Source organism: Rutidosis leptorrhynchoides, chromosome 6, assembly GCF_046630445.1.
Source record: "Rutidosis leptorrhynchoides isolate AG116_Rl617_1_P2 chromosome 6, CSIRO_AGI_Rlap_v1, whole genome shotgun sequence".
In the NCBI taxonomy this organism is placed as follows: Eukaryota; Viridiplantae; Streptophyta; class Magnoliopsida; order Asterales; family Asteraceae; genus Rutidosis; species Rutidosis leptorrhynchoides.
Genome location: NC_092338.1, coordinates 326,465,211 through 326,537,299, shown reverse-complemented (window position 1 = coordinate 326,537,299; position 72,089 = coordinate 326,465,211). Strand labels below are relative to the sequence as shown.

The window sequence follows — 72,089 nt, the reverse complement described above, 5'->3', positions numbered from 1 at the left end:
TATTCCGACAGCTATTTCGATATGGATTTCCACTCGAGCTCCGAAAGCAGAGTAACCGGAATGAATCGATCAATTAGCCATCATCTATTCTGAATGAATTGGAGATGTGTTCGTAGTCAACTTAATCAATGGAAACGCGAAGAAGGCGATCATTTCCACTAACCAAATTCACCTCTTGACAATGAACCTAAAACGTTTACCGGCGAACCTGTTCGAGACACCATTTTCTCTCTCATTTCCAAAGTATCTCATCACGATCATATACTATCTCAGATTCTAAACCTCATTCATCCGCTCGTCCGAACCGACAATCATCCCGGTGTAATAGAAGAAGTTAACGAACTTCGCGCATAAGTTGTAGTCTTGGAAAATATGATGCAAAACGTACCAGCTTCATCCAAATCACCGGCACCAACAGTACCACCAACAACCCAAATTTCAATATCACATGCCTCAACATCTCAATCTATACCTCGAGTATAATCATCATTCTACATGACATTCTACATCAGTTATCTTCGTTCGACATGGTGATTATGTAATCTCTAATGTTTTAGAGATTATTTATTCTAGTTCCAACTGAAAACTAAATGAGTTTAATATCATGTTAACTCATTAAATTCATGATTACATTTGAAGAAAATATATATGTATATATGTTTTCATAAAGATTGTAATTAAAAATTCTTTTGTACAAACTGTTAATAATAAAAATATTTTAACGGGTAGGTAATACCCGAGGAATATTTAAATTTCACATTAATAAGTTACACTGTATATTCTTCGAATCTGATTCAACAGTTATTCACTATCCTATTTACAACCACCGGGATACTTATCCATTCACCAAAGAATAACTATTTTCATTCAAATTCAATTTCATATTTGAATTTTGACCTATCAGAATCCAACAAGTGGCATAATGAAGAAATAATGGACACAATAAAAATTGATTAGAAACAGACTAATTAACAATATTAAATTTTATTAAGAAACCACGCTAACAAAATCCTAGCTAACTGTTCCTAGCTAACTGTTAATTCCGTATTACATTTTATTTATCGCAATTTATTTATCGCAATTTATATTCTCGCAATTTTATTTATTGTCATTTAATTTCTGTTATTTACTTTACGCACTTTATTTATCGTCATTTAATTTCTGTTATTTATTTTACGCACTTTAAATATCGGGACACGTATACAAGGTTTTGACATATCATATCGACACATCTATATATATTATTTGGAATCACCATAGACACTCTATATGCAGTAATGATCGAGTTCTCTATACAGGGTTGAGGTTGATTCTATAATAATATATATACTTTGAGTTGTGATCGAGTCTGAGACATGTACACGGGTCACGATACGTATTAATTAATTCAAATATTATATATTAAACTATATATGAATGATTGCACTGTCAACTGTAGACTATCGACTGTGGACTAATAACATTGGACAATTAAAATGAATTAAAATATTGAATATAACATATGAAACTAAACAATTCTTCAAGTTTGCCACTTGATTTCGTCTTAAACCTCATTTGTATCTTCACGATTACATTCTGCGTTCAAACCTTTCATGATTCTTGAAAACACCTCAATCGATAGGATGAATTAACCGCACTTCATCTACGGAAGGAAAGATTTATGCATATAGTTATGCACCTGAGAAACTCTCGGCAATTGAGTAAAAGTTCAACACGTAGCCGCGTCAGATCCTTTGGCATTTATTAACAAAAACAACTTTGCGATCCCTTTTCAAAATTAGCCAATTTTGTCACAGCTCCAACAAGTCAACTTCGACTTTTCGTACGAAACAACCTTATTATAACGTTTATATATACGCGTGCTCTTTTATTGTTACCAGGTAACCTTTCATATTCCATCATATTACCATCAGCGTTTAATCATCTAAAAACACAATTCTCCTGAAACCACCTCGGATTAATAACCGATGATTCAGATATCATAGCATTAAATGCAGAGGAAACAGAAAAATGGTAGATGGTCTAAACGGACAAAAGTTTGATGATAAAGAAAGGAGTGTTAGGAACGCTCGATAGAAAATTGGGTATTGAAAAACAGATTGAGTTACCCATGAAGGAGACCAAGGACAAATACAAGGACCAAATCCTATATTCAAAGGATTCAGGTAATTCTGGATCCGTTGAAATCTTTAGAGAATATCTTGCTCCGAAATCATGTTAAAATCTTGCGGAAAATCTTTCTCCATCAACCGTCGAACTTAGAAATTCCAAAATATCATCATCAATATCTTTGATATTTCTGAGGATATTTTCATAAATATTCTCGTCTGAAATTATATACCTCTTCGTGCTTCCTGTGTATCAATATATTGGAAACATTCAATAGAAAATATAGTACCGAAAAGCAGATTATGCGAAACTATGAAGAAAGCCGTGGATAAATCACAAAGAATAAGTTTGACTTCAAAGAATCCAAATAATTCAATGTCTGCTAAAGTCTATAGTGAATAACTTGCTCCTTACTCTAAACCCTTGCAGACAATAGTTTCTATCATCCTCTGATCTTAGATATTCTGAGATATTATCGTACCTTTCATTATAAATATCCTCCATATTTCTGGAGATATTTTTATAACTATTCTTATCTGAAATCATTAATCTTTTCGTGCTATCAGTATTACATCATATAGAAACTGTTAGTTTCTATATTCTATAAATTTTCAAGCTTAAAATATGAATGTTATTGTAGTAATGATGGGAACTGATGCATGAGTTAGTATAATATAATGACACTTGATCAACGTGATTATATTACAGTAAGTCATGCTGAGTTTCTAAATGAAACGTGATGATTCACAGATCATAACGTCATCATGTGCCATGTTACATAACTCTTTCATCCTACTTAACTCCGTAACAAATCAAGAAAATGTATTCTTGATGGTTCTATCTTCCGTGATGTTGATAAATTTGAAAATCAAATCGTGCTATCACGTTCCTTCATGCTTAGAACATTATAATCATTCGAAACTCTATATCTATAAATTCTGGACCATTATTCGCTTAACTTGAAGTCGGGAAGAGAAAACAAAAGCATAGAGCTTTGAAATATAAGGGAGAATATAAAGTCCGATAACAACACATAAATTACAAACCGTGTATATCAATGTTTATCGCAACATAAAGACACGGGAGAATTAAAAACATTATAATCCCGAGGGCGAAGTAGAAGAAAGCAGATTCCTCTGGTGGAAGTTGGAAAAGGAGAATGATTGTTGCGATAGTAAGGATGAGGACAAGGATCAGAACTGGATTAATCATTTTCAGAATATTTTGGATGTTTGAACTAAGAAAGAAAGTATAAGAATGGTGAGAATAATGGAAAGGAAGAGCTTAATTTATACTGGAAATATCAGACGTAGTAATCGGGGCAGATCACCGTATTTAATTAAAGAGATCTTAATTTCCATAAATCCCGAAGAATCAGATTTTATAGATCTTCAAGATTTTCTTTAAATCCCTTAAATTCCGGAATTCAACCAAGGCAATGTCAAAAGTTAAGACGCGCCTTATTTTCTAAATTCAAACCTGACTACGTCAAAAGTTAAAAACAAATCTTTGTTTCTCATTTCATCCTTTTGTGAATAGCTTCATTCGCACTCTTCGAATAATCGAATTATTTTTATCCATATTACTCAATGATGATAAAACTCAAGTTATCAACTCATATTCGTCAGGAAAACATATTTATTGTTAGCTATGACGACCTCACTCAAATTTCGGGACGAAATTTCTTTAACGGGTAGGTACTGTGATGACCCGGGAATTTCCGACCAAATTTAAACATAATCTTATATGATTCGACTCGATAAGCAAAGTCTATTAAACCGAGTCTCATTATGTTTGAACTATTTCATGATAACATTTGACCTTTAACTATTTCCGACGATTCACGAACCTTTAATTGTAACTAAGAATGTAAATGTAAATAATTATATATAAAACTAATTATATTAGTATTAATGAACTATTAAGTAATTTTGTTATTATAAAAGATAACTGATGTTATGCGAGGTGTATATAAAATAGCTTATATTTTACTAGGAAAAACTATTAAATACGATACAATTTTACACAAGATATTTATTTATTTATAGAATGGATATACTTAAACCTTGCTACAACACTTATAGGCAGTGTACCTAATCGTACAGTAGTGTAGTTTTTAGTAAGTCCGGTTCGTTCCACAGGGAAATCTTTAAACAAAGCTCAACGCTATATTAGTTTACTTTTATAAAAATACAAATATATATATAAGTAATATTATTTATAAAGGGGGTTTTTACCGTTTAATGACCGATTTGTCGATTTTAAAACTTTAGTCGCAGTTAAAACCAAATGTAAAATATTAAAAATAAATACAAGACTTAAATTAAAGCGTAAAGTAAATAACGATAATGAAATTGCGAATAATAAAAGTGCGATAAAATAAACTTGCGATAATTAAAGAGTACGATAATTAAAAGTGCAATTAAATAAAATAACAATAAAAATGCGATAATTAGAAGTGCAATTAAATATAAAATAAAGGAAATTAAATATGAAATAAAAGAATTATGCTTATTTAAACTTCTGTAATCATGATGTTTGACGTGTTGATTTTAGTTTTATGCCCATGGGTTAATTGTCCTTTGTCCTGGATTATTTAATCTGTCCGTCTGGTTTTTGTCCATAACAGTCCATCAGTCATAAATATAAAGTGCGAGTGTCCTCGTCAAATTATTATTATACCCGAAGTTAAATATTCCAACTAATTGGGGATTCGAATTGTAACAAGGTTTTAATACTTTGTTTAATGAATACACCAGGTTATCGACTGCGTGTAAACCAAGGTTTTACTACTTTGTTAACAATTACACCAATTACCCTTGAATGTAATTTCACCCCTGTTTTAATTATTCTAGTGGCTATTAATCCATTCCCGTGTCCGGTTAAATGAACGATTATTCGTACATATAAATACCCCGCCCATCGTGTCCGATCGAGTGTATATGGTAATTTATAGGGACGCCCAATTGTAAATCTTTATATTAACATTAACAAACTTTCATTTAGTTAAACAAATATAAAGCCCATTAATAGCCCATAGTCTAATTTCCACAAGTGTCGTTCTTTTGTCCAAACCCCAATTATGGTACAAAGCCCAATTACCCAATTTTAGTAATTAGCCCAACATCATGATTACTTCGTTTTAAATAAGCATAATAATAACTTAGCTACGAGACATTAATGTAAAAAGGCTGAACATAACTTACAATGATTAAAAATAGCGTAGCGTTACACGGACAGAATTTCGACTTACACCCTTACAACATTCGCTAACATACCCTTATTATTAGAATTAAAATTAAAATTAAAATATAAATTATATATATATATATATATATATATCGTTTACGTATGATAAGAGAAGAAAAAGATTATATTTTTTTGATCAGAATTCGGTTTGCTTTATAGGGGGTTTTTCATTTTGGGGCTCCGCGACTCGCGGTGAAATCCTCTTCAAACTCCGCGAGTCGCGGAGAATGAATTTACAGCTCACACCCTTGGAGTCTTTCTCTGCCGACGGTTTTTATTTATAAATATAATATATATATAATTAATATAATTAATTATATATTATATTATATTTATATGCATAGTTAACTTGTAATTTTTAGTCCGTTGCGTCGAGCGTTAAGAGTTGACTCTGGTTCCGGTTCCGGATTTTCGAACGTCCTTGCATACAATTTTATATTTTGTACTTTGCGTTTTGAATCTTGTACTCTTGTAATTTCGAGACGTTTCTTATCAATAATTGGAACCTCTTTGATTGTCTTTTGTTCTTTTGAGCTTTTTGGTCGTTTGCGTCTTCAATTCGTCGAATCTGTCTTTTGTCTTCATCTTTTATTATTTAAACGAATATCACTTGTAAATAGAACAATTACAACTAAAAGCTTGTCTTTCTTGAGGAATAATGCTATGAAATATATGTTCGTTTTTAGCATTATCAAATATTCCCACACTTGAGCGTTGCTTGTCCTCAAGCAATATTGTCTTGAAATACTTGAATCACTTCTTTATTCTTCACACTTTGTACATCAGTGATTTCTATAAGGTGGTATAAACAATGGTAGTAACGATATGGTTTACAGTCCCACATGACTATAAAAATTTAGATCCATTAAGGAAATTGGATCTTTATGAAAACATTTGATCTTTTGAAAATTAAATCTAGTTTTTACCCTAGATAAGTTTTCCGGAACAACCCTTTACCGGTATTTGCAAAATATTTTTGTGGGTTTGGTGGGTTTCAGATTTGAAAATTTTAGCTCAAAACTTGCGATTTTGTGTCACCCACTTGCTAACCTTGTATTTAGAAAGCAACACGTCCAGTTTACTTGTCCCGTATATTACCTTTCGGCAAACTACCGTCCGGTTGTAAAGGAAAGCGTTGAACAAGCAACTGTTAAGGCAATGTCCCGTGACATGCTTTTGATTATGGTCTATAACGTGTCGGACGCAATTACTATCCTTTGTAGGAGCAATAGTAAAGCTCACCCTTATAATTTTTCGGTCTGGCACAAGGTCCTGTCTTCGACCATGCTATGCAACCACCGTTCTTACGGTTGACACCTGATTTAGTTCAGGTGACCTAATGAATTCCAGGTGAATTCCTAGGATTTTACGTTCAATGGTAATGAACGTATTGAAAATAGGGTTTTCAGAAAACAAATCGGTTTGAAATTTTGATCAAAATATTTTCTCGTTCAAGCTCGAGTTTAGATATCATTGAATTCCATGAGTTTGAATTCTCAATCTTTTAGGTCAATCTCTAGGATTGAGTAATATCAGTCTTAAAAGCTGATTTTTAATCTTTAAGGAGATTATCCTTTCTGGGGATCTGATTCATTAGTCTTATCCAGCTAATTTGCATGGTGCCCCCCCATTGTACAAGATAAATCCTTCTCATGGTTAGGATAAATCTGACCACATGGCGACCCTGTTTAATGCTGAGGTCCGTGGATTTCCTGCTGATTTTAGTGATGACTTTTCTAGATTTTTCGTCAACCTACAGCTGGTCTGGACGACAACTTCATGACTTAAATCAAGAAGCGCGTGTCTTTTTCGGAAGACTTTACTTCCTTTTAATGATGGAATTGATTCATCGTGTAGATCCATCTCTTCTTTTCTTTCATCGGGTAAAACAGTTTAGTTTAGTCCAAAGCAAAAGTATTTTCAGTTATTTGTTACAGATATATGTGACATATGTTTAAGATAACTTGGTAAATTTTCCCACACTTGGCTTTTATTTTCCTTTTTATCGTCCTCTATTCCATTTTAAATGAATTTTAACATTTTAGTTTGTTTCTTAATTTATGTCCTTTCCGAGGTAACAATAATTTCGGTGTTAAAACCTAGTTTTATCGTTCATAAATATGTATAAACATGATTTTGAATTCATTTAATTGAAAATTTTGAAAAATTTTACTAGAATTGGGTAGTCAGTATATAAGACTAGGGCTGTTCTTTTTTATCAGAGAGCACTAGATTCTAATACAACTACTGCTTTACTAGTATTTTTAATGGTAACCAAGTGTTTAAGATAAAAATTTTAAAATCCGAAAGAATTTAACCCCTTCCCACACTTAAGATCTTGCAATGCCCTCATTTGCAAGAAATCAGGAACAATTTAAATTATTGAGGGTGATTTGTGTGAAAATGATTAAATTTTTACCAAAGTTTCCAAACATATTCGTGTTTGTTTGCTGAATGATAAATGGTGCACATCATTTGTTCATTCCGTCTTGTTGTTATTTCACATATATTTTGCATCTTGTCGTCAAAATTAGTTGCTTTTGCTGAACTTAATGCCAGTCTTTGAAAATGCGTTGTTTTACCCTGTTGTGTACATAAGATAAACTGCAAACATATATACATATTTTTGAAGTTTGGTATATTACCCCACATTCAAAAATTATTAAAATCTAAGAATAAAAGTTAGACAATTATAAAAATGATTACAATATTAACAAAAGTATTAAACGTATCAATAATTACAAATTACAAAATAAAAATAATAAGTAAACTAAGGATGATATTGGTACCAATAGGGGTTCCAGGCATAACCATAGGTGCTATAGAATGCTTCGGCAGGGTCATACGTAGGATATGGTGGCTGCATCTCTATAGACCAAGGAGGGAAGATGGGTTTCGGTGTAGGAATATAGTTTCTACCTATATGTTGGCAATGAGCTATGATTTGGTTCTGATGAACTTGTCAATCTTCAAATGCTCTCTGTCTAGCATTTTCGTATTCTTGAGAAGCTATAAACCTATGCATTTCTTGCATCTCATTCCCCCCTCCTACATTACCTTGTTGCTGGTTTCTCTCCACCTGTGGATGTCTACCATGGTATCGTACTGCGGCGTTATTTCGCCTCTTCAAAACTTTCGCACCATGGTATACATTTAAACCTATAGTATCGCGGGGTTCCGGCTCTTCTAGTAATAATCCTCCCCGACTTATATCCACACCAAGATATTCACCAATCAAAGTAATAAAAATACCACCTCCTATTATGCTATGTGGTCGCATCCCCCGAACCATAGCTGATAAATAATAACCCACACAATATGGTATACTTACAGCGCTTTGTGGGTCTCGAATACACATATGGTAAAACAAATCTTGTTCATTTACCTTTTCTTTGTTTTTACCCCTTTGTGTAATCGAATTAGCTAAAAACCTATGTATTACTCTTAATTCGGCTCTATCTATATCCAAATAAGAGTAATTTCCCCCTTTAATATCAATCCTCTACAATCGGCAGACGCTAATTCCTCAGGCGTATATATACGTAAAGCCTGAGCCATGTCCAGTAAAGACATGTGGCGCATCGAACCGCCTAACAAAAATCTAATAAAAGAACGATCGGTTAAACTAGCTACCCGATCATTCAACTCTATACTACATAACAATTCTTCACACCATACTTTATATACAGGTCTACGTATGGTGAATAAACATACCCAGTCATTAAAAGAAGAATTACCATACCTCTGTACAAGTAATTCCCTAATTGGCCCGGCCAATTCTACAGCTTCTAAGGGTCCCCATTCTATGACCCTCGGTACCTCAACAACCTTAGAATGAAGAGTATGCAAACCCCGTTGATATTTTGGATAATCTATCCAAAGTCTGTCAAATCTCAGGTTCGGGTGCAACTCTTCCAAGTGCATATCGGAAAAGGTCATGACTGGATGAGGTATATCCTGCTTGTAGTAGTTATCTACCTCCTGTTGTTCCAAATTCTCAGCAGGAGCATTGCGGGCTTGGGATGAAGATTCACCCCTTTCATTCTGCAAAACACATCAAACACAATTTTTGTGCATCCAAATATGCATTAGTGTCAGCAAAATCATCAATCAAAATAATTACAATGACATTATCAATTTATATCAAACTTAAGCTCATTTTCACATTTTTATCAAATCTACACTTTTTCAAATAAGCATATACGAAAATGTTCGCCAAGTTCATAAGCATTCAACTCAAATAACATGTCAAAATAATCATTACTAGCAATTAAACAAGTCTCAAATGGCATTATCTTTCAAAAATCAAGTTCATGAATTTTAGACTTGAAAAAGTCCACTTTAATTCTCAAAATCATGTTTAGGCTCAAAGTTTGGATCATTTAACTACCTAGACATGTTACACTACTCAATTTAGCAACAATTCATGACAAAAATCGGCCATAACCTGTTTATATCAAAAAGCCCCAAATTTGCACAAGAACAAAAACCCTAGATTATTCAAAATTTGAAGTTTAAAGCTTCTAATCATGTTAAACAGCATCAATCTAGGTTATACAAGCATAATACATAAAAAATTTAAGCATAATTACACTAAAAAGCATCAAAATCAAATTGGGAAAAAAATGACTCAAGAACACCAAATTTCGGATTAAATGGTGTTTAGGTGTAGAAATTTACCGTTTTTCTTGAGTAATTCTTAGATAGCATCCTTCTCAACATGATTTTAGCAAAAGATTTGGTGATTAACGGTTAAAAAATGTGATTTTGGGGGGTTTTTTTCGTGTTTTTGCGGAGTGTTTTTCGCAGGTTTTTATTGTTTTGGGGTTGGGACTGATCTGTTCCAGCTCTTTATTTTTTTCTGATTTTTCATCCCTCCGCGAGTCGCGGCGAAATGCACTTCAAACTCCGCGACTCGCGGAGTTTTTTTTTTTTTTTTTTTAATCATTAACTTATTAAAACAATTAAGTACTTAATTTTAAAATTTTGTTTCCCTTGTTATTTAGGACGAGGTCGTTTCGGATCGATGTCCTAGTCCGTCCTTCGACAAAATTTTAAAATTTGTCTTTTTGTAGCGATTGTTTTAAAAGCTAAGATTTTTGGGTTTTTTCAATGTTTTTGGCATACTCTAATTCAATAAGATTAAAAATAATGATAATAAAAGTTCTCGTCCCTCCCTTGGGTAAAGCAATTTCGGTTAAAAGACCTAGTCTTCAACTTACGACGAATTTTAAAAATCATATTTTTAACTTAATGAGATAGAGTAAATTTTTGTTTTTAAATTCACACAACTTAAATATAAAATTCAAAATTTATATTAAAAGTTCACACCAAACTTAAAATTTGAAATGCATAAAATTAAAAATTTATATTTTAAAAATTCACACCAAACTTAAAATTTAAAATGCATAAAATTAAAAATTTATATTTTAAAAATTAAAAATTCACACCAAACTTAATTTAAAAATTCATATTATAAATTCATACCAAACTTATATTAATTTTTCAAATATTTACAATTTTAAATATATTGTTTTTATAAAGTTTACAATATTAATTTAAGATTTAAATATTAATTTTTAAAAACATGGTAAAAATAAAATTAAAAATCTTTTTGTCTTTTTATCCCACTTTAATCAATCAAATATTATCAAAAATATGCGCCCCTCTTTTCGGTAAAGTAATTTCGGTTCCAAGACCTAATTTAACTCATGACGAATTTTTGAAATATTTTGTGTTGATTGATTAAAGATATTTATACCTTAAGAATAAACGTTAAATTTCGCAGTGATGTAATAAATTTTTGAATGATATCAATAATTTCGGTCGCCAAACCTAATTTTATTCAATATCAATTTAATACTTTTTAGCGAACAAATTAGCATTTATTATCAAAAGGTTAAAAATAAAAATAAAAATAAAAACTGTACAGACATACCTGTGAAATAGATTTCTTAGTTATATGATCTATCCCATTCATAAGATAGTCGGTTTAATTGGTTTTCCATGGCTACATAGGCGTAACCTCGAGCATTCAGTATCTTTTCTTCTAAACATATGAACGGTCCGTCTCTGCATAAAGTAACAAATTCGGTATTTGAATAGGTTTGATTATTGGAACATTTACCTCCATGTGACCATTTTCCGCATTTGTGACATCTTTCTAGGTGTCGTGCTCTTCTTTTCGCTGCGGATTTTGATTTTCCTTTACCAAATTGTAACTTATTATCTTTGCATCTGGATTCTTTTCTAACTCCGTCCATTCTTTCTCTGATTACTGATACTATTTCACTCGGTAGTATGTCATTATTACGTTTAGTGATCAAAGCGTGTAGCATTAGACCATGGTTTAGTTCACAGGCAGTCTTCATTTCGTAAAAACCTAAAAAAAAAAAAAATTCAGAATGGGGGGAGAAGACTAGTTCTTTAGGGTCTGCTAGGGAAAGACCATTCGGGTTCCATTTTCGAGAACTACACGAAAACAGACAATCTAACTCTAACAGAAATACATATTATCCTTTAAAGACTTGATTCTCCCCACACTTAGTTAGCTGTGGTGTCGAAATTGTGATTAACTTCGTTGTCGACTTCCATCGGACCATGTATGTAATGTTTAACTCTGTGACCATTAACTTTAAATTCAATCCCATTTGAATTTATTAATTCTATCGTTCCGTATGGGAAAACTCTTTTGACTATGAATGGTCCAGACCATCTTGATTTCAATTTTCCAGGAAATAGCTTGAATCGTGAATTGAAAAGAAGAACTCTGTCTCCTTCTTTAAATTCTTTTGAACTTCTGATTCTTTTATCATGCCATTTCTTCGTTCTTTCTTTATAGATTAACGAATTTTCGTATGCTTCATGTCTTAATTCTTCTAATTCATTTAGTTGACTTAATCGTAGACGTCCGGCTTCATGTAAATCAAGATTACATGTCTTCAAAGCCCAAAATGCTTTGTGTTCAATTTCTACTGGAAGATGACATGCTTTTCCATAAACAAGTCTAAAAGGTGTGGTTCCAATTGGAGTTTTGTAGGCTGTTCTAAAAGCCCAGAGTGCATCCTCCAATTTAATCGACCATTCCTTCGGATTTGATCCTACGGTTTTCTCTAGAATACGTTTTAAAGCTCGGTTGGTATTTTCAACTTGTCCACTTGTTTGTGGATGATATGCGGTGGAGATTTTATGAGTTACTCCATATCTTTTAAGAACTTTCTCAAGTTGATTATTACAGAAATGAGTACCCCGATCACTTATTAAAGCTTTCGGTGTTCCAAACCTTGCAAAAAGACGTTTTAAAAAGTTGACTACAACTCGTGCATCGTTAGTTGGGAGAGCTTGTGCTTCCGCCCATTTAGATACATAATCAATGGCTACGAGTATATATAGATTATTATGAGATTTTGGAAATGGACCCATAAAGTCAATACCCCAAATGTCAAATACTTCACATACTTGGATGACATTTTGTGGCATTTCATCACGTTGACTTATTTTTCCGGCCCTTTGACATGCATCACAGGATTTGCAAAGAAGGTGTGCGTCTTTGTAAATTGTAGGCCAATAGAATCCAGCTTCATAAACTTTTCTTGCTGTTAGTTGAGGCCCATAATGCCCTCCTGTTGGTCCTGTGTGACAATGGTTTAATATTTTACTAGCTTCATCTCCAAATACACATCGGCGTATTATTCCATCGGGACAACTTTTAAACAAATGTGGATCTTCCCAGAAATAGTGTTTTATATCACTGAAGAATTTCTTTCGTCTTTGGTATGATAATCCTTTTTCAAGGAATCCACAAACTAAGTAGTTTGCATAGTCTGCAAACCATGGGATTTCTTTATAATCTATCTTCAATAGATATTCATCAGGAAAGTTGTCTTGTATGGCCGATTCATTTAGAACTTCTAATTCGGGATTTTCAAGACGAGAAAGATGATCAGCGGCGAGATTTTCTGCTCCTCTTTTATCTCGGATTTCAATATCAAACTCTTGTAAGAGTAAGATCCAACGGATTAATCGTGGTTTGGCATCTTGTTTCGAAAATAGGTATCTAAGAGCAGAATGGTCGGTATAGACCACCGTTTTTGCTAGAACGAGATATGATCGAAATTTGTCAAAAGCAAAGACAATAGCAAGGAGTTCTTTTTCAGTAGTTGTATAGTTCGTTTGTGCTCCTTGTAACGTCTTACTAGCATAATATATAGGTTGAAATCGTTTTTCAATCCTTTGTCCTAAAACGGCTCCCATTGCAAAATCACTTGCATCGCACATTAGTTCAAATGGTAGATTCCAATTTGGTGTTATCATGATCGGCGCATTAGTGAGTTTCTCTTTAAGAATATTAAAAGATTTGATACACTCATCTGAAAAGATGAATGGCGCATCCTTTTCTAGGAGTTTATTCATAGGAGTGGCAATTTTAGAAAAATCTTTTATGAAACGTCGGTAAAAACCGGCATGCCCTAGAAAACTCCTAACTCCTCTAACATTGGTGGGATGTGGAAGTTTAGCAATTACGTCTACTTTAGCTCTATCCACTTCAATTCCTTCTTTTGAAATTTTATGTCCAAGAACGATGCCTTCTTTAACCATGAAATGGCATTTTTCCCAATTAAGTACTAGATTTGATTTTTCGCATCTAATTAGCATTCGTTCCAGATTAACTAGACATGATTTAAATGTATCACCGAAGACTGAAAAGTCATCCATGAATACTTCCATGCATTCTTCTATCATGTCGTGAAAAATCGCCATCATGCACCTTTGAAAGGTTGCAGGGGCATTACAAAGTCCAAATGGCATGCGTTTGTAAGCAAAAGTACCATAAGGGCACGTGAATGTGGTTTTCTCTTGATCTTCGGGTGCTATTGGAATTTGAAAATATCCGGAAAATCCATCTAGAAAACAATAGTAACTATTTCCGGCTAATCTTTCCAACATTTGATCTATGAAAGGTAAGGGAAAGTGATCTTTTCTGGTGGCGTCATTTAATTTTCTATAATCAATACATACACGCCATCCTGTTACAGTCCTAGTAGGAATAAGCTCATTTTTCTCATTTGTAATGACAGTCATGCCACCCTTCTTAGGCACGCATTGAACTGGGCTTACCCATGGACTATCAGAAATTGGATATATCAAACCTGCATCTAGCAGTTTAATAATCTCTTTCTTAACTACATCTTGCATATTAGGATTTAGTCTTCGTTGGCGTTGCACATACGTTTTATGACCTTCTTCCATAAGGATTTTATGTGTGCAATACGAAGGACTTATTCCTTTAATATCATGAATCTTCCATGCAATGGCTGGTTTATGAGCTTTCAACACAGAAATGAGTTGTGATTTCTCATTTTCAGTAAGAGAAGACGATATTATTACAGGTAATTCAGATTCACCATGTAAATAAGCGTATTCCAAATGGTTTGGAAGTGGCTTTAACTCTAATTTCGGAGGTTCTTCTATCGATGATTTATATCGATATCTGTCTTCTTCTTTTAGCATTTAAATTTCTTCTGTTGTTGGTTCATATCCATTAGCTATAAGTGTAGCTAACATTTCAGCTTCATCAATTGGTTCATTACCTTCTCCTAAAGAACATTCTCCTGTTCCTTGTAATTCTGGAAATTCTTCTAATAATTCTGCATGTGCATCTATAGTTTGAATATAATAACATGTATCATCTGCAGATTGTGGTTGTTGCATTGCTCTATCAACTGAAAAGGTAACACTCTCATCCTCTATACTTAGGGTCAGTTTCTTACCAAACACGTCTATCATTGCTTTAGCCGTGTTTAAGAATGGTCTTCCTAATATGAGAGGAACTTGAGAATCTTCTTCCATGTCCAAAACAACAAAATCTACTGGAAATACTAAAGTACCAACTTTAACTAGCATGTTCTCCATTATCCCTCTAGGATATTTTATTGATCTATCGGCTAGTTGTATGCTTATTCTGGTTGGTTTCAATTCTCCAAGGTCTAGTTTAGCGTATAGTGAATACGGCATTAGATTTATACTAGCACCTAAGTCTGCCAATGCTTCTATTGAACTAAGACTACCCAGAAAACATGGAATTGTGAAACTTCCTGGATCAGATAGTTTTTCTGGTATCTTATTCAACAGCACTGCTGAACAATTAGCATTCATGGTAACAGCCGAGAGTTCTTCCATTTTCTTTCTATTTGAGATTAGATCTTTCAAGAATTTAGCATATCTAGGCATTCCTGAAATCACATCAATGAAAGGAAGATTTACATTTATCTGTTTAAACATATCCAAGAATTTGGATTGCTCGGCTTCAAGTTTTTCTTTCTTCATTTTACTCGGGTAAGGAAGTGGTGGTTGGTATGGTTTAACATAAGGTTTATCCTTAACTTTGTTATCTTCATTAACCTTCTCAACTACCGGTTCTTTTTCCTTATCTTGATCAGGTTGTGGTTCTTGTGGAGTAGGAATGGTTTCATCGGAAGTTACAGGTATTTCAGGTGGTTTAAGTATTGTACCACTTCTTGTGGTAATAGCTTTAGCTGTTTCATTTCGGGGGTTAGCATTTGTATCACTAGGTAGACTTCCCGGTTTTCTTTCACCTATTAACCTTGCTAGGTTACTTACTTCTTGTTCCAGATTTTGAATAGAAGCTTGTTGATTTCTAAATGCTTGAGCATTTTGTTCATTGGTTTGTTTCTGAGATGTGAAAAACTGTGTTTGAGTTTCAACTAGCTTCGTCATCATATCTTCTAAATTCGGCTTTATCATCGGTTTGTTGTGGTGGTTTGTTTTGAAAATTAGGTCTTTGCTGATTGTAAGTATTATTGGATACTTGTTGATTGCTAGGACCTTGTTGGTTGTTGTATGGAATATTTCGGTTATAATTCTGGTTTTGATTGTAAATTGGTCTTGGCGGTTGATAATTATTCTGATAATTATTTCCAGGCCTTTGGTTTATGTATGAAATATTCTCTCTTTGTTCCATTGTTAATTCAATACTGAGACAATCTTTTGTCAAATGTGGTCCTCCACACTGCTCACAACTAATTCGTATTGAGTGAATATCCTTAGTCATCTTTTCCATTCGTCTCTCCACAGCATCTATCTTTGCGGAAATGGAATCTAAGTCATGGCTAGAATCGGCTCTAGCTGCTTTAGATGATCTAATGATGTCTTTTTCTTGGTGCCACTCATGTGAGTGGGAAGCAGTATTATCAATAATTTTGTAAGCATCAGTTTCGGTTTTCTTCATAATAGAACCACCAGCTGCTATATCTATGTCTTTTCTTGTAGTGATGTCGCATCCTTGGTAGAATATTTGTACTATTTGACAGGTGTCTAAACCATGTTGCGGACATCCTCTTAACAACTTTCCATATCTAGTCCACGCCTCATATAGAGTTTCATTTGGTTTCTGTGTAAACGTAACAATTTCTGCTTGAAGTCTTACGGCTTTAGATGCAGGAAAGAAATGTTTAAGAAATTTGTCAACTAAAACATCCCATGTATCGATCGCCCCTTCAGGTAACGATTCCAACCAATCTTTGGCTTCTCCCTTTAAAGTCCAGGGAAATAACATGAGATATATCTGTTCATCCTCCACTTCTCGGATTTTAAATAGTGTGCAGATCCTATTAAAGGTACGTAGATGTTCATTTGGATCTTCCTTCGGCGCACCACTAAATTGGCATTGATTAGTCACCATGTGTAGGATTTGTCCTTTGATTTCATAATCTGGCGCATTAATGTCTGGATGAGTAATTGCGTGACCTTGGCCAGTGCGTTTAGCTCTCATTTGGTCTTCCATACTTAAAGGTTCCAGATTTTCCATAATTGAATTTGTTGAATCGGTATCACTAGATGATTCTGATTTAATGGTTCGTTCCTCAACAATCTCTGTTTGAATGATTGGTGGTTCTGGAGGAAAGTTTAATGGTTCAGGATCTACGAACCGTTCCTGAATATTTTCCGGATTCTCAATTGTGATGTCGGGTTCAAAAAATGGATTATCGGAAATTTGAACTGAAGTACTTGGTCGACTGGATGACGATTCTAAAGAAAAATCAACGGCGGTTATATTTGCTAAATGTCTTGATCTAGTTACAGGTGGTGAACGTACAAAAGGTGATGAACGTCTTGCTCGGTGCATTCACTGAATATCCTATTAGTTTTTAAAAGGAAAGAAAAATTATAATAAGTTATCCAATTAATAGACTTTTCTGATTTTGCCCACGTTTCGAATAGCCAAAAGATGCAGCAGAGGGGCAGGATTCGTTTGGTCTCAATATAATTGAGGACTGTTTGGCTCCAATAACCCGGTCCACGTACAAATCCAACTATTACTACGAACCAGAAAATTTTGATGTCTATTAATTTAACCACTTAAAATAAATTTTCGTAATTTTAAGAAATTTTAGATAAGAAGTAGAGAAAAAAAAATTCTAAGTCCTAAAAACTAGAATGGCGAGAAATAAGAGAGAAAAAGAGTTCGTCGAAAAAGAAAAAAATGGTTGAAAAATAAAAGGTGACGGAAAAATAAAAGAAACTTATAAAAACTTAAAAATACTTGACTAACCTAACCTTATTACTACAACTAATTTAAAATTATAATCGCAAATTGAAATTACTAATTGGAATGATAATTGGTACATAGTAAAAGTCGTCTAAAAATATTAAAGCTTACAGGAAAAACTAAATCCCCAAATGGAAATAACTTAAAAAGAAACTAAAACTTAAAAAGGCGTCGCAAAATTCTAAAGCACCTAAATCTTAGTCTAAAGAAAAAGCACTTAAGGAATTCTACGGCAAAGCCTAAAAATCTAGGAGTAAAAATAACTATAGCAAAAACTAAGTTTAAAATTAAATATGAGCTAAAAATACAAAAGTTATGCTACAACGATTAAAAAGGGACAAAATATAAAAATATATAAAAAGTTGTAAAAAGTACAATTTTTATAAAAATATTATTTTTGTATTATTTATTTAATAAAACTACTAATTTTACAATTTAATAAAACTAATTAATACAAAATAAAACAAATTAAATAAAAAGTAAATCTTAAAATAAAACTAATAATAATAATAATAATAATTAGGGTTAAATAATAATAATAATTAATTAATACCCGTAATTAATGCTGAATTAGGGCTTCCTGTTCGTGTGTCAGAGAAGCTCCGCGAGTTGCGGTATTCATTGCATCAAACCCCGCGAGTCGCGGGGTTCCAGAATTCAGCTGACAGGTTTGAATATTCGACGCGTTTTTTCTTTATTTTTTTTTTTTTATTTTTTTGTTTTCTGTTTTTAAATAAATAAAAGATATTAAAATAAAACTTATATTTTTATAAACTAAAATAAAATAAAGAAACTTATAAAACTTAAATATTTAACAAAATCTTAAAAATACTTATATTTTTGTTTTTCTTTTTATATTTTTGAATAATTAAAACGTATTTTTACAAAAACGAATTTTAATAAAAGTTAACTAAAAATCTTTTTTTTTTTTTTATTAGCGTTGCGCTTCCGCTTTTAAGATAGTTCCCCGGCAGCGGCGCCAAAAATACTTGATGTTATGCGAGGTGTATATAAAATAGCTTATATTTTACTAGGAAAAACTATTAAATACGATACAATTTTACACAAGATATTTATTTATTTATAGAATGGATATACTTAAACCTTGCTACAACACTTATAGGCAGTGTACCTAATCGTACAGTAGTGTAGTTTTTAGTAAGTCCGGTTCGTTCCACAGGGAAATCTTTAAACAAAGCTCAACGCTATATTAGTTTACTTTTATAAAAATACAAATATATATATAAGTAATATTATTTATAAAGGGGGGTTTTTACCGTTTAATGACCGGTTTGTCGATTTTAAAACTTTAGTCGCAGTTAAAACCAAATGTAAAATATTAAAAATAAATACAAGACTTAAATTAAAGCGTAAAGTAAATAACGATAATGAAATTGCGAATAATAAAAGTGCGATAAAATAAACTTGCGATAATTAAAGAGTACGATAATTAAAAGTGCAATTAAATAAAATAACAATAAAAATGCGATAATTAGAAGTGCAATTAAATATAAAATAAAGGAAATTAAATATGAAATAAAAGAATTATGCTTATTTAAACTTCTGTAATCATGATGTTTGACGTGTTGATTTTAGTTTTATGCCCATGGGTTAATTGTCCTTTGTCCTGGATTATTTAATCTGTCCGTCTGGTTTTTGTCCATAACAGTCCATCAGTCATAAATATAAAGTGCGAGTGTCCTCGTCAAATTATTATTATACCCGAAGTTAAATATTCCAACTAATTGGGGATTCGAATTGTAACAAGGTTTTAATACTTTGTTTAATGAATACACCAGGTTATCGACTGCGTGTAAACCAAGGTTTTACTACTTTGTTAACAATTACACCAATTACCCTTGAATGTAATTTCACCCCTGTTTTAATTATTCTAGTGGCTATTAATCCATTCCCGTGTCCGGTTAAATGAACGATTATTCGTACATATAAATACCCCGCCCATCGTGTCCGATCGAGTGTATATGGTAATTTATAGGGACGCCCAATTGTAAATCTTTATATTAACATTAACAAACTTTCATTTAGTTAAACAAATATAAAGCCCATTAATAGCCCATAGTCTAATTTCCACAAGTGTCGTTCTTTTGTCCAAACCCCAATTATGGTACAAAGCCCAATTACCCAATTTTAGTAATTAGCCCAACATCATGATTACTTCGTTTTAAATAAGCATAATAATAACTTAGCTACGAGACATTAATGTAAAAAGGTTGAACATAACTTATAATGATTAAAAATAGCGTAGCGTTACACGGACAGAATTTCGACTTACACCCTTACAACATTCGCTAACATACCCTTATTATTAGAATTAAAATTAAAATTAAAATATAAATTATATATATATATATATATATATATATATATATATATATATATATATATATATATATATATATATATATATATATATATCGTTTACGTATGATAAGAGAAGAAAAAGATTATATTTTTTTGATCAGAATTCGGTTTGCTTTATAGGGGGTTTTTCATTTTGGGGCTCCGCGACTCGCGGTGAAATCCTCTTCAAACTCCGCGAGTCGCGGAGAATGAATTTACAGCTCACACCCTTGGAGTCTTTCTCTGCCGACGGTTTTTATTTATAAATATAATATATATATAATTAATATAATTAATTATATATTATATTATATTTATATGCATAGTTAACTTGTAATTTTTAGTCCGTTGCGTCGAGCGTTAAGAGTTGACTCTGGTTTCGGTTCCGGATTTTCGAACGTCCTTGCGTACAATTTTATATTTTGTACTTTGCGTTTTGAATCTTGTACTCTTGTAATTTCGAGACGTTTCTTATCAATAATTGGAACCTCTTTGATTGTCTTTTGTTCTTTTGAGCTTTTTGGTCGTTTGCGTCTTCAATTCGTCGAATCTGTCTTTTGTCTTCATCTTTTATTATTTAAACGAATATCACTTGTAAATAGAACAATTGCAACTAAAAGCTTGTCTTTCTTGAGGAATAATGCTATGAAATATATGTTCGTTTTTTGCATTATCAATAACATTTAATAACTAAAGATTTTCATTTTGAATATATATAGTATATTGTATATAAATGATTCAAACATATTTTACCAACGTTATCAAAATATTAAATGTACAATGTTATACTTTGTAGTTAATTGTTTAATATACATAATTAATCATCTACTCAACATTTAAAACATGATTTTATATATATGGTAGTATACATATATACATAAATATAACTATATATATATATGATTTTATACATAATTATTATATTATGTATATGTAGAAATTTATAATATATCTATGATGAAATAATGTACTATTTTAATAAATATATATAATACTTACATATATAAAACATTTATATTTTTCATAATTACATACATAATTATAATATAATTAGTATGTAAATAAATATTATAATATATTTATATTAAAATGCATAAATATATAATATTCAGTATATGTTAATACATATTACATAATTATTAAATATTACATAATAATAGATGATATTAATAAATTAAATTTAAATACAAATATAGTTGTTGTAGTAATGTTATTTGTATCGTCAAATATCAATATTTGTATTCATAATATCACTTTATATCATATAAAGATGAAATTGGATGTATAAATTAGATTATTATTACTAATATTATTATTATCGATAAAATATTAATATTATCATAATTAGTATGGTATTATTATTATTATTATTATCATTTTTACAATTATTATTATCATTAATATTATATTTATCATTATTATTAATTTTATTAATATTATTAGATATTAATATTATTGTTATTATATATTATTATTATTAATTAAAAAAAAACAGTAGGGATCTATATTATACGCGTGACCTCTGTATCCTTTATCTCTATTATTATTATTTTTTTTGTTTCTTTCCTGCTCCCAACTCGTGAACCTGTGTTGACATTTTCTCCATTTTTTATCAACCGATCTCTATTATTACAACATGATTATGTATAATTGCAAATCAAATAAAAAGGAAATCCAATGGGATTAAAGAGCACGACGATATTTTTTTTTTCTTCTTTTCTGCACGCTCCAATTTTTTTTTCTCTTAATTCAATTTCGAATAAAGTTTCAAAATCTAAAAATGCAGAAAGGTTAGAAATCTTTCTTTGAATCTATCTGCAAAATCTCAACTCTCAAATCTTTATATCGATCTTGAATTTTGAAGTCAAAGTTTAGTTTAAAAAAAGTCAACAATTGTTCTTGAGACAAATTCGCGTTCGTGTATATGTTTCTGATCAAATTGACGATTCCAGTAGTTTTTATACATGTTTAGAAAACTATTTCGTGTTATAAACATTATCTATAATGTTATCTATTACGAAATCAATTTTTTTTGTTTTGTTCCAAGAACCGACGCTGCAGTAGGCCTTTAGTATTTTTTTTTTTTTATTTTAGAACCCAAATTATTTTTTTTCTGTAATGTTTTGAAGCTTTAAAGGGAACCCCGATTTTTTTTTTTTTTTTTTTTGGTTATTGATGTTTTGTTGAATCCATGAGACTTGTGGAGAAGAAGAGGAATAGAAGAAAAACAGTTTATATATAAAATTTAAATTCGATATTAGTACAGAGAATCAGAATTGGTGGGATGGTCGAGAGTGTTTGCGTGTGAGCATGTGGTCACGAGATCGAGTCCAGAGGACGGTAGTTTCTTTTTTTTTTTTTGAAACTCTTTTCATGTGAGATAGTTTTCTTTTCTAATTTTATTATTGTTATTATATATTAATTATTATTAGTATTATTATTATTATTGTGATTGTTTTGATTGTTATTGTTATTGTTATTATTAGTATCATATTTGAAAGTATTATAGACATTACTATTATTATTATGATAGGTATTAATAATATTATTATTAGTAATAAACTTATCATTTTAGTATTTTATCATCATTAGGATTATGATTATCATTATCATTATTATTATTATGAAGGAAATAAAAATATATTATTATCATCAATATTAGAATTTGTACCGGTTTATAAATAATAGTATCATCAGTACATTTACAATTAATAATATCATATTTATCAGTATCATCATTAATATTTACTAGTATTATTATGATTATCATTTATCATTTTATAAATATTAGAACCCTTATTATTAACATAAGTATGGTATTAGTATTAGTATTAATATTATTTTAGAGTTATTATTATTATTAGTATCATTAACAGTTATCATTTTCATTTTTTTTGCTATTAGTATTATCATTATTAATAAAATTATTATTATTATTAGTAAATCATTATTATCTAAATTATTATTTTAACAAATAAATCTTTTGTACACTATATATATACTTATGGTATATACTAGGATTGTATTAATAATTCACATAACAAACTAATAAAATTTGATAAATACAATACTAACCACAAATATATGTATATAAATATATTAATGTCACTATTTATATAAACGTAAATCATTATAGATATATATATACATAAAATAGATATATATATAAAATATAACTTAAAATATAATATAAGTATACGTTTTAAAATAAAGGTTAGAATAAATTCTACAAAACTATAATATATAAATAATACATATTAATAAATGAAATTTTGTAACTTACATTATACGTATTAATATATACACAATTGATATAGGTTCGTGAATCCGAGGCCAACCCTGCATTGTTCAATGACGTCATATGTATTTTTACTACAAAATACAGTATCGTGAGTTTCATTTGCCTTTTTACCCTTTATATTTTTGGGCTGAGAATACATGCGCAACTTTTATAACTGTTTTACGAAATTGACACAAGTACGTGAAACTACATTCTATGGTTGGATTATCGAAGTCGAATATGCCCCTTTTTATTAAGTCTGGTAATCTAAGAATTAGGGAACAGACACCCTAATTGACGCGAATCCTAAAGATAGATCTATCGGGCCCAACAAGCCCCATCCAAAGTACCGAATGTTTTAGTACTTCGAAATTTATATCATGTCCGAAGGAGGATCCCGGAATGATGGGGATATTCTTATATATGCATATTGTTAATGTCGGTTACCAGGTGTTCAATCCATATGAATGATATTTTTGTCTCTATGCATGGGACGTATGTTTATGAGAAATGGAAATCTGAAATCTTGTGGTCTATTAAAATGATGGAAACGATTGTTTAAGTTAAACTAATGAACTCACCAACCTTTTGGTTGACACTTTAAAGCATGTTTATTCTCAGGTACGAAAGAAATCTTCCGCTGTGTATTTGCTCATTTTATAGATATTACTTGGAGTCATTCATGGCATATTTCAAAAGACGTTGCATTCGAGTCGTCGAGTTCATCAAGATTATTATCAAGTCAATTATAGTTAGATATATTATGAAATGGTATGCATGCCTGTCAACTTTCGATGTAATGAAAGTTTGTCTTTTCAAAAACGAATGCAATGTTTGTAAAATGTATCATATAGAGGTCAAGTACCTCGCGATGTAATCAACTGTTGTGAATCGTTTATAATCGATATGGACTTCGTCCGGATGGATTAGGACGGGTCTTCACATGTCAGCCGTACGAGTGAGACTTCACTCGCACGTCTGACTAAGTCTAACATAGTCAAATATCCATATCGCGTTCTTGCAGTACATGTAACCACATACAAACACAGATAGGATAATAACAAGCGATCATGGTATCCTATAAACTGAAGTACCTGCAATGGACGTAGGTTAGATGTCTAGGGACTTACATAAAATGCATCAACATCTTGTGAGTTTACTTGGTGTAATGTATGTCCTAGTATTGTCTTAGGATCATCATTGCAAAGTGTATGAGTCTTGTAACTTCATTTAGTAGAAGCATAGGCTAGCTTAGTGACCTACTTCCTTAAAGGGACTTAGGAAGTTGATTAATCTTATTTGAAGATTAATACTTGTCCAAGGTGAAGACAAGTTGATCTAGGTTGGAGTTGGTCTTTTAAAGGGATAGAAAGATTAGGTTTGTTGTCTACCAAAGAAGTTGAAGACTTGTAAATCGGATCTCCACCGGGTTTGGAAAAAAGTGCTTAGTGAAGCAAGAAATCTCGATTAGTGTAATTGAGGAGTGGATTAAGGTAGATTAGTTAACATCCACCCGAACCACTATAAATCCTTGTGTCCATGTTCTTTACATCACTTTACTTATCAAGTTGAACATACACACTACACACATCAAGTTTGAGTTGAATTGGTTGATCATAGTTAATCAAATTTGGTGATCAACTGAAAAAGTGTTAAAAACGTATTAAGTAACTATTCAACACCCCCCCCCCAGTTACTTACATAGAAATATGGATGCTCTTAAGAGCATATTACGGTACATACAAGGCACTGTAGATCATGGGTTATATCTACACCGCAGCTCCACGAAACATCTAATATCCTACACGGATGCTGACTGGGAAGGCTCTCCGAATATGCAATGATCCACGCCCGTCTACTGTATTTATTTTGGCGATAATCTTATTTCCTGTTCATCTAAACATCAACCCACCCTGTCTTAATCCAGTGCAGAAGCATAATATCGTGGTGTTGCAAATGTGGTTTCTAAAACATGTTGGTTGCTTAAATTACTGCTTGATCTTCGACATCCTGTTTAGAAAGCTACCATCGTGTATTGTGATAATGTCTCAGCTATATATTTATCTAGTAATCCAGTTCAACATCAACACACGAAACATATAGAGATTTATATACATTTTGTTCGAGAGAAAGTGGCTCGCGGTGAAGTACGGGTTTTACATGTTCTTTCTCGCTACTAAATTGCGTGTATATATATATATATATATATATATATATATATATATATATATATATATATATATATATATATATATATATATATATATATATATATATATATATATATATATATATATATATATATATATATATATATATATATATATATATACACTAAAGGCCTAACTCAAATTTTATTTGACGGTTTTCCCTCCAGTTTCAATGTCAAGCAACCTCCCTCTTCTATTGCGGGGGTGTATTAGCAATCGATGTATATATTGAAGTGATATAGTCAATATTGAAGTGATATAGTCAATCTCTTGTAATTAACTAGGAGATAATGTATTATTGGAATAGGTTTCGTATTCCTAATGTATGGGAGTATTTGTTAGAAATAGTTCAATTACCTTTTGTATATATAGAGATGTTTATTGAATGAGAAGGCAAAGAATTCATTAGATTCTAATACATATCTTGCATGTTAATCCCTTTTTCATGTTAATTTATTGAGTTGTAAATGTACTTGTGGTTGCTTTCAGGATGCCGGGTATCAAACGATACTTGTCAGATTTTACTGAAATCGAGTATGAGAATTCCGGTTTATCAAACCATACTAGTCAATATAAACATACGTATATTTGTTATTTTGATTGTATCACTCTTTTACTCCACACATATCACTCTTTTACTCCACACCCATGGTTCCATCGATTGATGTTTACTACAAGGGTGAGTATTCGACCGATTTGAAGCGGTACACACCCGGTATGAGAAAATCATTCCCATAGGTTGATGTTTCTAGTATTTCGAAGTTGTTTGAGTTTATCAAAGAAAAATTACCCTTGGAACACTTAGGCGTGATGTATTTTCACAATACCAAAGGATAAACGACGAAGAGGAATGAGATGAAATAAGAACAAGAGCAATTACCATACAAGAACCTATATGCTTGCATCTGGTTTAATTATGTGTTTAGTTTAATTTATGTTACATTTTTAGCTTATGTAATGTTTTTATTTATGTAACATTTAATTATGTATTTTGTTACCCCAAAAAAATATAACCGTGTTTATGTTTAGTAATAAAAGTGTTGTGTATTAATTGTTATATTAATAATAATACTGAATACTGATAATATTAATAAATACATAATGATACGATACAATGTTTATTAATAAACACAAACTAATACAACATTCGGAATTTAAAATCACAATCATAATTTAAAAAACAATTAACACACAACAAATTAGGCGACTAGACTAGTTCTATCAAGAATACGATAGTCACCCGATGTTAATATGCCAAGATGTCAGAATAACTTGGTAATCATCATCCTGAATGGTAACGGTTCATTTAAGCTTTCCCTAGCTTCTTGCATCCGATTAACCATGATGTATCCGACATCGAAAGATATACCATTCGTGATCCAGTAAATCATAAGAGCTTCAATTAGAAGCACCCTGTTAGAGTAATCGTCCACCGCACAAAGGGGACGACCAGATATGTTGCTACGAATGATAGTATATATTTTCAATTTATTGGCTCTAAGAAAACCAAAAAACATCTTCTTTATTTCGACACAAAGGTTTTGACGTTGATCTTCAACACATGTATTGACAACATCAAATATAAATATAGAAGTCTCGCAAACAACATGTATCTCAAGAAGATCGGCATCAATTTGAGTGGTAGAATTGTAAAATTGCAAACCTCCTGTTGGGAGTCCCAAAGCATTGTTGAATGTATACATATCCCAACAATATGGTATACCTTCCAACATAAACCTAACATTTTTTACTTCTTTGGAAAAGAAAAATTCTGATAGAACTCACGTACACAATCAGGGTAAACAGTAAAAATGTCACTTATCATACACAACAATGATAATTCTTCAAACTGCTCTTATGTGAGTTCATGATCTTCTCTAGGCTCAGTTCCTCTTAAAAAGCAATCCCCATCGAGGATTGTCCTATGAGAAATTGAAATTTGACGACGAGGATCCATAGTGTGAAGAGTAAAATTGAGAAAAACAAAATGTGAAAAGTTATAGTTTGAGACAAAACTGAATCAATAATAGTATGTTTAAATAGAACTCCTAAAGATTAAAAATATTACATACAATAATACAGTAATCCAGTGCAAACCGGCTTTTAAAAGGACTGTTTCAGTTTTTGTCAGGAAGAGCAGACAAACCGACTTTTCAAACGTCGGTTTGTTGTTTTTAGGGCACGGGTGGCCAAAACCCTAGTACAGATTTCAGGTTAGACTCAAACCACATTTCAAACGCCGGTTTGAGTTGAAAAGGGACAAACCGACATTCCGATTGCCGATTTTCCTATTTTTACAAAATTTCAGTTTGAAATCTATTTCTGTAAACTGCCTCCATATTTTACTATTCAAAAAAAAATCCGTAAAGATGTCATCTGGGTGCTGCTAGAGCGCTAAAGTCGTATGGTTTTACTCTTCAAGATGTATATATTCTAATTCACGAAAAAAAAAAAAAAAAAAAAAAAAAAAAAAAAAAAGCTTTTCAATTTATGTGAAAGGTAACAAAAGTATGAATCAGAAATTATGTTAGACTATATATGTTGCTTTTTGTCTAAGTTAGGAAGCACCCCACCTTCATATGATGAACTTGCGGTATTTTTCTGCCTTCCTAAGCAACTACAAGCTGTCATTGTACCTTCCTCTTTAATTTCATCATTCATTTTTGCTTTTTCAACTAATGACCCATCTATTAAACACATTCGTAACAAGTATATCATATCATATATTCATATTGCTCTTTATATTAACATTATCTTTTAGTATGATGATTTGAGTGTGTGATTTATGATAAACGGCTTTTGTTTGTGTAAATCAAATTGATTTGATGGATTGTGTAATTAAATGATAAGATTATCTATTCATACCGTTATGAAATCACCCATCAATCAGAGGATTGTACAAGTTCGCCCTCGGGTAAACAATCCAAAAACAACATGAGTTAAGTTGCACATACGACACGCGTGTAAACAAACACCAAGGACTTCACAAAACGCAATTATAGGACGTGGGTGATTCAAATATCAACATACACCAAGTAATTAACCTAAGACACCAAGTAATTAACAAATTCTTAGGCCTCTTTGGGCTCACGAAATTCAATGGTATTCCGGCGAATTTGAAATTGAATTCAGGCATGCGTCGTGTTTAAATTCGATTCCAATTCCACCGGAATCTCATTAGATTCCGTGAGACAAACGGGTAATGATTTAATGAATCAAAGAAAATTATTTGAACTTATTGCTCAAATTTGAACATGGTAGTACTAGTTCTTAAACATCATGTCATTGAAGTTGCCATAGTAACTAAAATAGCAACACAACACCAACTAGTTTTATAACTTTTCCAACAAAAAAAAAGCACCATCCCACCAAACTATCACATCTCCTCACACCATAAAACCCCATATATTCCACACAGACAAACCCTCACACACATCCAAATTCTCAATATTTCACCTTCCATTTTCATAACCAAAAATGGCAAAAAATTTCAAACTCTCAATATTTCTTCTAACCATCTTTCAATTCACTATCACCACAACCCTAGCCCAAGCTCCGGCACCAGCTCCATCCGGTCCCACTAACATAACCAAAATCCTAGAAAAAAACGGTCAGTTCACAACGTTAATTCGTCTGATGAAAAGCACACAAGTTAGTGATCAAATCAACACACAACTAAACAATTCAAATCAAGGAATGACGGTTTTCGCTCCAACCGATAATGCATTCGCTAATCTTAAAGCCGGTGCACTAAATTCGTTATCCGATCAACAAAAAGTGTCACTAGTACAATTTCATGTGTTACCAACTTATATTACTCTTACACAATTTCAAACTATTAGCAACCCTTTAAGAACACAAGCTGGTGATAGTGCAAGTAACAAATTTCCATTAAACATTACAACTTCGGGTAATCAAGTGAACATATCAACCGGTGTAGTCGATACAACAATATCCAATAGTTTATACACTGATGGGTCACTTGCAGTTTATCAAGTGGACAATGTTTTGTTACCCATGAGTCTGTTTGGTCCGGCAGCTCCTGCTCCGGCACCAGCACCTTTGAAAAAGAAAAAGTCCGGTGCCGATGATACTCCGGCGAGTGATGACGGTGCTAGTGTTGATGCATCCGGTGCCATTGTTTTTGGTGGTAATTTGCATGGGGTTTATGTTGGAGTTATTGGTTTGATGGTGATGTTCTATTTGTGAAAATAGACGGTTGGGATGAAAGATTGGAAAATGAATTTTGGATTTTTACATTTTTTTTTTTTGGAAGATGATTTGAATGTTAGTTATATGATGCATGGCTTGCTTTTTGAATAATTACAATCTTATATGTTATATATCCATTTTGTCATTGAATATATGAGTATGTATCACTAACTGAATTTCAAAGTCGTCTTTTAGTTTAGATGTTTTTCTTCTTCTACTAAGTATTAATATATAAATGTTTTGATTCATTTGTATGTATATGTATACGTAATAATAAATATCTTATTTGACGAGAAAATAAATAACGGGTGATTTAATTTAATTTGTGATTCATATTCATATTTCATATTCATGTTCATATTATCATATAAATATATCAATACAATTCATGGGATTACTGTTCACACAAATATTATCTTAGTTAAAGGGTATTTTTATCATTGAACATTATTCTGCAGACTATTCCAGATATTTAATCAGATACCCACTTCATACTCACACCTAGGGACGGCAATGGATCGGATATGGATCGGGTGAGGCCGGATCCATATCCATATCTATTTATTTTTTTTACTTTTCATCCATCCATATCCATATCCGTCGGGTGAAGCGGGTTAATGGATAATTATCCATATCCGTTTAAATTTATTTTATTTTTAACAATTATAAGCGGTGGTTCACTATATACGATCAAAAGTAATATTTTTAATAGTTTATGCGACCGAAAGTCACATTTTACTAATCCATATAACAAATATTCAATAGATACCCTATTAAATGTGTAAAGATATCGACATGTAAGTTGCTTACTTTTAGTTACATGGAATCACATTTGAACCACCAAAGTACGATAAATACATTTGATTATTTAAACAAAACAAAATATAAGAAAAAAGTTATATTTTTAGAAAAAATATAAAGAAAGATGAATATGAATATAATTAATGAAATATCACTACATAAATGATACTAATTTGAATGATAAATTTATATATTTAGTTATTTCGGGTGAAAGCGGGTTCATCCATGGATGAAATTTTTTCATCCACATCCATATCCATATCCATTTAGATCGTCCATATCCATGAATAATTGGGTGGATCGGATGGATATCCACTGGATCGGGTATCCATTGCCATCCCTACCCACACCTCGTCATCCCCACATAACCTCTTGCGATGGCGATTTCTTATTCATATTTGCAATTAAAATAAAATGTCATTTACAATTTTACATGTATTTATTATGGGCCTTAATCAATACTTTGGGCTATCTATGCCCAACTTGAAGCACCCAAGAGGCCTAGATTGGTAGCTTCATGCCTTTCTGTTCTCTAGTCAAAACTAGTAAATGGAGAACCTAAAGTACTTGGCTCAAATCAAAACTTTAAAACTTAAGGAGGAAAATATTGTTTCTTCTATAAAAGCTTTCTTCATATCTTTCTCAAAGCTTATTTTCTAATTTCTTCCAAAAATAGTGAAAGAAAATTAGGTTTTTGATATTATCTGGCTACTAATGTTTATAGAAAATAGAACATTCAAACACTAATTTCCATTTGTATATAAAAAAATTACAAGGATTGTTAATGTGTGTGGGTGGAATAACCATTGCTTCGAAAAAAAAATTGCAATAAAAAGAAATTAAAAAAACATTTAAACAATATATAATAAAATTATTAGTAGTGACATCATGCTTACTTTAACCACAAATAAAAACAATTGAGCCATCGTTGTGAACAAATGCAAAGGGTTCCGCAAGAATGTTAGTATTATGCTTGAAAGGTTTCCGCAAACTCCAATATATTCGTCATGGTTTATGCCTATAAAGCGAGAAGACTAGCGCGGGCATCCCAGGGCGGGCCAAGCACACACTGGTGCAGTGGTGAAAACAGAAATTTTTTTCACCCGGGGTGAAATTTTTTTCAAAAACGTAGCAACTTTTTTGGGTAGAATATAGAGTTTTTTTTGGGAAAATATGGAGGTTTTTTGGCAAAATATGAAGGTTTTTGGGCAAAATTTGGAGATTTTTGGGCAAAATTTGGAGATTTTTGGGCAAAATTTGAAAGTTTTTGGGCAAAATATGAAGGCTTTGGGACAAAAAAAAATTTCACTGGGGGCAAAATCGAAAAACTCAAAATTTTTACACTGAAAATTGCAAATCCACTGGGCGCGACTGCCCCCGCTTGCCCCTATGTGCTTCCGCCACTGCATTGGTGCCATCAACACCCTCCAGTGCGGGAATGAGGGCGGGATCTACAGCGATCCGTTGGCATTGCTCTTATAGTATCAGTATGTGGTCTTGTATGTCATATGTACATATAAAAATAGTGTCACATGCCTGGTCTTTTGTATTTTGATGCTCTGAGCTAAGAAAATGAAACATACCTTCATAAAAATAAATATATTCAATTAACACACACAAAAAATAGTGTAAATTAGTGATGACATCAACCGGATCTGAACTGGTTCAAGTTTCGGAAAAACCAGTTCAAAAAAATTAGTTCTGGTTCCGGTTCTCGGAGTCGGTTTTTTAGGGTTTACTAAGGAATCGGTTTTTTCGGTTCTGAATCGATTTTTTCGATTTTTTTCCTATTAATAGGTGACTCCCTGATTTCGTTGATTAAGATTGTATATATAAGATCTTAATTGTCTATATATTACCACATACACATAGCCTTTAAGGTATATGAAATGAAATACTAATAGATTAAGTCCCCTAAAAGTTTCACATTAACATTCTACCTTATCACAATTATAATACTGTCCATTTTGCTTATATGCACACGACTTTTTTTAGTGATCACACGAATACTTTCTAGGAGGTTGTCCATCTTAGTACTACTTTCGCTGCTAGCACGCTAAAAAAGTTCTCACGAGATTTGTTGTGACCCCAAAACACGTTGTATCTAATAAGGATGATATTAACCTTTTTAACTTTAAGATCTCTCATATCTATGATTATGTGCACAATTAACGTTAAACAACCTGACAGGTGTCCCTATCCATAACCTTGGGACGGATACAACAAGGTGATACAACATTATAAACGATAAAAGCAGCATCTTTAATAAGATTAAACTGTTATATAATTAACCTGAAAATGACATTTCTTGTCTTTAATTGTCTCACATTTCCTCTAATTTTCGTTATAAACAGTGTTCATCTCATACTAAAATCTCCTGTTCGATCGAACCATGAAGAAAGAAGAGTTTCAGTATCTCCCACCCGGTTTTGGATTTTACCCATCAGACGAAGAACTCATCATCCATTACTTACTCAACAAGGTGAATTTACGTCCGATTCCTGCTGCAATCATCAGTGAAATCGAACTTTATCGTTTTGACCCATGGGAACTTCCTTGTAAGATTCTTGTGCATGTTTTATTATATTTTTATTATTATTATTTATATATTGAAAAGAAGAATTGATATGGTTCTTGTTTGATTGACAGTGAAGGCCTTATTTGGGAAGGATGAATGGTACTTCTTTACCCCGAGAGAGAGGAAATACCCGAATGGGTCAAGGCCCAAACGCTCTGCAGGATCGGGTTTTTGGAAGGCCACGGGTAAAGATAAACCCATTTTCTCTTCATCCGGGTCGAGAAAGATAGGGGTGAAGAAAGCTTTAGCGTTTTTTACGGGCAATCTGACAAAAAGTGTCAAGACTGATTGGACCATGAGCGAGTACCGCTTGCCAGACTCTTGTAGCCGGTCAGCCAGGCTTAACGGATCAATGAGGGTAATGAAATGCTTAACTTATTCGATTTAGCTTAAATATTGAAATGTAGTGAAGTTAACTACAAACCAATGTATTTCGGCTGACTAAACGGGAAAACATATACCAAGGGAACTCATCAACCTTGAGGTTGTGAGTTCGAGTCTCGTCCTGAACAAAAAGGTGTGTGCGTGTGTGTGTGTGTGTGTGTGTGTGAGAGAGAGAGAGAGAGAGAGAGAGAGAGAGAGAGAGAGAGAGTTTTTTTAAAATGGGAAAACAGATAAGGTTTTCCATGTTTAGACTACTCGGGAGACATAATATATTTCCAAAACCGGGTTATCATGTAACTGTTTCCGGCATTTCTCCCTGATCACCGCAGGATATGTTATATGCTGCTAGTCAGCTAGTGAGATTTGAACATGTGACTTCTTATAGAAGAAATTATATGTACTTCAGCTAGCTACTTGAGTTATATGTTTCACGTTTTGTAATTGTATTGGCAGCTTGATGACTGGGTATTATGTCGTGTTCGAAGAAAAGGCAACAATTCAAAGAAAAAACAAGGAGTAGCTGAAGACCTAAAAAATAAGTTTATGGATGTTCAGTTTCCATCCATAGAACAGGAACTCCCTTCATCACATATAATTAAAAAGGCCAATCTTGACATATTCCCAGAGTACAGGTTCAAAGAGATTCAAGTGATGGCATCAATCCTTTCAGGTCATGATCTTCCTCCGATGAAAGAATTGTGTTCTCCCAAACTCTTTCAAGGTGACAGCAATGGCACGTTCTGTTCGAATGCTTTTTCAAAAGACATGTTGGCATACGATGGATACGTACAATGTTTTCGAAGCAAATCGTATGAATGTTGTGATGAAGGTTATCATGGAAGGATCATATAAGCAAACAAGTTTGATTGGGGTCAAGTGTCTTAACTCTTATATTGCCTACCACAATGTCTATATACCATTAATAAGTTGGAAGTACAAGGTATCCCATGATGTACAAAAAGTTGATGTCTTCTGTTTAGCTGTCACATTTCTAGTTTTGCAAATAAAACTTGTATTGAGTTCGAATTAATTTTCAGTTCTTTGATACTGACTTAACATATTTTATTTAGAACTGGCAGTGTGCCTTAGGATACCAATTTTGTTTCTTTCTAACAATAACACATCTACAAACCATTTATTTTGTAATCTAAACTTTCCTAGCTGATTATTGCAATTGAAACTTATTGATATAATAGGATAAACAAGTAATTTTAATTAGTTTCTAACAATTTAGATTTCAACATCTAATATGCATTTTAAATAGTACTACCATTAGATAAACTTATAAAAATTTATTTATATTTATATTTATTTATATTTATATATTATCTAAAAGACAAAACACTATTTCACTATTCATCAACAATAACCAAGTGTATTTCCGTCATTTCAACTTTTTTTTTTGTCTCCAACGATAAAAGAAGCAACTTTCGTTAAAGAACCAACACTTCAATGTTACCAAAAGATGTCGAAAAAAAATCTTTTTTATAAAAAAATCAACTACCTTTTTTTTCCCCTCAACGATAAAAGAGGCAAATTTCTAAAGGAACAACCCTTCAATGCTACCAAAAGATGTCGAAAAACATTTTTTTTTTACAAAATAGATCAACTAACTTAAAAAAAAAAAAGAACGCTAAAAGAAACAACTTTCGCAAAAGGAACAACCTTTCAATGTTAGATGTCGAAAAAAATTCTTTTTTACAAAAAAGATCAAAACTTTTTTTTAACTCGCATTCAAAACGGAGCTCCCGGCGCGAAGCGAGAGCTCCACAACTAGTTATTGCCAAAGTATAAAAACATTCTTCCCAATGCTTTATTTCTGTCCTAGTTGATCCAAATTCGACATTACAGTATATTAATGTTTCCTCGATAATCAAATACTTTTGTCTGTAAATACTGCATACTTGATTTCCATCCATAACCGATTTGATTTCTTGACAGCGAACTATATAACATTTGATCCCTATATCATCAAAAATTGTTCAATCACCAACGTAAACTAGATATTGTATCTATTCTGACCAATTGAGTTATGTAACACTTATTAAACTAGGAGTTAAGAGTCTTTAAAAATGAGTATCGAAAGTAAGTGAAATCCCTTTATGGCTTACAGGTCTTATTATGGCAACTATACAGCAGACCAATCTGTGTATACAGATGAATACATTTACATAGTTCAATTACCAACGTAAAATCTTATGCGTTTAGCAAATACCAAGTTCTTACTAGATATGTAGACGATTGATTTTGTATACAAGCTCTCGAGTTATTCTCCAGCAGCATAATGTTTGTGTACCATTCTTCTGTAATCTGACAAACAAAGTCAACAATCCAATAAAGTCAATCCGTACAACATTCAAAGATAATATTCAATCACCCTATCACCCATACAAGCTAAAATAATTCCAATTTAAATGATACAGCATACCATGTCATATTATCGAATAACTTTAAGATAAAATTACATAGTTGCCCATTACAATTATCATAACATGTGTATTAGATAAGTTCAAATCATGTTCACACATAGATCAACTGCTAGTTATACAAAGATTGTGGTTTATCAATTAAAAAAAATGGTTTGTTCCAAAATAAAAAGGTAACAAAAACAATAAACAGGGTGAACTGTTGATAAACATAACTGGAATATGATCACACAATCAATAATTGCATCAGACAGCATCTAAACTAATTAGCAGCAATATAAAATCCTTTTCTTAAAATATATTGCAACTTAAAACCATTTAATTCAATTAATAATAATTTTAATATTAATTATCTCACCTTCTTGGTTGCTCCAGAGTGCAGCAGCAGAAGTATTGAGAGGACTATCAATATTTGGTTCTGAATAAGAAAATGTGTTAATGAGCTAAAACAATAAGCACCAAATGAAATCTAATTATTTTTAATTTAACAAGGGTTTTACATACCTCCTAATAAACTTTGAATTGATAAAAGAATGGTCCGACAATCATAAGCTGATGACCACTGGTCCTGCAAAACAAACAGTAACAGATTGTATTGACTATTGACGAATGAATCAACCATCGAAGGCTAGTACTATACTGATCTAAACAGGTTTTAATCACAAAGAATGAGATCATACAAGTAAAAATTATTTTAGGATTGAAGACAAATAGTTTAAGATTATATACCTGCAGAATATCAAGGCAAATGTTACCAAACTGGTCGACATTGGGATGGAAACACATTGTTTCGAACTTAACCTGAGGGGGCTTGAATGGATAGTCGACGGGAAACCGTAAAGACAGTTTATAAGATAAACCCTCATACATAGTTCCTTTGCCACCTTCGATAGTACCAATCCACGTAAAGATGCTCTCCCCTTCTGGGAAGGCAGATACTCCAAGATCATCACTCATCTATACACAACATTTAATATTGTTATTCAGCATACTTTGAATAATCAGATTGCAATCACTTAGATGAAGAACTATGGACAAAAGAGGATGGTGTTTTATGAGAAGGTGAATCCAAATTGTTTTTAAGTTGTAAGCATTGCACATATTTATATTACGGATATGAACAATGAGAAGAACGCCAATTAATGATTAGTTTCCCTAGGAAAACAGTATATTGCCAATCATTTTCTTTGACTTTCATATTGAACCTTAACCCAAGAAATGCACGTTTGTATCGAACATTTGACGTGTACTCTATACCATCATGTTAGGACAAACACACATATAGTAAAACACTGTGATAAACTAAATGAATAGTCTATGCTAGTATCTATGATCAAAACTTTTCATGCTAATTACATATTTGTGGGCAAGCATAAAAGACCTTAAAAGGTGCAATTATCAGTTTGTTGGCAAAAGAATAATATGATATATAACTCAGCATGGATCATCCTGTCTAGGAAGGAAAATGGTAAGACTTTTAAAGTAGCAAATATATACAGCAAACCAATTTTTGTTATCAAACATATAATTTCAGGATTAAAAATTGTCAGAGTACATATTATTAGTATTATAAGATAGGCAAATACTCACACAACCACCACATATCATGAATATATATATATATATATATATATATATATATATATATATATATATATATATATATATATATATATATACACACACATTTGTCCATCCCAAGACTTGAAGCCCGAACCTCGTGGTTGAAATAGCACCACGATACTGCTAGGCCAAGGGCCTTGAGTGTCAGAGTAGGAATTAAAAGTTTAACCATGACATTTCATGTATCATGCATGTAGATTATCACATCAATGTTTAGAACAAAATCAAGAAATATAAATCTCTTGTTCAACAACTAGTCATCTTATTTAATCACAATAAGTCTAACTTTTATTAGGTTCTTTCTTCAGTATGATAAACGATTCTATACTCCTACCATACACGATAAGATGTGTTGATGCTAGATCCAGAGTACAGTGCGCTAGAGCTTCATTTTCACCAACCATCCATTACCATAACTTTATTTACTTATACATATCTAACTGCAAACTCAGTTTCGCCACAAAATTTGAATACTTCACGACATTTTACAACAGTTAATTAACAGAAAAATGAAGGTAAACTTAAGTTACATATAATCACAATTCATAAGTATCATCATATCTTATTCAAGGAAGCAGAATACTAGATGCTACTGTATTAGAGCCTCAAATCTATTAAGCATCTATTACATTAATCGGTCTACTTTCAACAATTGCTCACTTTTTCTTATATAAACAAGTATATACAAACATTATTATTATTATTATTATAAACATATAAATATAAATCTGTATATGATTATGTATCATGCCTAGCCAAACGAAACGTAACCGAATTCGACCAAATCGCAGCGAATAACATAAATCTAATACAATTTCATCATTTAGCAGCTTCTAGAAGAACAATCAGTATCACATACCATTAGCGCCATAAGTTCCTTCTGAAGCCTGCAGAAAACAACAAAAAACAAAATTATAACAGCAAATACACAATTAATCAATCCGAAATCAGATTCTAACAGTTAATCGAAGCTCAATATGAAAATTAAGCAATTAAGAGACCTCTGAGTGACAGAATTTGTATTGACGGGGATCGATGAAGCCCTAGGTTGTTTTGACGGTGACGGATGACGTTGTTGACGTTCATCGGTTGATAAATTGTCCATGGCTGCTTCTTGTCGTACCTCCATATGGTTATAGAGATTGTGATGATGATTATTCAAAGTTTGAGTATGAAATTAAAGGATTGATTGATGGTGATACAAGGATTAAGATTGGATTGAATCTACAGCTTTTAGAAAAAGCCAAGAAATGAGTGCAAACAGAGAATAGACAGCTGAGAGACGAAATTGGGAAAACTAAAGGTGTGTTAGTTTAATCATCATCATCATCATCATCATAAATATTTTAAACTAGTCCGGGTTCGGCCCGCGCGATGCGGCGGGTGCTTTCGGCCTGCGTATTCATATTTAACGTAGATTTATGTATTTATAGAAATGAAAACGGTCCATGTGTTAAGCGCCGTTGTTGGTGTTGTCGTCTTTATTGTTTTTTAAAATCTATCCGGTTCGAACGTAGTTAGTTTTGTTTTGTTGTGTAACACCGTACTTTTTTTTTTTATAAAACAGCGGAAGTCATACTTACAAAGCGTACCCTTATGTACACATATAAACATAATTACTACAAATTCATTTATCAATACATATTTAACAAACAACCGGTGTTACTTTAATATCCGATTTTATATAGAACACATCAGAGTTCTAGACTTGTCGAACACAACACAACACGCCCATCTACTCCCATGTTCACAAAAGCAAAAGACCTACAACCTGCAAGGGGGAAGGTGGAGGGGTTAGCACGAAGCTAAGTGAATGGACTAATCTAACAGGTAAAACACATTGGTACAATCACTAGAACACGCATCATCAAATTAGGCAGACAGTTAATCAAATAACCACTAGAACATACAGAAACAGAGTAATCTACCATTAGCATATCACATAAAAGCAATACAAGTACAATATCTACAGCAACGGTCTATCCAAAGCAACCGTGATGACTACAAGCAATGGTCAATCAGAAGCAACCATCTGGGTAATCCAAAGCAACCCATTGAGAGACTCGGCGGCCTGGCCGGGCCAACAACCCCAGTTGATCAGTCTAAGGTCTACCGAAAACTCATAACTCTGTATTACTAGTATAAGTCTTCCACACGCGACGGACGCGTGATTCCGACTTATATTAATCATACAACATCAATGAGCCCAACCTGATCTGAAGCAAGGTTGATCTCTCCCGACCTGATCAGAAGCAAGGTTGGTCCAACAAACGCGCGAGGCCACAGTCCACAACTCTTAACAACATAATTCAAATCATAGAAACTAGGTCAACGGCCTAGGTCATGTCACTATATGCCTTAACGGCTAGATTAACCCACTCACCGAATACCAGCACGAGAAGAACTCAGAGGTCTTATATTTCTGAGTCTTCACTTCTCCTGATCACCTGGAAAAGATACAAATAAAGTCAGTAATTGTATCCTAATAGTATTCTATCAACAAGACAGACATAAAAACGAGATAGAAACAAAACAATCATACATGCTCAGTTAACCGTACGAGTAACACCATCACACGCACGTTTGAGAACACTCAACCGTGCGGTTGACAACTCAATCGCACGTTTGGTCTATGACCAAACATCCAACAATGACTCACCTGATCCGTACGGTTCACTGCACGAGTGACCAGTGACTCGTACGAGTCACATCTCAACCGTACGTATCATCACAATCAAAACATATGTTCCCATCACCACTCACTCGCACGGTTCACCACACGGTTGACTACCTCAACCGTACGAGTGAAGGCTCACTCGTGCGAGTGATGAAGAACAGTAGCAACAGCTAAATATATGGATTTCAACCCAAAAACACAACATCAAACATCAATACATACACTAAATCAACACCTAAAAACATGTAATCACTGTATGATAAGTCTACATCATAATTTCAACCCATAATGACACTCTAAAGCGTGTAAAACAAGGCATACACCCTAAAACCCCTTTTTATGACCAAAATAAAGTTTGATCCAGATTCTTAAAAGTTTACCATTGGAAAGGATTTTTCATTACGATTCCAACGATACTTGATTCATCAAAAACGGAGTTACGGTTTGAAAGTTATGATCAAAACATGTTTTCCACAAAGCTGACTAGTGCTCACACGTGTGACTGAGACATCACACGAACGAGTGACTCCTCAACCGCGTGGTTGACCATCAAAAGTGTGGTCACACGTACGGTTAATCTGTCAAAAGTGTGGGTGCTGAAAATCAGTTTCAGCACGCTGTTTTCGCGTTTTTTGACCCAAAATCATGATTTTTGCTCAATCTGATCATGAAACCACTTCAAAAACATCATATAACAACTATAGAACATATACCTAACAACAATCAACACTAACAAACACAATTCATAAAGATTCAAGCTAAGAAAGCACACTTTTATTCAAGAACACAAAAACCCATTTAATCAAGAATTCAAGCAACAATTCAAGCAAGCTAACCTGGATTATTGATTACAAGGATGCAAGAATTCAATCTCTAAAGCTTCTTGGTTCAATTACACACTTGAATTAGATTAGGGTTAGAGGTAGGAGATGAAGTTAGGTACGGTGTTCTTGATTTAATTTGGGAAAATGGAAGAAAAGTCTGGAAACAGGCTTATAAATGGGTTTAAAACCCATACCCCATAACACACGGGTATTTATCAGTTATCTGATATCTTTCGTACTTAATTTGACTACCCTAACGGAGTCCAAATTAAACAAACGAACCTGTTCTGTGACCCTTGTCACAAACTGGTCCTAACCAAATAGTCAAATGACTATAAATATTCAACTAATAAAATATCAATATAAACGCACGTAAGGGCAAAATTGTCATTTCATCTAGGCCCAATTATCGGGTGTTACAAATCTACCCTACAAATCTACCCTACTTAAAGAGATTTCGTCCTCGGAATCTGGTTAAAGTCAAAAGTCACGGTAACAAAATCTCATCAAGAAACACATATTAACAACAGTTTAAGCAGTAAACTATCCTACTTCTCTTCTTAACTTACTGAAACTTCCGCATGATCTACCAAAATGTGCTTACGTTGGCCAGACGTAATACATTATCATAGATCATGTCTCCATTTCAGTTAAGAAAATTCGAGAAACCTAAATCCAAGTCATCTCTATCACTACAACCAACGCTACCTCAAAGTACCTATTAATAAACAGGATACATCATCTACATAACATACTAAACACGTAATCCTAAAATCAAATGCAATAACAAGGTTAGTCTGAACATACCAGTATTTAAGTCTTCTGATACAACATCAGTATCTGCTACCATCTGATAAGCTCTAGCTATAGCCGTGGGAGGACCTTTTCTTTTCTGTCCTACTGATGCGGTAGATCCACCAACAGACGCCGACTGCACCCCGAACCCTGCCCTGGAACCACCTCTACCCGCTGCCGGACACTGTGCTGACCTATGACCTTCTTTATGACAATTCCAACATACATTGCTTCCGAAAGAACATTGTTGAACATCATGTCCTACTATACCACATCTTAGACACCTTTTCGTACCCGGAGAACACTGTCCACTATGGTAAGATCTGCACGAGTTACACCACTCTTTCTGTACGGAACCTGACCCACTCGTACTTGAAACTTCCTTCATACTGGACCCGGTTGACTTTCTTGATTTTGGACTGGACTGATAACTGGATTGACCTTCCGTCCTCTTCCCATAAGAACCACTCCCCACTCCCGCACTCCTTACGGCTTTAACATCACCCTCTATCGCTTTTGCCATCTCAAAAGCTTGCGATAAAGAAGAAGAAAATCTAACCATTGACCGCAACTCCGGCTTGATAACTCTAATAAAATGCTGAATTTTATATTTCTCATGCGGTACCCACTGTTGGCAAAACCTTAACTTAGAGGTAAAGTCCAAAATAACATCATCAATCGTCATATCATCGGTCATTCTCATCCCCAAGAACTAGGTTTTCAATTTCTCCAAATCATATTCTGAACAATACTGCTCGCGGACCTTAGCATGAAACTGCTCCCATGACACTTGACTTAGTTTTTCCTTTGATAAATGACCCGTGATGGAGTCCCACCACTCCATAGCTCGCCCCTTGAACAATCGACAAGCATATAACACTCTCAACTCCGGCTCACACTGACAAGCATCTAATGCTCTTTCCACTTCCCTGAGCCAATTTAGAGTCTCAGTCGGGTCGGTTTTACCAGTATACTCTGAAGGTTGACAATTAAGAAAGTCCTTATACGAGCACTTCTTCTTTTCAAACATCGGTGGTTGGAAGAATGGTGTAACGACCCGGATTTTTCCGATCATTTTATACCTATGAGATTAATATTTACATAAATTAAACCTTACCAACATGATAAGTAATCTAAATTGTTGAGATTTATGTTTTTAAAAAGAGTTTTACACAACGTTTGACCGTCCAATTTGACCAATGATATCACGAACTATATAACAAACGATAATTATACATTTGTGTATATATATGTATTTATACATATTTAACATGATCTAAGAATGGTTTAACATCTCATTGTGTACTAATAACAATAAGTTATAAGTATACTTTGAGACTACTAACTTAAGTTTTCAAAATGATAACTATACGTAACGTTATTTGACATATATACCTTTAACCTATAATACTTATACAAGTATCGTATAAATATGTATTTAATCACTTTTAAAGGGCTTATATACATAAAACAATATAAGTATATTTACAAAAGATAGCTATATTTGAATTCTCGTTCCGTTTCCTCAAAATTTCTACATGTATACCTAGAGTATATGTACTCGTATCATACCCAGCTCCTATACGTATTTACTATTAGTATATACACATCACAATCACTTTATTAGCAGCCATGAGTCAGCCAATTTTGGATCTTAGCATGCATGATTAATCAATTTGGCATATTACAAGACTTTTGCACAATATTACAAATTTATACATCTTTTCACCACCATTTATACTCCATTCCAATTTCATTTTTACTACACATTTTCTCTAACCAAAAACACACTCTTAGGAACCTTAAGTGTTCTTCACAATCTCAGCAAATAACCATGAAGATCTAGCTTCAAAAACAAGCCTTAATCATCATAATAAATTCCTTACAAGAAAACTTCAATAATCCTTCCAAAAATACAAGTTTACTTCCAACCTTTTGATCCAACCCCACCACTCTTTTGGTTCTAAGATTTTTCTCATCTTTTACAGTAACTTTGTCCAAGTAACTTGAGGTAGTAACCTTGTTCATAACCTTATTCGATTCATATTTATATAGCTATCTTATTTTGTGTTGTAAAATTTTAACAACAAGAACATAGTTTGAATGATTTCAAACTTGTTTGCAAACTAAATAGATCCTTCTAACTTAACTTTTAAAACACTTCAAGACCTGTAATATATCATAATGATATGCTAACTTAACAAGATATAACTTGGTTTTACAAAGAACATCTTAAAAACTGAATCTACGTCGTCGGAGTGCAACCGGGGGCTGTTTTGGGTTGGATAATTAAAAACCATCTTAAGCTTTGAATTGGAAGTTCATGTTCTGGAAAAATGATATTTCTTATGAATATGTTAACACATAAAAATTTCATGGTTTAACTCAAAGTGTAAGTATTTTTAGAAAAATGATCATTAAATGTTGTTTTTATGATGGAAAATGATCACTTTCATAAGTTTCACCAAAGTTTGACCTATAACCTGTGATTTCGAATACAACCTAAGGTATTTTCAGTTCATATTCTTAAAATTTGACTCGATCCAAGGAAGTGGCAAGTTGAACCAACAAAAACGGAGTTGTAATGAAGAAACTACCACTAAAACAAGATCGGGTATCCGAAGCTAGTTTAGCTACGAAAACATTTGGAGAAAAATTAAAATAATCATATATTTCTAATTAATATGATACTTCATATATATTTACTTATGATTTGATTTTATATATTTCAGGACCACCCGTAAACAACACGAGAAGATTAATCATAAGACCTCATGATTGTACGCAACACGTCATTTGACAACACGGTACTTTATGTACGCAACACGTCACTTGACAACATGGTACCATGGGTCGAGATTAATTCTGATCAATACGAATATGATGGGGTCTTTATTTATTTTATTTAAGCAACTAATTGTGGACCACTAACATCGGACTGCTAACTACGGACTAAGAAAATATTAAAAGTATATATATATATATATATATATATATATATATATATATATATATATATATATATATATATATATATATATATATATATATATATATATATATATATATATATATATATATATATATGTAACGATTACTTAAAAAGAAAATATGTTGATATATTATATATATGGTTAGGTTCGTGATATCTATCGGAGACCAAGTCATGATAAATACCTTCAAGGCAAAAGTGAGTATATAGTGTACGGTGTAGTAAGATTTCATAATAAAGGGAATATGCGACGTTGATTAAATGTTAAGTATGGTTATCAAGTGCTCAACAACTTAGAATATTTTTATTAAAACGTTTATATATGAAATCTTGTGGTCTATATTTATAACGCTGCCGGCATTAAACCTATATCTCACCAACTTTATGTTGACGTTTTAAGCATGTTTATTCTCAGGTGATAACTAAAAGCTTCCGCTGCAACATGTTGAATTTAAGCAAGATCTTGAGTATGCATATTTGTGTCAAAAATAAAACTGCATATCGGAGGATTTGTAATGTAAAATATGTTGGAAGTCGTATTGTTATTATCACATGTAAAGTTTGTAAGTCTAAGATTATCGCTAAACGATAATCATTATTAAGTTGTTTAAACCTTGTATTTGTAATAAAAGCTATGGTTTGTATTGTAAAAACGAATGCAGTTTTTGAAAAATGTCGCATATAGAGGTCAATACCTCGCGATGAAATCATATGTTATTGTAATCGTCCTTATAGTTAAGGCCGGGTTATGACAAATGGTGTCTGAAATGGGTACATCACTTGATTCGGAAGTAGCGGATTGAACTGAGATGGTATCTGGTACTGAGGTGGCACATACTGTTGTTGAGAAATGTTTCCAAACTATGGGTAAATACTTGGAGGAAAGCTTTGATTTATTGCTGTGGTGTTAGAATGCGACATCACTTGTTGTTCAAGCTCTTTGATCTTATCTTGAGCATCTTTCAACTTACCCTGAAGCTCTAACACTTCTTCTGATACTTCTTCCTCTGATACATGACCGTCTTCATCAGGAGCTCTGAAGGTTCCGGTGGCATTGGGGGCAGCGTCTTGATTACCTGACATATCTGCAATACCACAACATCTCACACAAACTCTTAGTAGATAACTGGTTAGTGCCTATCAACTAACACATAAAAGTTCCTACATTCACTTATCCCGTCCCCTTTGTGTTATGTTCGACAAGATTCTCTTTAGGTTTGGGAACATGACATTTATAAACAATGTCAATGCGGCCAAACCTGGCTCTGATACCAAGTTGTAACACCGTCCTTTATTTTTTATTTTTATAAAACAGCGGAAGTCATACTTACAAAGCGTACCCTTATGTACACACATAAACATAATTACAACAAATTCATTTATCAATACATATTTAACAAATAACCGGTGTTACTTTAATATCCTGTTTTATATAGAACACATCAGAGTTCTAGACTTGTCGAACACAACCCAACACGCCCATCTTCTCCCATGTCCACAAAAGCAAAAGACCTACAACCTGCAAGGGGGAAGGTGGAGGGGTTAGCACGAAGCTAAGTGAATGGACTAATCTAACAGCTAAAACACATAGGTACAATTACTAGAACACGCATCATCAAATTAGGCAGACAGTTAATCAAATAACCACTAGAACATATAGAAACAGAGTAATCTACCATTAGCATATCACATAAAAGCAATACAAGTACAATATCTACAACAACGGTCTATCCAAAGAAACCGTGATGACTACAAGCAATGGTCAATCAGAAGCAACCATCTGGGTAATCCGAAGCAACCCATTGAGAGACTCGGCGGCCTGGCCGGGCCAACGACCCCAGTTGATCAGTCTAAGGTCTACCGAAAACTCATAACTCTGTATTACTAGTATAAGTCTTCCACACGCGACGGATGCGTGATTCTGACTTATATTAATCATACAACATCAATGAGCCCAACCTGATCAGAAGCAAGGTTGATCTCTCCCGACCTGATCAGAAGCAAGGTCGGTCCAACAAACGCGCGAGGCCACAGTCCACAACTCTTAACAACATAATTCAAATCATAGAAACTAGGTCAACGGCCTAGGTCATGTCACTATATGCCTTAACGGCTAGATTAACCCACTCACCGAATACCAGCACGAGAAGAACTCAGAGGTCTTATATTTCTGAGTCTTCACTTCTCCTGATCACCTGGAAAAGATACAAATAAAGTCAGTAATTGTATCCTGATAGTATTCTATCAACAAGACAGACATAAAAATGAGATAGAAACAAAACAATCATACATGCTCAGTTAACCGTACGAGTAACACCATGACACACACGTTTGAGAACACTCAACCGTGCGGTTGACAACTCACTCGCACGTTTGGTCTATGACCAAACATCCAACAATGACTCACCTGATCCGTACGGTTCACTACACGAGTGACCAGTGACTCGTACGAGTCACATCTCAACCGTACGTATCATCACAATCAAAACATAAGTTCCTGTGACGACCCGAAAATTTCCGACCAAATTTAAACTTTAATCTTTATATTATTCCGACACGATAAGCAAAGTTTGTTAAGTTAAATCTCAAGAATTTTAAACTGTGTTCATACATTCATTATAACCTCGACCAAATTCCGACGATTCACGAACCGTTATATATAAATAGATACGTATATGTATATATATATATTATAACTTGAGAATATTAATAAAGTATTAAACGTATAATACTTTACACGAACGTATTTGTTTCAATATGATTTTCGACGAAAAAAAATATATATTAAATGATTGAATTATCAGAAACATTGAATTATGATTACAAGTCTCTGTTGAGAGGTCCACTATGATTTGAGAAAATTTATTCCTCTTAACGATATTCAGAATAATTTGTAAAGCTATTTATAAATAAAAACAAAAAGTGTCATTTACGAAAGTTAGACAAAAGTTAGTGGAGAATTGGTTTCCATATTATTCTATTAATCTATTTTCAAACGTACAAAGACGTTTTCAGTTTAAAAAGAACTTTATTATTAAAACGTATATAACTTTTATAAATATCTAGAATCACTTTTGACAACTCATTACTTAACTAGTATAATAAATATAACGATATTTGTAATATATATAACGATTTAAATTAATATTATATATATTTATACGCGTATTATACATACATAGTTTTTTATTTTTTTACTATACTTTAACTTTACCTTTACTTTAATTTTACTTTACTTTAACTTTAATAATTCACTTTAATAATTCATACTTTAATAATTCACTTTAATAATTCATACTTTAATAATTCACTTTAATAATTCATACTTTAATAATTCATACTTTAATAATTCACTGTAATAATTCATACTTTAATAATTCACTTTAATAATTCATACTTTAATAATTCACTTTTATAATTCAAAAATCTATTATAAATAGAATTCAATAGGTTTCATTATTTCATAGAAACTTGAAAATATATTTCTCTAAACTCTCTCAATTGATATATATATATATATATATATATATATATATATATATATATATATATATATATATATATATATATATATATATATATATATATGCTCTGTATTATTTCAAGATATTATTAGTATACATAAAATATTACGACGGAGTGCTGTCCGAGTGATTTCAAAATAGTTTTTTTGAATGAGTCGAAGCTAAGGAAATTATGGGTTATAGCTATGGAGGTGATGGGTATGGTTCATGGGTATGCTCGTGAGGTCAATCTAGTGTTTATCATCTCCGTTGCGTCTACGTACTTTCCTGCAATATTGAATCTCAATATTGATACGTTCATGAATTCGAGGCCAACCTTGCACTTATTAAATGACGTTATATGTATTTTTACTACGAAATACAATATTGTGAGTTTCATTTGCTCCCTTTTATATATATTTTTTGGACTGAGAATACATGCGCTGTTTTTATAAATGTTTTACGAAATAGGCACAATTACTAAAACTAATTCTACGTGGGTTTAAACCAGAAATATACCCTTAGCTTGGTAACATTAAACTACTTGTCTATGTACGGTAGGCGCGAATCTTAAAGATAGATCTATTGGGCCTGACAAACCCCATCCTGACTATGGGATGCTTTAGTACTTCGAGGTTATTTTAAACATACCTGATCTGGTGTACTTCAGAGGGTAAAACATGAACGTTAAGGCTTGTTACCGGGTGCCTACAACTTATAGAATACTTTTATACACTTGCGAGTGTACATATATTTATAAACGGAAATCTTGTAGTCTATTAATATATTAAAATGATTGTTATGATAAACCTATGAACTCACCAACCTTTTGGTTGACACTTTAAAGCATGTTTATTCTCAGGTATTAAAGAAATCTTCCGCTGTGCATTAGCTCATTTTAAGGATATTACTTGGAGTCATTCATGGCATATTTTTAAAGACGTTGCATTCGAGTCATTGAGTTCATCAAGATTATTATTAAGCCAATTATAGTTGGATGTATTATGAAATGGAGTGCATGCCGTCAACTTTCGTTGTAAAAAAAGTTTGTCTTTTAAAAACGAATGCAATGTTTGTAAAATGTATCATATAGAGGTCAAATACCTCGCGATGTAATCAACTATTGTGAATCGTTTATAATGTATATGAACGGGTCCTTTCAGTTGGTATCAGAGCTGGTTTAATGCCGTTTATGAGCGGGTTAATCGTAGAGGGGGTTCTCACAGTGTTACCTGTGACGAAGCATTGGCTCTTACTCCTCGCGGTCCCTATTAGGGTTAGCTGTACTGCCGAGAGGCAGGCCGTAAAATCAGTGTCTGAGGTACGCTCAGTGGTCACAGGCGGTTAGCTGAGAAGGCACTGAGTGAGATGCGTCTCCAACTTTCAGTTGGTATCAGAGCGGTGGTCTTAGCGAACCAGGTCTGCATTAGTGTGTCTAACTGATATTCGTTAGGATGCATTAGTGAGTCTGGACTTCGACCGTGTCTGCATTTCAAAAGTTTTGCTCATCATTCTTGTCGGAAATTACCTGCTTATCATTCTTAGTCTAGACACATCTTATTGCATTGATTGCATGAATAGTGTATAGACAAAATTCATATCTTAGCGTATCTGCTAATTCATATCTTAGCGTATCTGTTACTGTAAACTTTGCCTGACATATTCCGTAAATTCCTCCGTAATCTACGAAACCTTTTGCTCTATATAATTAGAATACCACCCGATAGCCTGAAAATCATTTCATATCGAAAAATTCTTTATTCAATCGTACGAAATGGAATTCGTCATTAGTTCAAGTCCCTCGGATTCCGAAATAGAATCCCACTCAAGTTACGAAAGCAGTGTGACCGAAATGGATAAACCAATTAGTCATCATCTATTCTGGATGAATTGGGGATTGGTTCGTAGCCTCCTTAATCATTGGAGACAAGAAGAAGGTGATCCCTTCCATCCACCACATTGCCCTCTTGGCGAAGAACCTGAAGCACTTACCGGTGAACCTATCCGAAACACCATTTTCTCTCTAATTTCTAGAGTATCTCGTCACGATTACATACTACACCAAATTCTAGATTTTATTTATCCGCTCGTCCGAACCGACAATCACCCCGGTGTAATAGAAGAAGTCAACGAGCTTCGCGCTCGGGTAGTGGCTTTGGAGAATATGGTGCAAAGGTTACAAACACCAGCAGCAGCAGCAGCATAAACAGTACCACCATCAGCAACACCAACAGTACCATCACCACCACCAACAACAACATCCACACCCACACCGCAACATCACAATATGTATCTCAAACATCAACGTCATACGCCCTGTAAATATCCAGGAATATCAACAACAACAAATGATGAAGTATTAATTCATAAACTTCATTGAAGAGATATCTCTGCGACAGTTATGTAATCTCCAAAATCTTAGAGATTATTTAATTCTGACCGTAAATCGGATGAGTGAACGGAGATGGTAGAGTAGAAACTTTGATCGAAAATGGTGTACTATTTAAAAGCTAGAATTGTTTTACCAACAGCATCAACAGGACCGTAGCATCATCAACACAGTCAGTGCCGTCAGTATCGTCAGAATCAACAGCACCTGTAACATCACAAACTCTGTCAGTTCAAGAATCATTGTGGATATCATTACGAATCAACAACAAATATATTGTATCAACGAGTTATGAAGTATTAACTCATTTCCAATCGAAAGATTTATATGTATATTTTATATGTATAAATTTTTAAACCATAATAAATCTTCCCGTACTAAGCTATTATGTGTGAATCTTAACTACTCAGTTAATTCATATTACAAATATGCAATGATGTACGTCCTTCGTCCGCAACTTAACCATCGTTAATTACAATCTCTGTCTCAATTCAATAAAAATCCAATTCATAATAAATCAAGTGTATTATTCGAATATATGTTTGATTTTACACTTTCATCATCGATGTACTCGAAACTTTTCAAATAACATCATTCGTACCTTGCGAAGTTCACAAGAATTTCACGAAAACCAACAAATAACAAAGTAATGATTCATAATTTCAATATTATTGAAGAAATACTTATGCAATTTATAAAGTTTTAGGGATTACTCAATTCTAGTTCCAACCATAAAACAAATGAGTTTAATTTAATATTAACTCATTAAATCTATGTTACATCTAAAGAAAATATACACATATATTTTCATAAAGACTGTAATAAACTTCTTTTGTACAAAATATTAATTGTGAAATTTTTTTTAACGGGTAGGTAATACCCGAGAGATATATAAATTCACAATTAATATATTACATTTTTCGAAACTGATTCAGCAATCATCAACTATACTCCCTACTTTCACAACAATATCCATTCTTTCATATAAATCAAAACAATCATACTCATTCAAATTCAATTACATATTCTGATTTTGAAATCACATAATTCAATTCGAAATATAACCAGTATCATCACTCTTAGATTCCTATATCTTTCAAAGCTATACTTTGACTTCAAAACTGTATTAGAACATCATATGTATTAACGATTACAATATGTGCTCAAACCCTTCAAAATTCCTGAAGACACTTCAACTAAGGAACAATCGAGATGATGATCCAACCACATGTTACCCACAGTTATACACCTAAAAAACTCTCAAAACCCAAGTCATAGTTCGACACGTATCCGTGTTAGACCCTTTGGCATTTACTAGCTAAAATAACTTTTCAATTCCGTTTCAAAATAGACAGTTTTGTCACAGCTCCAGCAAGTCATCTTCGACTTCTCAATCAAAACAGTCTTATTATAACCTCGATAGATACGTTGCCCTTTCGCCAACGTTACTGGGGAATCGTTTATATTCACCACATTAGCAATAAACTTACCAACAACTTCATTGATCTTTGACTTTCCAAAAAAAAAATCATTATAATTATCGAAACCCTATCATATACTCATTCGTACCTTATAACAAGAATTGCCATACCAATTATTGAGAATCAGCAATCAGTATTTTGAAACCTCGCAGCATGTCTACATCAACAATTACATATACACACAACGTCTACCTCCAAGACTTACATTCTTTGAATGAGAAATTTTTGAAAAACACCCTAAACTGCGAACCAGTTCTCGAAATTTTGAAAAATGCTGATGAAGCAGCAAAAACTGTAAACGACCTTAACAGTAAAAAGTTGGCAAAGCTCAGAAAAAGAGAAGCTTTGGAACTGGAAAACGGATTGAGCAAAGTATGAAGGAGGCTGTGGACAAATCACAAAGGCTGAACCTGCCTTCAAAGAATCCAAATGATTCAGTACTTGTTGAAGTCATTAACGAATACCTTGCTCCTGACTCTAAACCCCTGCGGACAATATCCTTCATCATCCTCTGATATTAGACATTCTAAGATATCATCGTATCTTTCATTATAAATATCATCCATACTTCTGAAGATATTTTTATAATTATTCTTATCTGAAATCATTTACCTCTTCACGCTATCTGTATTATATCATAAAAGAAACTATTTTAGTTTCTAAATTCTGAAACATTCGAGTTTAAAATAGGAATATTCTTGAAGAAGTGTTAGGAGCTGAAGCATGAGTTAGTATAATATAATGACACTTGATCAACGTGATTATATTATAGTAATTCATGCTGAGTTTCTAATGGAACATGATGATTCACAGATCATAACATCATCATGTGCTATGTTACACGACTCTTGTATTCTCTTTGATCTCTAAATATCAAGAAAATATTTCCTGATGATTCGGCCTTTTCCGAGGTATTCTGGTAATTTGACAAGTCAAGATCGTGTCATTACAATTTCCTTCCTAGAACATTAACAATGTTCATTCCAAAATTTATATCTGCGAATTCTGGACCATTACAAGCGGTGCTTAATCGCAAGAAGAAGAAACGAAAGGACAAAGCTCCGAACTAGAAATGGGAGTATAAATCATAGCAAATAGAAGAGAGCATTAACTGTGGATGATAATGATTATAGAAGAAGCAAGGACTTTGAAATATAAGGGAAGATATAAAACCCAACAACAACCCAGAAATCACAAATCATATATATCAATGCATATAGCAATATAAAGACACGGGAGAACTAAAAACACTATAAAACCAAGAGTATAGTAGAAGTAAATAGATTCTTCCGGAGGCAGATGAAAAAGAAGAGCGACAGATATGAAAGTGAGGAGTATATCAAGAATCAGCACTGGATGAAGCATATTGACAAATACTTTAAAATATGAGTTGAGAAGGTGTGAATTGTAAGAAAACAAATGAGGTGGATTTATAGTGAAATATCCGACAGAGAAATCAAAATGGATTATCGCATTAATTCGAAGAGGATCATAATTTCCTTAATCGCTGAATAATCAAATCCAATATAGATTACAAAGATTTTCTTTTCGGAGATCAATCGTGATGACGTCAAAAGATACGACGAATCACTATTATCTTATTTCATTCATTTACGATAACTTCACTCACACGCTTCGAGTAATCGAATTATTTTATCCATTCTTCTTGTACATGATAAAACTCTATAATCGTTATAATAACATTCTCATTGTTAGTCATGACGACCTCTATCAAATTTCGAGGACGAAATTTCTTTGTATCGGGTAGGTACTGTGACGACCCGGAAATTTCCGACCAAATTTAAACTTTAATCTTTATATTATTCCGACACGATAAGCAAAGTTTGTTAAGTTAAATCTCAAGAATTTTAAACTGTGTTCATACATTCATTATAACCTCGACCAAATTCCGACGATTCACGAACCGTTATATATAAATAGATATGTATATGCATATATATATTATAACTTGAGAATATTAATAAAGTATTAAACGTATAATACTTTACACGAACGTATTTATTTCAATATGATTTTCGACGAAAAAAAATATATTAAATGATTGAATTATCAGAAACATTGAATTATGATTACAAGTCTCTGTTGAGAGGTCCACTATGATTTGAGAAAATCTATTTCTCTTAACGATATTCAGAATAATTTGTAAAGCTATTTATAAATAAAAACAAAAAGTGTCATTTACGAAAGTTAGACAAAAGTTAGTGGAGAATTGGTTTCCATATTATTCTATTAATCTATTTTCAAACGTACAAAGACGTTTTCAGTTTAAAAAGAACTTTATTATTAAAACGTATATAACTTTTATAAATATCTAGAATCACTTTTGACAACTCGTTAATTAACCAGTATAATAAATATAACGATATTTATAATATATATAACGATTTAAATTAATATTATATATATTTATACGCGTATTATACATACATAGTTTTTTATACTTTTACTATACTTTAATTTTACCTTTACTTTACTTTTACTTTACTTTAACTTTAATAATTCACTTTAATAATTTATACTTTAATAATTCACTTTAATAATTCATACTTTAATAATTCACTTTAATAATTCATACTTTAATAATTCATACTTTAATAATTCACTGTAATAATTCATACTTTAATAATTCACTTTAATAATTCATACTTTAATAATTCACTTTTATAATTCAAAAATCTATTATAAATAGAATTCAATAGATTTCATTATTTCATAGAAACTTGAAAATATATTTCTCTAAACTCTCTCAATTGGTTTATATATATATATATATATATATTATATATATATATATATATATATATATATATATATATATATATATATTTTTCTCTGTATTATTTCAAGATATTATTAGTATACATAAAATATTACGACGGAGTGCTGTCCGAGTGATTTCAAAATAGTTTTTTTGAATGAGTCGAAGCTAAGAAAATTATGGGTTATAGCTATGGAGGTGATGGGTATGGTTCATGGGTATGCTCGTGAGGTCAATCTAGTGTTTATCATCTCCGTTGCGTCTACGTACTTTCCTGCAATATTGAATCTCAATATTGATACGTTCGTGAATCCGAGGCCAACCTTGCACTTATTAAATGACGTTATATGTATTTTTACTACGAAATACAGTATTGTGAGTTTCATTTGCTCCCTTTTATATATATTTTTTGGACTGAGAATACATGCGCTATTTTTATAAATGTTTTACGAAATAGGCACAAGTACTAAAACTAATTCTACGTGGGTTTAAACCAGAAATATACCCTTAGCTTGGTAACATTAAACTACTTGTCTATGTACGGTAGGCGCGAATCCTAAAGATAGATCTATTGGGCCTGACAAACCCCATCCTGACTATGGGATGCTTTAGTACTTCGAGGTTATTTTAAACACACCTGATCTGGTGTACTTCAAAGGGTAAAATATGAACGTTAAGGCTTGTTACCGGGTGCCTACAGCTTATAGAATACTTTTATACACTTGCGAGTGTACATATATTTATAAACGGAAATCTTGTGGTCTATTAATATATTGAAATGATTGTTTTGATAAACCTATGAACTCACCAACCTTTTGGTTGACACTTTAAAGCATGTTTATTCTCAGGTATTAAAGAAGTCTTCCGCTGTGCATTAGCTCATTTTAAGGATATTACTTGGAGTCATTCATGGCATATTTTGAAAGACGTTGCATTCGAGTCATTGAGTTCATCAAGATTATTATTAAGCCAATTATAGTTGGATGTATTATGAAATGGTGTGCATGCCGTCAACTTTCGTTGTAAAGAAAGTTTGTCTTTTAAAAACGAATGCAATGTTTATAAAATGTATCATATAGAGGTCAAATACCTCCCGATGTAATCAACTATTGTGAATAGTTTATAATGTATATGAACGGGTCCTTTCAGTTCCCATCACCACTCACTCACAAGGTTCACCACACGGTTGACTACCTCAACCGTACGAGTGAAGGCTCACTCGTGCGAGTGATGAAGAACAGTAGCAACATCTAAATATATGGGTTTCAACCCAAAAACACAACATCAAACATCAATACATACACTAAATCAACACCTAAAAACATGTAATCACTGTATGATAAGTCTACATCATAATTTCAACCCATAACGACACTCTAAAGCGTGTAAACCAAGGCATACACCCTAAAACCCTTTTTTCTGACCAAAATAAAGTTTGATCCAGATTCTTAAAAGTTTACCATTGGAAAGGATTTTTCATTACGATTCCAACGATACTTGATTCATCAAAAACGGAGTTACGGTTTGAAAGTTATGACCAAAACAAGTTTTCCACAAAGCTGACCAGTGCTCACACGTGTGACTGAGACATCACACGTACGAGTGACTCCTCAACCGAGTGGTTGACCATCAAAAGTGTGGTCACACGTATGGTTGATCTGTCAAAAGTGTGGGTGCTGAAAATCAGTTTCAGCACGCTGTTTTCGCGTTTTTTGACCCAAAATCATGATTTTTGCTCAATCTGATCATGAAACCACTTCAAAAACATCATATAACAACTATAGAACATATACCTAACAACAATCAATACTAACAAACACAATTCATAAAGATTCAAGCTAAGAAAGCACACTTTTATTCAAGAACACAAAAACCCATTTAATCAAGAATTCAAGCAACAATTCAAGCAACAATTCAAGCACGCTAACCTGGATTATTGATTACAAGGATGCAAGAATTCAATCTCTAAAGCTTCTTGGTTCAATTACACACTTGAATTAGATTAGGGTTAGAGGTAGGAGATGAAGTTAGGTACGGTGTTCTTGATTTAATTTGGAAAAATGGAAGAAAAGTCTGGAAACTGGCTTATAAATGGGTTAAAAACCCATACCCCATAACACACGAGTATTTATCAGTTATCTGATATCTTTCGTACTTAATTTGACTACCCTAACGGAGTCCAAATTAAATAAACGAACCTGTTCTGTGACCCTTGTCACAAACTGGTCCTAACCAAATAGTCAAATGACTATAAATATTCAACTAATAAAATATCAATATAAACGCACGTAAGGGCAAAATTGCCATTTCATCTAGGCCCAATTATCGGGTGTTACATGTTGATAAAATTATTTCGAGTCTGACGGTGATGGCGAAAAAAGATAACTCGTGGCGAGCAGGAAGATATGGGATGTCGTTGTTTTTAGCGTTTTTTAAAAAATGTCCGTTTCAAACGTACTCTTTATTGTTTTGTTCATAAAATTATTTCGAGTATGACGCTCACGTCGAAAAAATTTAACTCGCGACGAGCGGAAAGATACGGGTTGTCATTGTATTTAGCGTTTTTTTGAGAAGTGTCCGTTTCGCGTATAGTTAGTCCCGTTGGGTTCGTAAGATTTTTTCGAGTTGAACGGTGGTCTCGGAAAAAATTTAACTCGCACCGAGCGAGAAGATAGGACCCGTTATAAATTCGGGTGGAATTAGTTTCTTTTATTTTAATAAAATTATCTATTTACACTTTTTACCCCTGAAAAAGTGTAAACTTGAGGGCCCGTTGTGTAAATATAGCCGAACTTGAGGGACCGTTTGTAATGTGAACGCAAACTCAAAACGACAATTTGATATAACTGAAACGACGTAATCGGCCACCACTTTTAGTGTATATATATATATATATATATATATATATATATACTAGTATTTTGAGCCCGTGCGTTGCACGGGTGTGTAAATAACCGTGTAAACAATCTAATTTGCAGTTCATATTGGTATGTAAATAGCGATATTAAAAAACTAGGAAAATTATAAAATTATTTAAGAGCTCGTGTTGTTGAAATCTTTTAAAAATTATTTTGGGTTTAAGAGCCCGTGGTGTTGACAAATTTTAAAAATTCCTTTTGAGATTAAGAGTCCGTGGTGTTGACGAATTTTAAAAGTTCTTTTGAGTTTAAGAGCCTGTGGTGTTGATAAATTTTAAAAGTGATTTTGGGTGGTGTTAGTAACTTAATGTCTACAATTTTTTTCTCATCATTAATATCATTTTAATATATAAATTGTATATTACGTAATATTTATAGTACATTGAAAATTTGTCATGGAACGTAACATTACTAAGTATAAGTTATATTATTTTACAATTGTTATATACAATTATGTTTTGAATAAAAGTGTAACCACCAAGTTTAATTTTAGAAAAGTTGTTAGTAATTTTAGCAAAATAGTAGTACTCAGGGGAGTCGTCATGTATAATTAATATTATAATAGTTATATTTGCGTGTTCATAAATATTTTAAGGACTTAAACTGTAAATTCAAATCACTTTCATATTTATTGCTAAAAAGAAATGCTCCGTTGGTAGTGCATCGAAGCTCCGTTTCGAATACAATTTATTGCGTTTTGTTCGTAAAATTATTTCGAGTTGAACGGTGATGGCGGTGGAACCTAACTCACGACGAACAGAAAGATTAATCCGTTGTAAACATTTGGTGGGTTTTAATATATATTCCTAATATAATAATATATAATATATACTGCCAAAACAACTACGGGCCTAACATAAATATAAGGGGCTAAGAGCAATAATAGTAATTAATTAATTAATTAATTAATTAATTAATAATAATAATAATAATAATAATAATAATAATAATAATAATAATAATAATAATAATAATAATTAGTAACAATAATAGTAGTCCGCTAACAATACATATATGTTCATAATTTTTGGCTTTTCTTGACCGAAGATAAGTTATTAACTTATATTTGGAACTAATATTAGTTTAATATTAAAAAAATGTAATTAATTTAATAATATATATAATATAGATATATAGATATAATATATAGATACGAACATCCTAAAATAACTTTCAATCACAATCAAGAATAACTTTTTTGTTTATATATATATAATAATAATAATAATAATAATATAATATAATATAATATATAATAAAATAATGGTTGTTGTTTATACACCATAATACGGAGTAATAACTAATAATTAATAATAAATTATGATTTGTTAATAACTAGTTTTTTAACTCTCGCTTCGCGTCGGGGTTCGGTTTTCAATGTATTTTATTGCGTTTATTTTGTATAATTATTTCGTGGCTAACGATGATGTCGTTGAAGCGTAACTCGAGTCGAACGAAAAGGTATAACCCGTCAAAGATTTAGATGTTATCTTAAATTAATAATATGTGTGTATTTCCGCGTTTCGCTATGGAGTTATTGACTTTTTAAAATTTAACGCAATTAACTCGTTAGCTTATATTAACACTCCGTATGATTTAAGAATAGAATATTTACTGAGTAATATCAAAAACAATTACCAAATAATTTTTTAAAAATATAATAAGACTCATATGTATATGTTGTTAATAGATGAAAATAGTTACGGAGCCCGTGAGGAAAAAATCAACGTGTATGAAAGGTGGACTCAAATATTTAGCATTTTTTAAAAGACGTCCATTTTGCATATAGTTAGTAACATTGTGTTCGTAAAGTTATTTTGAGCTTAACGACAGTGTCGGAAAAATTTAACTCGTTGTGGGCGAGAAGATATGACCCGTTGAATATTTGAGTGGAGTTTATTTAAGTTTTTTATGAAAATATTGATTTGACACTTTACCCCTCTTTTTGAGGGGGTCGATTTTAATTTTTGAACAAAGTGTGGGAGTTTTTTTTGAAAAAAAAATGAAATGGTGAAAATGCCCTCGGTACTATTCATAACTTGTGTGTAATAGATAATATGGTAACAATTGAATAATTAAATTATTAGCTTATGTGAAGTGTAGTGACCCGTCCTTATCCATCTGGACGAAGTCTTCAACAGTTGGTCCCATTGCGAGGTTCTGACCTCTATATGCCATGAACGACTCCATGTAATATGAGCAAATGCATAGCGGAAGATTTCTTTCATACCTAAGAATAAACATGCTTTAAAGTGTCAACCAAAAGGTTGGCGAGTTCATAGGTTTATCATAAAACAATAAAATTCATCATTTTGATAGACCACAAGATTTAAGTCCTGCATGGTACAAATGGGCCCGAATCCTATACCCACCTGTAATGTACATGCGATATCTTTTAAATACGGTACACCTTTCTCGTGTACGAAATCATCTTTCATAAATCTTAGTAACCGTACACATATCTCGTGCACAAAAATAACATACACATAACCTGTGTATAAAATCATTCTCTCGATACATAACATTCATTTTTCATTGCTTTCAAAGCTTGGCTTGGTAATCGACCTTAACATATAATGAAACTAAATAATATCCCCAAAACAGAACATCTCGTCTGTATAATAATCATATAAACTTCGAAGTACTAAACACCACGCCCACTAGCCCTTCCGTCTAATGAACATTCTGGGTGGGGGTATTAAACCCGGTAGCTACCTTTAGGATTCGCATGAATTAGGGCCATACCCGATTCTAATTCCTAGGTTACCAAGCAATAATAATCAGGAAAAAAATATTCACAACAATTAGTGGCAATTATCAAGTCCACATAATTCAATAATAATCCACAGAACTTCTGTCTGTATAATAATTCATTCGAGGAATGTTTTGCTTGTGTCTATCTCGTCAAACATTTATAAAAACATTTCATGTATTCACAATCCAAAATATATTTCAAAATCATTTAATAAAGCAGTTGTAAAAACAGCGCATGTATTCTCAGTCTCAAAAATATAAAGAGTAAAAGGGAGCAAATGAACTCACCTATTGTATTTTGTAGTAAAAATACATATGACGTCATTGAACAAAAGAAGGGTTGGCCTCGGATTCACGAACCTATATCATTTATATGTATATTATTACATATAATTGTAGTAGAACAAATTTATATATTATATCTTAAATTATATATCTTATATTTTTAGTTTGTATATTCATTTAAAATAATTAATATTTAGATAGTTTTATGTATATATATGTGATTAGTATTATGTTGAAAATCAGTAAAGTTGTTATATGTACATATTTATATAATTAGTGTTAATATGTTTATTTTATAATTTTATGTAATACTAATATATTATGTATCAAATATATTTTTATGTATCTAATATTTCATAGATAATAATAATAATATTAATAATAATAATAATGATAATAAAAATTTTAGAATGATAATAATAATACCTTTAATGATAATAATAATAAATTGTATTACTTTCTTAATAATAATAATAATAATAATAATAATGATAATGATAATAATAATAATAATAATAATAATAATAATAATAATAATAATAATAATAATAATAATAATAATAATAATAATAATAATAATAATAATAATTAAAATAATAATAATAATAATAATAATAATAATTAGAATTAGAATTAGAATAATAATAATAATATCACCGAATAATAAAAAGAAACAAATTACACGTTTTGTTGGCATTACCCAAAAATCAGACCTGGTCTCAATCAGAATTCATTCGCAGAGAAAACACACCACCATCGCTAATTCAATCGACAATTATCTTCATCATTATTAGATCATTCGATCAACTACAATCATCGATGATTACATGTACTGCATCGATTTTTATCATCCTCGTTCAATCATCATCGATTATCATCATCACTGGTATTGACCAAGAATAGTATTAGGTTTCCTCTTTATTTATTTATTTAATTATATATGTAAAATATATTTTTATTAGTCATCCTTGTTCATCGAAAATTTGTAAATTAAATTCATTCATTTTTTTTTCCTGCAATGGAATCAATTTGTTTGGTTCGTATATAAGAGATTGGAGTATTTGGTTTTTTTCCTTTGTTAAATTGTAAATTGTTTTAATATGATTCGTGTAAAAGAAAATTTTGATGGTGTTTGATTAGTGAATGTAAACAGAAGCAATAGATTGTGATAATACCTATTGGTATTGTAGTTGCGAATAGTTGTAGGTGGTTTGATGGTGAGGTTGTTTTTGATTGGTAATAGGCTGCAAACAGAAAAACGGCCATCAGTAGAAGGCTGCACAAGTAGTGGTTGTAGGACGTTTACGGTGGTGTTGCACTGGTGGTCCAAATATGGGGTTGGTTGGTCTTAGTCCTAGTTGAACTGCAGCAACCAATTTAGGGTTCATTTAAAATGATGCGTGGTTTGAGTTTCGAACAAAAAGAAGTATGCAGTAGCAGATACTAGCTTCGGATAGGAAACAAAAGTATGCAGTTTAATGGTGGTTCATTGTGGTTTGGGTTTTTATATGAAAGAATAACCAAAAAAAAAATAAAAAAAAAAATAAATAAATAAAATAAAACTATAGATATATGGTAGCATTGAATCGAGTATGTTTTTGTTTTAAAACATAAACTAGAAACAAACTAATAATAATTAATTTGGTTTGATCATCGATGCAGGTTAATCATGGAGAAATGACTTACAGCTTATGGTTAAGGGGATCTCTTTGTGGCAGCAATAGTACAAGCGAATGAATTGGAAGCAGGAGTAGATGTAGCAGTGTTTACGTGATTTATAGTTTTAAGGTGATGTTTGAAGGAAGAGAGTGATGGTCCTAATGTGGTTTCTGGGTTGTAGGAGGGATATGTGATTTATGGTGATCGAATAGTAGAAGGAAGGAACAAGTGGGGTTGTTATGGTTCTCGGATAGTGGTGATTGGTGACCAATGGAGGTGGTTAGCCGATGGTGGTTTGAATGATAAGTTTAAAAGTGTATCAAAGGTTTTTAGAGTTCTTCAAGTGCAGAAGATAGGTGGTGAAGATATAGGATATGAATGTATAAAAGTTTGTAACACTTGTGCTTTGTGAAGTGAAATGTCAATGCATATATCATTCATGTAGGTGTAAAGGGTGGGTCCAAAATCAAAACAAATCTCATTTACTTTGCAATTCAAAAAGTCCGTGATGTGTAACTTGTATGTGCGTGTATGTTAATATATCATTATGATACTGTAAGCATGTGTTATTATGTTTCATAAAGTAAAACATTGTGATTGTATATAAATGGGTTAGGTGATGATTATTCCATATAATCGTGTGTATATATATATATATATATATATATATATATATATATATATATATATATATATATATATATATATATATATAATATGAAAGTGGAGCAAGGTGTCGTGCAAAAAGAAGGAAAGGAGGAAGAGAAAAAGAAGAGTAGGATATTGATGTTTACTGGTTTCATGAATCCATATGATATAGTAACAATAACGATAAAGTAATGATAAATATAATAACATATTAAATCTAAAACGTATTCTTACTAAATAGACAGAAATGTTAATTTGTTAAACTTCTTAAATACTACAATCATACTAGACCCGCTACACCACTAAATGATAATACTAATTAATAGCAACTAAACTATTAATCATAACTAATAAAATATTAAACCCATCATAAACTAATTAAAGCTCACTACAACTATATCAATTAAGACACAGTTTTATTACATGTACCAAATATTATGTTTGAAACATAATTACCCTTTTTCATTTATGAACTTCTATTTATGATCTCTTAAGTAATTGATAATTAACAGGTTTGATTCATCACGGGCCACCAATACAGGTCATCAAAATGTCCTTTTAATAATAATATCATATATTATTTTATTTACATAATTAATTAAATCATATCATATAATACTTTAAATTATATTTCAAATTAATATATAGATGTATATTTAAATAAATATGTATTTATTTACAAATAGTTGTTCGTGAATCGTCGAAAATAGTCAAAGGTCAAATGAGTCCATCTAAACAGTTAAAAAATAAATTTTAAGACTCAACATTACAGACTTTGCTCATCGTGTCGAGATCATATTAAATTAAGTTTAAATTTGGTCGGAAATCTCCTGGTCGTCACATGAAGTATATGGTACAGTACCTTTTTTTTGGCAAAAAACAAGAACTTATATAACAACGTCAAAATGATGAAACCCCGAAACATTACACCAAAGCCGACAAGGCCAAGCAAACAAAAACCAACAAAATCTACAAAGAACACAACTAAAAACTACACCAAAGTCAAGACTAAACGAGATCAACGTTAAAAAACAAAGGACCAAACATCCAAAACACAACCAACAAAGCAAACCCCGAAATCAAATTCCTTCGACATTAAATTTTCTCAACTCTTCCCCGTGAACCTTTGGTGCTTTAGCCTTACTCTTACGTTTTTGTTTTTGAGTTGGGGCCATACTCGAGTTAATCCTTTTCCCTTCAACCCAAATGTGTTTAAAATCAATAGTAGCCTCCTCGAAAAAATTAGAACCGTTGTACGATGAAGATCCACCGATGCCACCGCATTTAGGCACCTCCGAAGCACTAGCTTTACTTGGTACGACACTACAAGAACCCGAACCCAAACTATCAGGCCCAACAATAGCAACCTATGCAGGCCCACTAGAAACCTTAAAGGCATTCAAGCCTAACTCTTCACCAACAACCTCCTCCTGCAAATTGACCGAAGACAACGCAATGGTTTTCACAACAACTGACCTATTCGAACCAACCAAATTAACACCTGAATCAGGCACAGCAGAATGAGAGGGAGTAACCCCAAGGCTATCAGCCTCTACATGAACATCACTTTCTAAAGATGAAACCTCAATTTTTTTAATGACGTGGTATAGTATGATCAAGGTAACTAAAGTTTAATGACGTGGTGTATAGAATGAATTTAATGAGGTAGAACGCCTGCACCATTTTTTTTTTACATCACTTTGGAATTATCCATGGGAGCTTAACCATCAACGTGTTCATCTCTCGTAGTTATATAACCCGTCCTCAACTACTGCTCTGGAGAAACCCGGACCATCCGAGGGCATGATCAGTAAAGCCCCCTCCCCGCTGCCCCTGTACTAAGTGAAAGGCGACCTGGGAGGAGTGTCGGGGATAACATTGAATGCAATGTTGCAGCTCAGCGGAGTCGAACTCCTGACCTCTCGCTAAGAAAAACAGACCACTACCAGCTGAACTACAACTCAATGTTTCAGCACCAATTACTCTTCACTTGACTTCATGTTTTAGTATGTTGTTAAACGACTCCTGTCATGATTAACCTAAATAAAATTAATAACTTATAGTTGAATAAATAAAGTACTTTTATATGTTTTATTTATAAAAGTGTGTTCATATATAATTTTGTATCATGACAAAGTAAATGTTCATTTACACTTCGTAAATCAAAATGATGTATGTTAACCGAAAAAAGAAAAAAACATGATTTCTGTAAAAGGTAATTATTAAAAAAATGAATTTTATCTACTAAGGTTGTAATTTTTATTGTAATTATTAATTGTAACTGTAATGCTAATAAATTTTTAAATTGTTAGACTGCTCCCAACAGTGACATACATCTTCCTCAAAATTAGCTGCCACATCAGCGCTAAATCAGCATTTCCTTTCTGGTACTAAATATTATCAACACTGACATACTTCTTCAATATTTTTATATTATTTTTTTAGTTATAACATCAAATATTTATAATTATTTAAATTATAAATGCTTCTTCGAATAAAACTAAATATTCATAAAAAATTAAAAACATTACAATAATGAAAATTTAAAACATTACGTCAATAATTAAAATGCGACATAAATTAAAATAATATATTAGAAATTAAACAATCAAACTACTCGTCCTCGTCTGAAGCTTCCAATGTCTTCGCATATCTTTTCTTAATTCTCGTTCGAGCCCTCATCATGTCGTATTCGTAGGAAGGCAATTCGCGTGACACCGGTGTGAAAGAAGCTTCAAACATTTAAACATTGTCTACATGTCGGTATCTTCACATAGCTTTTTCAAGGCTCGATTCGCCGCTAGTTGTGAAGCTTCGGCACATTGATCTATCTTTAATCGTATTTCATTAGATGACATACGGCTCGGGGCATTGGATGAGTACGAATCCCTTTGACTTTTAGCTCGACTTAGAGGGCGTCGGATTGGGTCTTGATCCTTAAACAAATCTTCAAATTGCCTTGGATCCGGGTTTGTGCTTGAGTTTGGGATGGAACTTTCATCGGTCAAATTAATTGGTATATCATCGGCTTGTTTTCTTATGATTGTAGCCGCGATATCTTCACATTGTAAAAACTTCGGGCAATCTTTTAGAACTCGTCGCACATCTTCAAAATTAAACACCCTTTTAGAATTTGCAAACGGATTGATATTTGAAAATTGAAAAAAAAAACCCGCTAGTTTGTTGCGTAGATTCGATTAATTGTTGATATATATCTTGGTCGATTGTGTTTCTCTCTTGACATTGTACTTTTTGTTTGGATTTTCCTTTGGAATTATTTTTGGAACTCATTTTTATAATAAAATTGGTGAGAAATTGATTTGTAAATGGAATGTATAAATTTTTTATTTAAATGGAATATGAGATATGGATAATGTATATATAGAGCTACGAAATAAAAGTAACCGTTGAAAGAGTTGTTAGGCTTTTTTTCTAACGGTCATTTTTGACCAATTTGCTCGTTCTTCGAACATGATTGAAAAAGATATGAAGGTGGGCGGAGGCCTGAGCGGCTCGCTGCCGATAGCGCCCAAATGAGCGGAAGGTTTAGCGGCCCCAAGCACCAACCGTTGAGAGCTCACTTAGGGCCTGTTTACTTACACCTTAATGGACTTAATTGCCTCAAGGACTTATTCGGTCACCAACATCATGTGTTTACTTGAGGCTTAAAGAATAATCACACCTTACCCAATGACTGTTTCAGTCACCCCAAAATGCCTACTACTCCACATACAGCCATTCTAATTTCTTTAACTACCCTTCTTTTAACAACTCCCAAAATTATCTTCCTGACCACCAACGCCATATAATCTGTAAATTTGTGTTCATCGTCATCAAGAAGCAAAGGTAAAGAAAAAAAATTGTAGAAATTGAAATACCTGTTTTCAGTTGAAGAAAATCGTAGCTTTTAAAAAAAATCTTCGATCTTTGTTCATCGCCATATTGAAGTTACAGTTTCCAATTGAAGAACATTGGTTATAATCTTTGTAAAATAGTTTCCCCAATTGTAACGCATGAAGTACAAAAATATGTATTGAAAGACATTTTGAAGGTAGGTAGGCGTGAAGTTTCCAGAATTATATATTATACATACGTTTTTGTTCATTCATTAAAAGAAATAGAACTTAACTGTATATCTTTTCTAGATAGATTTTTACAATCTTGAGAAGTTTCCTGAAGTCTACATAATCTATAAATATAAATACTCGTATATATAATAAATAAATTCAATATAAAATAATTAAATAAAGGGTAAATTTGTCAATTGCATTATTAAGATACTTCATTAAGTAACAAAAATAAACACCTTATTATTATTATTATACGATTATTCCATATTGCCATTTATATGGATATATCCATCTATATGGATAAAGTGACTTAATCAAAAAAAGGTAAACAGACCCTTAGTATATCACATTGAGACGATTAAGTAGTAAGTGGAGATTTTTTAACGCATCATATGAGTCAACACGATAATTATTGATGTGAACCTATGGTCCAAACTTCAAGGGCCAAATCATCCAAATCCTTCTATGAGTCAATTTTTACAAATTATTTGGACTTACATTTCTTAGCGACAATTTTAGTAAGTTATAAGTTATCCTCATACGAATTATGTTAGTAAAGGGTCTATTAGCCTATCGGTATTAGACGAGTCTTTTAACCAATATGTTGGACGGTAGTCAACATAGGTGACTCACATTATGTTGAATATGGAATGCATGAAATACATGTGTGTTAGAATGGTATTTGGTTTCACATGGAGCTTTTACATGTGCAAGTATTTACAAGTCAAAAATGGATGGTAGACATTTATATGTTTCTAGTTTATATGTACCTAACATACATGTATGCAAGGTTATAAATAGGTGTCCATGGAGAGATTTATAAGTATCCAGAGAAAGGGATCAAGTCACAAATGGGTTTAACTCATAGTGTACTTTTTCTTGTACCGGGTTCTTTTATATTATAAGAATAAAGGAGACTCTTGGGGTGGACGTAGGCAGGGTTTTGCCGAACCACGTTAAATCTTCGTGTTATCAGTTACTTTATTTGCTTTCTATTATTTCTCGTAAGTTTGTCTCAAACAAATTATATCCTCGCTTCCGCTGGTGTGGGTTGAAAGGACCCGTTCATATACATTATAAACGATTCACAATAGTTGATTACATTGCGAGGTATTTGACCTCTATATGATACAATTTACAAACATTGCATTCGTTTTTAAAAGACAAACTTTCTTTACATCGAAAATTGACAGGCATGCATACCATTTCATAATATCTACTATCCAACTATAAATTGATTTAATAATAATCTTTGATGAACTCAATGACTCGAATGCAACGTTCTTCGAAATATGTTATGAAAGACTCCAAGTAATATCTTTAAAATGAGCAAATGCACAGCAGAAGATTTCTTTAACACCTGAGAATAAACATGCTTTAAAGTGTCAACCAAAAGATTGGTGAGTTCATTAGTTTATCATAATCATTTATTTCCATCATTTTAATAGACCACAAGAATTTCATTTCCAGTTCTCATAAATATACGTCCCATGCATAGAGACAAAAATAATCATTCATATGGTGAACACCTGGTAACCAACATTAACTAGATACATATAAGAATATCCCCTATCATTCCGGGATCCTCCTTCGGACATGATATAAATTTCGAAGTACTAAAGCATCCGGTACTTTGGATGGGGTTTGTTAGGCCCAATAGATCTATCTTTAGGATTCGCGTCATTTAGGGTGTCTGTTCCCTAATTCTTAGATTACCAGACTTTAATAAAAAGGGGCATATTCGATTTCGATAATTCAACCATAGAACGTAGTTTCAATTACTTGTGTCTATTTCGTCTAACATTTATAAAAGCGCATGTATTCTCAGTCCCAAAAATATAAAGGGGAAAAAGGCAAATGAAACTCACCATACTGTATTTCGTAGTAAAAATACATATAACGTCATTGAACAAGTGCAAGGTTGGCCTCGGATTCACGAACCTAAATTAATTATATATATTTATGTGTTGTTCAATATTTGTCTAACAAATTAGTTCAAGTCATAGTGTACCACAATCCTAATGCTCGAGACTAATATGCAAAAGTCAACAAAAGTAAATTTGACTAAAAATAATTTCCAAAAATCTATACATGATTAATATATAGTTTAAATATCGTCGTTTTATATTTTTAAATATTTTTAAAAGATTTATTAGAGTAAATAATATAATTTATTTATTAATAAATAAAATTTTATATTATATTTATATAATAAAATATACTTTTATATATATTAAGTAATAAAATTTATAGGGTTCATTTAATATTATAAAGATAATATGATAGGTATTATTAAAGTAAGTTATTACACGTAGTAAAATATGTTTGTATCAAATATTTATTTGATAAAATAATATCTATAATGATAGTAAGTAAAAGTTGTATTATTTTGTAATAATAATTATTATTATAAAAATATCAATATTTATAATTACTAAGATGACATTATGATAAAACGATAATTCTAATTATAATAACTTTAATATTTACGATAATTTTTAATATTATCTTTAAAATAATAATTCTATTTAAAATAATAATAATAATAATGATATTTTATAGTAACAATGACATTTCTATTAAAATGATAATTTTTGTTAAAATAATAGTTTTAATACTAACGATAATTTTAATATAATAGTAATGATAAAAATAATAAGAACGATAATTTTATCTAAATCAATATCTTATAATATTTTAATTTCATCATGATACTCTTACCCATTATTTCCTAATCGTTTCGTTTAATAGCTTTTAATCGTCTTTTATATCGTGTTCGTAATAATGATAATAATAGTAATCAAAATAATTAGGTGTTACAAATATTTTTTTTAATTACACTAATATTAATAATGATAGTTACTATAACATTATTAACGATAATACTAATAATTATCTTAATGATAATATAGTAATAATAATAATAACAATAACAATAACTATTTTTAAATAATGATATATATATTAATAATGATAATAATAATAATACCAATAATAATAATAATAATAATAATAATAATAATTGGATAATAATAATAATACTAATTATAACTTTAACGATAATAACGATAGTAATAATAAAAAAAATTAACAATTTTTAATGATAAATCCTTTTATTGATAAAGATAATAATAATAATAATAATAAGATAAAACTAGAACGACGATAATAACGACGATAATAATAATCATTTTTAATAATAATACAAAAATTCGATGGACTATAACTTCAAATCCGTTCATCGAAATCATTCGATATCTAAATGAAAATTTCTTAATTTTTCGCTAGCTTTCCAACGACATGCATATCTTATACCTTATCTCAATTGCATATATAACTAATTCAGGATTCAACATAACCTAACTAAAGGCAATATCAAAAGTACAAACATGCATAATCCTATATACTCGAGCACTAGTCAGGGATACACTATTATTATGTAAAAGTTAAATTATGAGTACTCACGTATCAATATTGAGATTCAATATTGCAGGAAAGGTATGTAGACGCAACGGAGATGATAAACACTATATTGACCTCACGAGCATACCCATGAACCATACCCAATCACCTCCATAGCTATAACCCATAATTTCCTTAATCCAATCCCACTCGAAAAACAATTTCGAAATCACTCGGACAGCACTCTGACGTAATATTTTATGTATACTAATAATGTCTTAAAATAATACGGAGTAAATATATATATGTAAATCGATTGAGAGAGTTTAGAGAAAAATATTTTCAAGTTTCTATGAAATAATGAAACCTATTGAATTCTATTTATAATAGATTTTTGAATTATTAAAGTGAATTATTAAAGTATAAATTATTAAAGTGAATTATTAAAGTATGAATTATTAAAGTGAATTATTAAAGTATGAATTATTAAAGTGAATTATTAAAGTATGAATTATTAAAGTGAATTATTAAAGTTAAAGTAAAGTAAAAATAAAGTAAAGGTAAAGTTTAAGTATAGTAAAAGTATAAAACTATGTACGTATAATACGCGTATAAATATATATAATATTAATTTAAATCGTTATATATATTTAATAAAATAAAATATAAATATCGTTATCTTTATCATACTGGTTAAGTAATGAGTTGTCAAAAGTGGTTCTAGATATTTATAAAAGTTATATACGTTTTAATAATAAAGTTCTTTTTAAACTGAAAGCGTTTTTGTACGTTTGAAACTAAATCAAATAAATATAATAATTTTGTTTTCCAAAACCAAATATATTTTTAAGAATTATTTTGTTTAAAGGTTAAAATAATGGAAATCGTTATATCATAAAATGTTTTAGAAAAGTAGAATCATATATATTCATAATAGGTTTCAAGTTTTTAAATTACAGTTTGTTGGTGAAGCATGGGATAAAGTTCAAAGGTTAAATAAACGTATGAAATCATCTTAATGAAAAATGTCGAGTTACTTAACTTGTCGATATCCAACATCTAAGTTATTTACACTTCACGTTCTTACTTATAAATCACTTTACCATTTTTCG

At 31.9% G+C, this 72,089-nt stretch overlaps 3 protein-coding genes across 3 annotated transcripts; 2 read left to right on the top strand and 1 right to left on the bottom strand.

Moving 5' to 3' along the window:
* The first annotated feature begins 29,221 nt into the window (after nt 1-29,221).
* LOC139854740 (fasciclin-like arabinogalactan protein 11) lies at nt 29,222-30,117 on the top strand. Its single transcript, XM_071844027.1, has one exon. It carries the CDS (start codon nt 29,255-29,257, stop codon nt 29,984-29,986), a length of 732 nt encoding a protein of 243 aa, XP_071700128.1. The 5' UTR covers nt 29,222-29,254; the 3' UTR covers nt 29,987-30,117.
* Nucleotides 30,118-33,182: 3,065 nt separating this feature from the next.
* LOC139854689 (NAC transcription factor 32-like) lies at nt 33,183-34,604 on the top strand. Its single transcript, XM_071843979.1, has 3 exons — nt 33,183-33,348; nt 33,440-33,726; nt 34,206-34,604. Exons 1-3 carry the CDS (start codon nt 33,183-33,185, stop codon nt 34,602-34,604), a joined length of 852 nt encoding a protein of 283 aa, XP_071700080.1.
* Nucleotides 34,605-35,782: 1,178 nt separating this feature from the next.
* Nucleotides 35,783-39,092, bottom strand: LOC139851841 (uncharacterized). Its single transcript, XM_071841017.1, has 6 exons — nt 38,803-39,092; nt 38,661-38,688; nt 36,908-37,135; nt 36,683-36,746; nt 36,537-36,596; nt 35,783-36,062 (listed from the first exon to the last, which is right to left on the bottom strand). The coding sequence occupies exons 1-6, from the start codon at nt 38,928-38,930 to the stop codon at nt 36,019-36,021; spliced, it is 552 nt and encodes a 183-aa protein (XP_071697118.1). The 5' UTR covers nt 38,931-39,092; the 3' UTR covers nt 35,783-36,018.
* Nucleotides 39,093-72,089: the final 32,997 nt, after the last annotated feature.

Bases quoted from the DNA above. Each gene is read 5' to 3' on its own strand.
- LOC139854740 (XM_071844027.1), top strand. From the start codon at position 29,255: ATGGCAAAAAATTTCAAACTCTCAATATTTCTTCTAACCATCTTTCAA.
- LOC139854689 (XM_071843979.1), top strand. From the start codon at position 33,183: ATGAAGAAAGAAGAGTTTCAGTATCTCCCACCCGGTTTTGGATTTTAC. The intron at 33,349-33,439 runs GTAAGATTCTTG...TTTGATTGACAG, and splicing joins TGACCCATGGGAACTTCCTT to TGAAGGCCTTATTTGGGAAG. The intron at 33,727-34,205 runs GTAATGAAATGC...TTGTATTGGCAG, and splicing joins GGCTTAACGGATCAATGAGG to CTTGATGACTGGGTATTATG.
- LOC139851841 (XM_071841017.1), bottom strand. From the start codon at position 38,930: ATGGAGGTACGACAAGAAGCAGCCATGGACAATTTATCAACCGATGAA. The intron at 37,136-38,660 runs GTATGTGATACT...TGTTGTGTATAG, and splicing joins AGGAACTTATGGCGCTAATG to ATGAGTGATGATCTTGGAGT. The intron at 36,063-36,536 runs GTGAGATAATTA...TTTGTTTGTCAG, and splicing joins ACTCTGGAGCAACCAAGAAG to ATTACAGAAGAATGGTACAC.